Source organism: Fukomys damarensis, unplaced genomic scaffold (assembly GCF_012274545.1).
Source record: "Fukomys damarensis isolate Sample0158 unplaced genomic scaffold, DMR_v1.0_HiC HiC_scaffold_9, whole genome shotgun sequence".
Taxonomy (NCBI): Eukaryota; Metazoa; Chordata; class Mammalia; order Rodentia; family Bathyergidae; genus Fukomys; species Fukomys damarensis.
The window spans coordinates 51,363,184-51,435,272 of record NW_022900921.1 but is presented as its reverse complement, the minus strand read 5'-3'; the positions used below and the strand labels follow the sequence as shown (position 1 = coordinate 51,435,272).

Below are 72,089 nucleotides of genomic sequence, written 5' to 3'. Positions count from 1 at the left end.
ACCTCAAACAGCATTATCATACCACAACCTTGATGATGAGATCTAAGTGGGACTTGGGAATTTTGGCAATCATTGCTGCGATCACTGTGGCTCCAGTTGCTGCTGCCTCCGCAGCTGTTGCCTCTGTTGCACTGTCCCAGACTGCCATACAAGCAGAAAGCATCAACCAACTGATAAACATATCCACCTCAACTTGGCAGAATCAATAAGAAGTAAATAGTCATCTTTATGAGGGACTTCTTTTGATACAAGGGCAAACTGATTTAATGTCTGAGGTGATAAATGATCTATATAAATTGGTTAAAAGTGCTTGTGATCCAAGATTTGATTTCTGTGTTACACCCATCAAGGTTAACAATGCCTCTCAAGAAAGGGAATTGCTCCAAAAAAATTTTATGGACCTTGGACTGTTAAATATTTTAATTTGACCCAACCAATTGTCTAAGAAAATTCATAAATTATCCTCTGTACATATTAACCCTCTTGAGGTGGATACTAATTTTCTTAATAGGATTTGGGAAAATCTGAAGAAGACGTTTGATCCCTCATGGATTATCATCTATGTTTGTTTAGGAGGCATTGTTTTGATTTTATTAATAAGTCTAAAATATTGGTTCCAATACAAACAGAAGCAGGCTTATATACAGTGCAAAACATTACATGCGCTCATGGCCCTTAAGGAAGGCTCCTCCAAAAATTTGGGCATTTACCTTGCTCAGATAAAAAGAGAGCTTCAATGAGGGTCCAGAAAGTCAAAGACGGGTAAGAGGAAAAGGTTTGACTGATCAACCTAAGACAGGGGCTTCTGTTAAATCTTCATCATGTTATAGGCCTACAAAACAGATGACCCCAATGACGGGTAAGACAGCCAAATGCTTTTCCCAACTTAACACAGGCTCGGACATACTTATAGTTTCTCTTAAGCTTCTTCTTGCTATGGAACCAGAGTATCGAAACAAAAAGGGAGGAATTGTGGGAATCATGAGTATTAGTTGTAAGTATTGTAAACTTTAGTAACTCCATATTTGTTAAGATTCTCCAGTTTAGAAGGTGGTGTATTTCCTTTGTGGAATTCCTGAAAGTCGCAGTTTCTGGTCTCTGAACTGCAGGCGTGTGGTTGTCTGGGTTACTACTACCCATGATGGTTATTTTTGTTGAGCCTGTTTGATCTTTCCTGTGTGAACATTCATTTACTAAGGTAACCCCAACCCATAATACTTTGTGATTTTTTGCTTAAAAAGTCTGATGCTTTCCTGCAATAAACATTGCCTTGATCAGACTCTTGTCTTGGTGTCCTTCCTTTATCTCTGCCCCATCTCCACCCCGCTGCTCTTTCAGGTTAGAGGCACTGCTGGACAGCTTCTTTCCCCTCTTAGCCCCTTGAAACCAAAGCAGTTAGTTTCCTGAATGTGAAGTACTCCACAGAGCAAGGTACTACAACTCTGTCAGCTTACCAGTGAAGTCCACCTCTTATACAGAGTGTAATGTATTCATTTCTGTTTGTAGATCTCTGCATGGCAGAGATTGAAACACTGTTGTGAGGTACATGTAGCCAGAAAAGCCCTTAAGGCCTAAGAGAGTGCTTAGCAGCTCGAAGTCCACACATGCCTCCAGAACACTGTAAACTTGGTGATAGGTTCAGGTGGAGGTTAGAAAGCAAACGCACTTTTCATTGTGTTTCTTCAGTTTAAACCGCAGTTTTCCCTGGGAAGCAGATTATTTCCCTATTTAGCCCCTTGAAACCAAAGCAGTTAGTTTCCTGAATGTGAAGTATTCCACAGAGCTAGGGGCTAAAACTCTGTCAGTTTACCATTGAAGTCCACATCTCATATGGAGTGTAACTTTACTCCTTCTTGTTTCTAGGTCTTAATCTGGCAGAGACTGAAGCACTGTTGTGACACATTTGTAGGCAGAAAAGCCCTGAGGCCTAAGAGAGTGCTTAGCAACTCTGATTCCACACAGGCCTCCAGAACTCTGTAAACTTGGTGATAGGTTCAGTTTGAGATTAGAAAGGAAACACACTTTTCAGAGTGCTTCTGCAGTTTAAACTGCACTTTTCCCTGAACACACCTTCTTTCTCCGCTTAGCCTTTTGAAACCAAAGGAGTGATTTTCCTGAATGTGAAGTACTCCCCAGAGCAAGGTGCTACAACTTCGTAAGTTTGCCAGTGAAGTCCACATCTCTTATGGAGTGTAACTGCAGTCCTTCTTGTTTCTAGGTCTTTACCTGGCAGACATTGAAGCACTGTTGTGAGATATTTGTAGCCAGAAAAGTCCTTAGGCCTAAGAGAGTGTTTAGCAGTTCTGACTCCACCCAAGAACCAGGACAGGACCACTGTAAACTTGCGCATAAGTGCAAGATGAGGTAAGAAAGCAAACACACTTTTCAGAGTATTTCTGCAGTTTAAAATGCAGTTTTCTCCAGGAAGTAGCTTCGTTCCCCGCTTAGCCTTTTGAAATCAAAGCAGTTAGTTTCGTGAAGGTGAAGTACTCCACAGAGCAAGGTACTACAACTCTGTCAGTTTACCAGTGAAGTCCACCTCTTATATGGAGTATAATGTACTCCTTTTCATTTGTAGGTCTCTGCCTGGCAGAGATTGAAACATTTTTGTGAGGTGCTTGTAGCCAGAAAAGCCCTTAAGGCCTAAGAGTGTGCTTAGCAGCTCTGAGTCCACACAAGCCTCCAGAACTCTGTAAACTTGGTGATAGCTTCAGTTTGAGCTTAGAAAGCAAACACACTTTTCATAGTGCTTCTGCAGTTAAAACTGCAGTTTTACCTGGGAAGCAGCTTCTTTCACTGTTTAAACCTTTGAAACCAAAGGGGATAGTTTCCTGAAGGTGAAGTATTCAACAGAGCAAGGGGCTACAACTCTATCAGTTTACCAGTGAGGTCCACATCTCATATGGAGTGTAACTGCACTCCTTCTTGTTTCTAGTTCTCTACCTGGCAGATATTGAAGCACTGTTGTGAGATATTTGTAGCCAGAAAAGCCATTAAGCCTAAGAGAGTGCTTAGCAGTTCAGACTCCACCCAAGCACCAGGACCACCATAGATTTTCACATAAGATGAGGTTAGAAAGCAAACGCAGTTTTCAGAGTGTTTCTGCAGTTTAAAACTCAGTTTTCTCCAGTAAGCAGTTTCTTTCTCCACTTAGCCCTTTCAAATGAAAGGTGTTAGTTTCCTGAATGTGAAGTATTCCACAGAGCAAGGTACTACAACTCTGTCAGTTTACCAGTAAAGTCCAACTCTTATATGGAGTGTAACTATGTTCCTTTTTGTTTGTAGGTCTCTGCCGGGCAGAGATTGAAACACTGTTGTGAGGTGCTGGTAGCCAGAAAAGCCCTTAAGGCCTAAGAGAGTGCACAGAAACTCTGAGTCCACACAAGCCACCAGAACTCTGTAAACTTTGTGATAGGTTCAGTTTCAGGTTAGAAAGCAAATGTACTTTTTAGAGTGCTTCTTCGGTTCAAACCGCACTTTTCTCTGGGAGCAACTTCTTTCTCCACTTACCACTTTGAAACCAAATCAGTTAGTTTCCTGAATGTGAAGTACTCCACAGAGCAAGGTGCTACAACACGGTCAGTTTGCCAGTGAAGTTCACATCTCTTATGGAGTGTAACTGCACTCCTTCTTGTTTCTAGGTCTCTACCTGGCAGAGTCTGAAGCACTGTTGTGACACACTTGTAGCCAGAAAAAGCCCTTAGGCCTAACAGAGTGCTTACAAGTTCTGATTCCACCCAAGCACCAGTACCACTGTAAACTTGTGCATAAGTTCAAGATGAGGTTAGAAAGCAAACTCTCTTTTCATAGAGCTTCTGCAGTTTAAACCGCAGTTTTCCCCAGGAAGCAGCTTCTTTCCCCTCTTAGCCTTTTGAAACCAAAACAGTTTCTTGAATGTGAAGTACTCCACAGAGCAAGGTACTACAATTCTGTCAGTTTACCAGTGAAGTCCAACTCTTATATAGAGTGTAATGTACTCCTTTTCTTTTGTAGGTCTCTGCCTGGCAGAGATTGAAACACTTTTGTGAGGTGCTTGTAGCCAGAAAAGCCCTTAAGGCCTAACAGTGTGCTTAGCAACTATGAGTCCATACAAGCCTCCAGAACTCTGTAAACTTGGTGATAGGTTCAGTTAGAGGTTAGAAAGGAAATGCACTTTTCAGAGTGCTTCTGCGGTGTAAACCGCACTTTTCCCTGGGACACAGCTTCTTTGTCCACTTAGCACTTTGAAACCAAAGGGGTTATTTTCCTGAATGTGAAGTATTCCAGAGAGTAAGGTGCTACAACTCTGTCAGTTTGCCAGTGAAGTCCACATCTCTTATGGGGTGTAAATGCAGTCCTTCTTGTTTCTAGGTCTCTACCTGGGAGAGATTGAAGCACTGTTGTAAGACACTATTAGCCAGAAAAGCCCTTAGGCCTAAGAGAGTGCTTAGCAGCTCTGAGTCCACACAAGCCTCCAGAACTCTGTAAACTTGTGATAGCTTCAGTTTGAGGTTAGAAAGCAAACACACTTTTCATAGTGCTTCTGCAGTTTAAACTGCAGTTTTCCCCAGGAAGCAGCTTCTTTTGCCATTTAGCCCTCTGAAACCAAATGGGTTAGTTTCCTGAATGTGAAGTACTCCACAGAGCAAGGGGCTAATACTCTATCCGTTTACCAGTGAAGTCCACATATAACATGGAGTGTAACTGTACTCCTTCTTGTTTCTAGGTCTCTACCTGGCAGACATTGAAGCACCGTTGTGAGATACTATTGCCCAGAAAAGCCCTTAGGCCTAAGAGAGTGCTTAGCAGTTCTGACTCCACCCAAGCACAAGGACCACTGTGAACTTGCCCATAAGTATAAGATGAGGTTAGAAAGCAAACGCAGTTTTCAGAGTGCTTCTGCAGGTTAAAACACAGTTTTCCCCAGGAAGCAGCTTCTTTCCCCACTTAGCCCTTTGAAACCAAAGCAGTTAGTTTCCTGAATGTGAAGTACGCCACAGAGCAAGGTACTACAACTCTGTCAGTTTAACAGTGAAGTCCACCCCTTATATGGATTGTAACTGTGTTCCTTTTTGTTTGTTGGTCTCTACCTGGCAGAGATTGAAACACTGTTGTGAGGTGCTTGTAGCCAGAAAAGCCCTGCAGCCTAAGAGATTACTTAGCAACTCTGAATCCACACAAGCCACCAGATCTCTGTAAACTTGGTGTTAGTTTCAATTTGAGGTTAGAAAGCAAAAGGAATTTTCAGACTGCTTCTGTGGTTTAAACTGCAGTTTTCCCTGGAAAGCAGCTTCTTTCCGCACTTAGCCTTTGAAACCAAAGCGATTAGTTTCCTGAATGTGAAGTACTCCACAGAGCAAGGTGCTGAAACTCTGTCAGTTTACCAGTGAAGTCCACATCTCACATGGAGTGTAACTGCACTCCTTCTTGTTTCTAGGTCTCTACCTGGCAGACATTGAAGCACTGTTGTGAGACACTATTGCCCAGAAAAGCCCTTAGGCCTAAGAGAGTGCTTAGCAATTCTGGCTCCACCCAAGCACCAGGACCACTGTAAACTTGCAAATAAGTTCAAGATGAGGTTAGAAAGCAAACGCTCTTTTCTAGTGCTTCTGCATTTTAAAACGCAGTTTTCCCTGGGAAGTAGCTTCTTTCCCTTCTTAGCCCATTGAAACTAAAGAAGTTGGTTTTCTGAATGTGAAGACTCCACAGAGCAAGGTGCTGAAACTCTGTCAGTTTACAAGTGAAGTCCACATCTCTTATAGAGTGTAACTGCACTTCTTCTTGTTTCTAGGTCTCTAGCTGGCAGAGAATGAAGCACTGTTGTGAACATTATTAGCCCGAAAAGCCCTTAGGACTGAGAGTGCTTAGCAGGTCTGAGTCTACACAAGCACCAGGACCACTGTAAACATGTGCATAAGTTCAAGATGAGGTTAGAAATCAAAGGCACTTTTCAGAGTGCTTCTGTAGTTTAAATCATAGTTTTCCCCAGGAAATAGCTTCTTTCACCACTTAGCCCTTTGAAACCAATGCGGTTACTTTCTTGAATGCGAACTACTCCACAGAGCAAGGTAGTATGACTCTATCAGTTTGCCAGTGAAGTCCACCTCTTATATGGAGTGTAACTGTATTCCTTTTTGTTTGTAGGTCTCTTCCTGGAAGAGATTGAAACACTGCTTTGAGTTTCTGGTAGCCAGAAAAGCCCTTAAGGCCTAAGAGAGTGCTTAGCAACTCTAAGTCCACACAAGCCTCCATGACTCTGTAAACTTGGTGATAGGTTCAGTTTGAGGTTAGAGAGCAAATGCACTTTTCATAGTGCTTCTGCAGTTTAAACCATACTTTTCCCCTTGAAACAGCTTCTTTTTCCACTTAGCCCTTTGAAACCAAAGCGGTTAGTTTCCTCAATGTGAAGTACTCCACAGAGGAAGGTGCTGCAACTCTGTCAGTTTACCAGTGCAGTCCACTTCTCGTGTGGAGTGTAACTGTACTCCTTCTTGTGTTGTAGATCTCTACTTGGCAGACATTGAAGCACTGTTGTGAGACACTCCTAGTGCCTAAAGCCCTGAGGTCTAAGAGTGCTTAGCAGATCTGAGTCCAAACAAGCTGGCAGAACTCTGTAACCTTGGTGATAGGTTCACTTTGAATTTAGAAAACAAACCCACTTTTCAGAGTGCTTCTGCAGTTTAAAACACAGTTTTCCTGGGGAAGCAGCTTGTTTAACCCCTTCACTCTTTGAAAGCAAAGCGGTTAGTTGCATGAATGTGAACTACTCCACAGAGCAAGGTGGTGCAATTCTATCAGTTTACCAGTGCAGTCCACATCTGATATGGAGTGAATCTCTATTCTTTATTGTTTTTAGATCTCTGTGTCAGAGAGACTGAAGCACTGCTGTGAGAGGTTGTACCCTTAAAAGCCCTTAGGCCTAAGAGAGTGCATACCCATTCTGACTCCCTGCAAATACCAAGACCACTGTAAACTTGTGCTTAAGTTCAAGATGAGGTTAGAAAGCAAATGCACTTTTCAGAGTTCTTTTGCAGTTTAAAGTACAGTTTTGACCGGGAAGCAGATTCTTTCCCCGCTTAGCCCTTTGAAACCAAAGCAGTTAGTTTCCTGAATGTGAAGTACTCCACAAAGCAAGGTACTAAAAATATGTTAGCTTACCAGTGATGTGCACATCTCCTATGGAGTGTAACTGTTCTCCTTCTTGTTTCTAGGTCTCTACCTGGTGGAGATTGAAACACTGTTGTGAGACACTTGTAGCCAAAAATGCCCTGAGGCCTAAGAGAGTGCTTAACAGCTCTGGTTCCACACAAGCCTCCAGAACTCTGTAAGCTTTGTGATAGGTTCAGTTTCATGTTAGAAAGCAAATGCACTTTTCAGAGTGCTTCTTTGCTTTAAACTGCAGTTTTTTCCTGGAAGCAGCTTCTTTCAGGGTTTAGCCCATTGAAATCAAAGTGGTTAGTTTTCTGAATGTGAAGTACTCCAATAGACCAAGGTGGTGCAACTCTGTGAGTTTACCAGTGAGGTCCACTTCTCATTCGGAGTGTTACAGTACTCTTTTTTGTTTGTAGGTCTCTGCCTGGCAGAGATTGAAGCAGTGCTGTGAGATACTTATAGCCAGGAAAGCCCTTAGGTTTAAGAGAGTGCTTAGCAGGTCTGACTCCACCCAAGCACCAGGACCACTGTAAACTTGCACATAAGTTCAAGATGAGCTTACAAAGCAAATGCACTTTTCAGAGTGCTTCTGCAGTTTAAAACACAGATTTCCCCATGAAGCAGCATCTTTCCCTGCTTAGCCCTTTGAAGCAAAAGCAGTTAGTTTCCTGAATGTGAAGTACTCCACCAAGCAAGGTACTACACTCTGACATGTTACCAGTAAAGTCCACCTCTTATATGGAGTGTAGCTATATTCCTTTTTGTTCATAGGTCTCTGCCTGGCAGAGATTGAAGCACTGTTGTGAGAGGCTTATAGTCAGAAAAGCCCATAGGCCTAAGAGAGTGCTTAGCAGTTCTGACTCCACCCAAGCACCAGGACCATTGTAAACTTGTGCATACATTCAAGATGAGGTAAGAAAGCAAACACACTTTTCAGAGTATTTCTGTAGTTTAAAACACAGTTTTCCCCTGGAAGCAGCTTCCTTCCCTGCTGAGCCCTTTCAAACCAAAGCAGTTAGTTTCCTGTATGTGAAGTACTCCATAGAGCAAGGTACTACAAGTCTGTCAGTTTACCAGTGAAGTCCACCTCTAATATGGAGTGTAACTGTATTCCTGCTTGTTTGTAGGTCTCTGCCTGGCAGAGATTGAAGCACTGTTGCAAGAGGCTTGTAATCAGAAAAGAGTTTAGGCCTAAGAGAGTGCTTAGCAGCTCTTAGTGCACACAAGCCTCCAGAACTGTGTAAACTTGGTGATAGGTTCAGTTTGAGGTTAGAAAACAAATGCACTTTTCAGAGTGCTTCTGCAGTTTAAACCCCACTTTTCCCTGGGAGTAGCTTCATTCGCAGCTTTGCCCATTAAAAGCAATGTGGTTAATTTCCTGCATGTGAAGTACTCCGCAGAGCAACGGGCTGCAACTCTGTCAGGTTACCAGTGTAGTCCACATCTCATATGGAGTGCAACTGCATTTCTTCTTGTTTGTAGGGCTCTGCCTGGCAGAGATTGAAGCACTGTTTTCAGAGGCTTGTACCCAGAAAAGCCCTTAGGCCTAAGAGAGTGCTTAGCAGTTCTGACTCCACCCAAGCACCAGGTCCTCTGTATACTTGGGCATAAGTTCAACTTGAGATTAGAAAGCAAAGGCACTTTTCAGCATGCTTCTGCGGTTTAAATCACACTTTTCCCCCAGAAGTAGCTTCTTTTGCTGCTCAGCTGGATGAAACCAAAGCGTTTAGTTTCCTAAATGTGAAGTACTCCACAGAGCAAGGGGCTGAAACTCTGTCAATTTACCAGTGAAACCCACTTCTCTTATGGAGTGCAACTGTATTCCTTCTTGTTTGTAGGTCTCTGCCTGGCAGAGATTGAAGCATTGTTGCGAGAGGCTTGTAGCCAAAAAAGCTCTTAGGCTTAAGAGAGTGCTTAGCAGCTCTGAGTCCACACATGCCTCCAGAACTCTGTAATATTGCTGATAGGTTCATTTTGAGGTTAGAAAGCCAACACACTTTTCAGAATGCTTCTGTGGGTTAAACCGCATTTTTCCCTGTGAAGCAGCTTCTTTCGCTTCTTAGCCCATTGAAAACAAATAGGTTAGTTTCCTGCATGTGAAATACTCCACAGAGCAAGAGGCTGTAACTCTGTCAGTTTACCACTGAAGTAAACTTCTTATATGGAGTGCAACTGTATTCCTTCTTGTTTCTAGGTCTCTGCCTGGCAGAGATAGAGTCTCTTTTCTCAGAGGTTTCTTGGAAGCTTTGCCCTGAGGCTTAAGAGAGTGCTTAGCAGCTCTGAGGACCCACAAGCATCTGGAACTCTGTAAACTTGGGGATAAGTTCAGTTTGAGCTTTGAAAGCAAGCGCAATTTTCAGAGGCTTCTGTGGTTGAAATCACAGTATTTGCCTTGGAAGCAGATTCTTTCACCGTTTAGCCCATTGCAAATAAAGCGGTTCATTTCCGTATTGTGAAGTACTCCACAGAGCAAGGGAATGCATCTCTCTCAGTTTACCAGTGAAGTCCACTTCTCATATGGAGTGCAACTGTTTTCCTTCTTGTGTGTAAGTCTCTGCCTGGCAGAGATTGAAACACTGTTGTGATAGGCTTGTAGCCAGAGAAGCCCTTAGGACTAAGAGAGTGCTTAGCATTTCTGAGTCTCCACATGCACCAGGACCTCTTCAAATTGTGCATAAGTTCAAGTTGAGGTTAGAAAATGAAAGGCCTTTTCAGAGTGCTTCTGTCATCTAAACTGTAGTTTTACCCAGGAAGTAGCTTATTTTGCTGGTTAGCCCTTTGAAAGCAAAGCAGTAAGTTTCCTGAATGTGAAGTATTTCACAGAGTAAGGGGCTGCTAGTCTGTCAGTTTACCAGTGAAGTCTACTTCTCATATGTAGTGCAACTGTATTCCTTCTTGTTTGTAGGTCTGTCCATGGCAGAAATACAGGCTCTTTTCTGAGAGGATTCTTGCAAGCTTTTCCCTGAGCTCTAAGAGATTGCTCAGCAGCTCTGAATCCCCACAAGCATCTAGAACTCTGTAAATTTGGTGATAAGTTCAGTTGGAGCTTAGAAAGCAAGTGAAGTTTTCATAGTGCTTCTGTGGTTTAAACCACAGTTTTTCTATGGGAAGCAGCTTCTTTTGCTGGTTAGCCCATTGAAACCAAAGTGGTTTATTTCCTGAACATGAAGTGATCCCCAAAGCAAGGGGATTCAAATCTATCAGTGTACCAGTGAAGTCCACTTCTGCTGTGGAGTGAAACTGTATTTCTTCTTGTTTGTAAGTCTCTCCCTGGCAGAGATTGAAGCACTTGTCTAAGAGGCTTCTAGAAAGTTTGCTCTTAGTCTTAAACCAGTGCTTAGCAGCTCTGACTCCCACAAGTGTCTGGAATTCTGGTAAACTTGGTGAAAAGTTCAGGTAGAGCTTAGAAAGCAAATGCACTTTTCAGAGTTCTTCTGCATTTTCAATTGCATTTTTCCAGGAGCATTTTTTCTTTGGGCTTTTACCCATTTGAAACCAAAGCGTTTTGTTTCCTGAATGTGAAATACTCCACATAGCAAGTGGCTGCAGCACTATCATTTTGCCAGTGAAATCCACTGAAATTGCTTCAATCTCTGCCAGGCCAAGACCTACACAGGAGAACGAATACAGTTCTACTCTGCATTGGAAGTGGATTTCACCGGTAAACTGACAGTGTTGCAGTGCCTTGCTCTGTGGAATACTTGTCATTCAGAAAACCAACCGCTTTGCTTTCAATGGAGTAAACTGGGAAAGAAGCTACTTCTCCAGAAAAACTGCACTTTAAACTGCAGAAGCACTCTGAAATGTGCTTTTGCTTTCTAACATCATGTTCAACTTGTCACCAAGTTTGCAGAGTTCCATGTGCTTTTTGCAGTCAGAACTGCTAATCACTCTCTTAGGCCTAAGGGCAAAGATTGCTAGAAGCCTCTCAGAAAACTGCTTTAATCTCTGCCAGACAGAGACATACAAACAAAATGGAATACAGTTCCACTGCATCTTGCAATTTGATTTCACTGTTAAATTGACAGTGTTGCAGCCCCTTGTTCTGTGGAGTCCTTCATGTTCAGGAAACAAACTGCTTTTTTTTCAAAGTGGCAACAGGTGAAAGGAACTGATTCCTGGGCAAACTGCCATTTAAACCTCAGAAGCACTGTGAAAAGGGCATTTGCTTTCTAAGCTCTACTTGAACTTATCACCAAGTTTACAGATTTCCAGATGCTTGTGGGGAATCAGAGCTGCTAATCACTCTCTTAGGCCTAAGGGCAAAGATTGCTAGAAGCCTCTCAGAAAAGTGCTTCAATCTCTGCCAGGCAGAGATCTACAAAGAAGAAGGAATACAGTTCCATTGCATAGAAGAAATGCACTTCTCTAGTAAATGGACAGAGTTGCAGCACCTTGGTGTGTGCAGTACTTGACATTCAGGAAACAAACTGCTTTGTTTTCAATGGCGTAACAGGCAAAAAAACTGCTTCCTGGGAAAATTGTGGTTGAAATAACAGAAACACTCTGAAAAGTGCATTTCCATTCTAACCACAAGTTGAACTTATCACCAACTTCACAGAGTTCCAAGTGCTTGTGGGGAGTTGGCTCCACTAAGTACTCTGTTAGGCCTAAGGGCCTTGCTTGCTAGATGCCTCTCAGAAAAATACTTTAATCCCTGCCAGTCAGAGACAAATAAAGAAAAAGGAATACAGTTCCACTCTGTAGGATAAGTGGACTGAACTGGTAAATTGACAGAATTGTGGCCCCTTTCTAATGACTTCACGTTTGGGATGCAAACTGCTTTGGTTTCAGTGGGGTAACCAGCAACGGAAACTGGTTCCTGGGAAAACTGCAGTTTAATGTGCAGAAGCACTCTGAAAAGTGCATTTGCGTGTTAACCTCAACTTGAATTTAACACCAATGTTGCCGTGCCTCAGGGCCTTTTGGGGAGTCAGAGATAGTAAGCACTGTGTTAGGACTAAGGGCCTTTCCTGCTAGAACCCTCTCAGAAAAGTGCTTCAATTTCTGCCAGGCAGACAATTACAAACAAGAAGGAATACAGTTTCACTCCACAGCAGAAGTGAACTTCACTGGTAAACTGACAGATTTATAGCCCCTTGCTCTGTGGAGTACTTCACATTCAGGAAACAAACTGCTTTGATTTCAAAGGGGTAAACCATGAAAGAAACTGTTTCTCTGGAAAAATTGTGGTGTAAACCACAGAAGCACTGTGAAAAGTGGGTTTGCTTTCTAACCTCAAGTTGAAATTATCACCAAGTTTACAGAGGTCCAGGTGCTTGTGGGGAGTGCAAGCTGCCAAGCACTCTCTTAGGCCTAAGGGCAAAGCTTGCTAGAAGCCTCTCAGAAAAGTGCTTCAGTCTCTGCCAGGCGGAGTCCTACAAACAAGAAGGATTATAGTTCCACTTCATAGAAGAAGTGGACTTCACTGGTAAACTGACATTGTTGCAGCACCTTGCCCTGTGGAGCACCTCTCGTTAATGAATCAAATGATTTTGCTTTCAGTGGGCTAAACCAGTGAATGAAACTTCTTCCTGGGAAAACTGTGGTTTAAACCCCAGAAATACTCTGTAAAATGTGTTTCCTCTCTAACCTCAACTTGACATTATCACCAAGTTTACAGAGGTCCTGGAACTTGTGGGGATTCAGAGCTGCCAATCACTCTCTTAGGCCTAAGGGCCTTCCTTGTAGAAGCCTCTGAGAAAAGTGTTTTAATTTCTGCCATGCAGAGACCTACAAACAAGAGGGAATACAGTTCCACTAAGTAGGAGAAGTGGACTTCAGGTGTAAGGTGACAGAGGTGTAGCCCTTTGCTCTCTGGGCTAACTTCACCTTCAGGAAACAAACCGCTTTGGTTTCAATGGGGTAACTGGAGAAAGAAAGCGATTCCTGGGAAAACTGCTGGTTAAACTCCAGAAACACTCTCAACATTGCATTTGCTTTCTAACCTCAACTTGAACTTATCACCAAGTTTATGGAGGTGCAGGAGCTTGTGGGGAGTCAGAGCTGCTAAGCACTCTTTAGGCCTAAGGGCAAAGCTTCCTAGAAGCCTTTCAGAAATGTGCTTCAATCTCTCCAAGGAAGATACTTAGAAACAGGAAAGAATACAGTTCTGCTCCCTAGGAGAAGTGGACTACCCTTGTAAACTGATAGAATTGTACCCTTTGCTCTGTGGAGTACTTCATGATGAGGAAAAAAACAGCTTTGGTTTCAATAGGATAACCCACGAAAGAAGTGCTTCCGGGAAAACTACGATTTAAACTGCAGTAGCACTCTGAGAAATGTGTTTAGTTTGGTACCTCAATTTGAACTTGTCACCATGTTTATAGAGGTACAGGTGATTGTTGGTAGTCCGAGATGCTAAGCACTATCTTAGAACTAAGGGCAAAGCTTGCTGGAAGCCTCTCAGAAAAGTGCTTCAATCTCTGCCAGGCAGAGATCTACAAACAAGAAGGAATAGAGTTCCACTCCATCTTGGAAGTGGACTTCATGGGTAAACTGACAGAGTTTCAGCCCCTTGCTCTGTGGAGTACTTCATGATCAGGAAACAAACCACTTTGGTTTTGATGGGGTAACTGGCAAAAGAAACTCCTTCTCAGGAAAACTGCAGTTTAAACCACAGAAGCAGTCTGAAAAGTGATTTTCCTTTGTCACCTCAACTTGAACTTATCACCATGTTTACAGGGGTGCAGGTGATTTTGGGGAATCCAAGCTGCTAAGCACTCTCCCAGGTCTAAGGCCAAGCTTGCTAGAAGCCTCTCAGAAAAGTGCTTCAATCTCTGCCAGGCAGAGACCTACAAACAAGAAGGATTACAGTTCCACTTCATAGAAGAAGTGGACTTCATTGGTAAGCTGACAGAGTTGCAGCCCAAGGCCAAGCTCTAGAAGCCTCTCAGAAAAGTGCTTCAATCTCTGCCAGGCAGAGACCTACAAACAAGAAGGATTACAGTTCCACTTCATAGAAGAAGTGGACTTCATTGGTAAGCTGACAGAGTTGCAGCCCCTTGGTCTGTGGAGTACTTCATGTTCAGGAAAAAAAAGTGCTTTGGTTTCAATTGGGTAAGGAGTGATAGAAACTGTTTCCCAGGAAAACTGAGGTTTAAACTACAGAAGCAATCTGAAAAGTGTGTTAGCTTTCTAACTTAAACTTCAACTTATCACCAAGTTTACAGAGGTCCAGGTGCTTGTGGGGAGTCAGAGCTGCAAAGCACTCTGAAGCCTAAGAGCAATTCTTGCTAGAAATCTCTCATAAAAGTGCTTCAATCTCTGCTAGGAAGATACCTACAAACAAGAAGGAGTACAGTTCTACTCCCTCGGAGAACTGGACTACCCTGATAAACTGATAGAATTGTACCACTTTCTTTGTGGAGTAGCTTCACATTTAGGATACAACCTGCTTTGCTTTCAATGGGGGTATCTGGCAAAAGCACCTGCTTCCCAGGTAAACTGTGGTTTAAACCACAGAAGCACTCTGAAAAGTGCTTTTGCTTTCTAACTTCAACTTCACCTGATCACCAAGTTTACAGAGGTCCTGGTGCTTGTGGGGATTCAGAGCTGCTAAGAAGTCCCTTAGGCCTAAGGGCCTTGCTTGCTAGATGCCTCTCAGAAAGGTGCTTCAATCTCTGTCAGGTAGAGGCCTAGAAACAAGAAGAAATACAGTTCCACTCCCTAGTAGAAGTGTACTTCACTGGTAACCTGACAGAGTTGCAGCCCCTGGTTTTGTGGAGTACTTCAGCATCAGATAACAAGGGGGTTTGGTTTCAATGGGGTAATTGGCAAAAACAACTGCTTCTGGGAAAACTGGGATTTAAACCACAGAAGCACTATTAAAAGTGATTTTGCTTTGTCACCTCAACTTGAACTTATCACCATGTTTACAGAGGTGCAGGTGATTGTGGGGAGACCAAGCTGCTAAACACTCTCTTAGGCCTAAGGGCAAAGCTTGCTAGAAGACTCTCAATAAAGTGCTTCAATCTCTGCCAGGCAGAGAACTAAAAACTAGAAGGAATACTGTTCTAATCCCAAAGAAGAAGTGGACTTCCCTGGAAAAGTGAGAGAATTGCAGTCCCTTGCTCTGTGGATTACCTTCACTTTTCACAACCAAACCGCTTCATTTTCAATGTGGTAACTGTAAAAAGAAACTGTTTCCTGGAAAACTGTGGTTTAAACCGCAGAAGCACTTGAAAAGCATGTTTACTTTCTAACCTCAACTTGAACTTATCACCAAGTTTACAGAGGTCCAGGCACTTGTGTGGACTCAGAGCTGGTAAGCACTCTCTTACGCCTAAGGACAAAGCTTGTTAGAAGCCTCTCAGAAAAGTGCTTCAATCTCTGCCAGGTAGAGAGCTACAAACAAGAAGGAATACAGTTCCACTGCATATTGGAAGTGGATTTCACTTGTAAGCTGACAGTGCTGCAGCCCCTTGCTCCGTGTAGTACTTCACTTTCAGGAAACAAACCACTTTGTTTTCAATGGGGTAACCTGTGAAAGAAAGTGCTTCCCAGGCAATCTGTGGTTTAAACCACAGAATCACTCTGAAAAGGGTTTTTGCTTTCTAAGCTCTATTTGAACTTATTACCAAGTTTACAGAATTTGAGATGATTGTGGGGAGTCAGACCTGCTAAGCACTCACTTAAGCCTAAGGGCAAACCTTCCTAGAAGCCTCTCAGAAAAATGCTTCAATCCCTGCCAGGCAGAGAGTTGCAAACAAGAAGGAATACAGTTTCACTCCACAGTAGAAGTGGACTTCACTGGTAAACTGACAGAGCTGCAGCCCCTTTCTATGTGGAGTACTTCACTTTCAGGAAACAATCCGCTTTGGTTTCAATGGGGTAACCAGCTAAAGAAACTGCTTTCTGGAAAACCTGTGGTTTAAACTCCAGAAGCACTCTGAAAAGTGTTTTGCTTTCTAACTGTTGTACCCAGATCTCAGTTTCCCCAAGGACCACCAGAAAAACGAGTCTGCTGCAATTACAAGAGAAGCTTATTTCAGGTTCGAACCTGGACTCTTGTCCACCAGGGAGCAAGAGCCCAGAATTGTGATTACAACAAGGTGGCTTGAAATCCTGTCTATTCTATTGGATATTGCTGGGGTGTTAGCAAAAGCGGGAAGAAACATTGAGTCTAGGGGATGGGGAGTTTGGTGAAGGTTAGGGAGTTTGGCTCATCTCCTGTGGGTGGTGGTTATCTGCACAGACTGTCCTATTTTTTTCTCCTTCTTTTCAAGGTTGGAATGGCCTTCCTCACCCACTTGGTTCTGCTTTTATTTCAACTAAGTAAGCTAAACAAATTTCTGCTGCCTGAGCCCATGGGGGGGGCAAGTCTGACACCGGATGGCTTTATAGCTCAAAGTGGAGTAACTTTGGCTCTTCATTTCCCCCTTCTCAAGCAACTATTAATGCCCAATCTTGGGGATTATGGGTGTCATCCTCAGAAACTGCTTCCTGCTGAACTGGGGCAATGAGAATCCTAGAAAGAAACATTATTCTTTAAGCTTATGGGCATAGGTCCTTGGTCAGGTTCAGCATTTTTTATGCCAGTGATGGTAGTCTTGAGCCAGTAGTTCTAATTTTATTTTACCCCTAGCAGGTTGTAATAAAACTTTAATGGCCAAATCCTGTAATGACCTTGGGCTAGTGAGAGGAACAAAACATTATGAATACATTTACAAGCTGGTTGTGGATTTGTTAATAGCCTAGGCTTATCAACTTTCAATTTGGGAGCATATAGCCATCGAACTTCAGGTCTCAAGTGATATGAAGGCTCTAGTGACTCTAAAAATATAACAATCCAATATAGCCATTGGAAGAGGCCATAATCCAGTGGAGTAAATTGCCATGGCACAGTGGGGGTGTGACAGAACAAATGGACCAAAAAGTATCCCAATGAATGTATGGGAAACCAGCTAATATGGATCCCACCAAGCATCCAGCACAATAACGTGAAACTAAGGTTGTGTCATCTAGCCTAATTATCTTTGCTCCCAGGGAGAAGGTCTGGGTGGGGGCACAATGTAAGCAAGATCTTTGGGGATAGAGGCTCCTTAGACAATGTGCAGTCTCTGGGTTCACCCATCACTCTCTGATGTTCACGAAGAAGGACTGGAACCCCAACAAGAATGGATCGTAGGTTCTGCATGTCCTAGAAAGGGGGAGAATGTCTTACAGTGGAGATTCAATATTAGTGTCCCCATCCTTAGCAGGGATGTGCTGGTATTGCTGATGAAGCACCATGAGCTGGATTGCATCTATCCTCTGTTGAATGAAAGCAACCAGTGTGTTAATTATACAAGGTCCTACTATTAACAAGATTAAACCCAGAATTAAACAGCTGGCCAAAGCTGATAGTAATGATGTGATCCAGGGAGATGAGGTGAACCAGCTTTCATACCAACTTTGGTTATTTAATTATATTCTTTTACATTTTTTTAATCTTTCTCGAACTTTAGCCATTGAATTTTTAATTATTCCTGAATGGTCAACATAATAGCAACATTTTTCTCCTAGGGCTGTGCACATTTCTCTTTGCTGTTGGAACACTAAATTTATTCCCCTCTTTATTTATAGAGTTACCTCTGCCAAAGAATTTAAAGACTCTTGAAGCCTGTTAATAGATAATTCTATTCTTTTTATATCTTGATTTATAGTTGCCCTCAACTGGTTATACTGATAATGTTGGGAACTAATAGCAGTCACTCCTGTTCAGCTCCCATCAGTCCCATTCCTAACAATACTGTAAGGGTGATGGCAGTAGCAGGCTCCCTTTTATTTTTTTTTTTCTGAATTATTATAGCTACTTTGTCAGATATTCACATTGCCTTAAATAACTATATTATATTATATTTTTAATAAGTTTGCCCTCTGCTGTGAGAAGACCACACCCATATAGACTGTGCCATAGATATACCGAGTGGCAATCAGGAATCTGTGTAAACATTTACCCTCTTTTCTTTTGTCCATCAGAGAGCCTGTATGAGTGCCCATAGCTTTGCTCACTGCACTGACCATCCAGTGGGGAGGAGTCTTGCTTGGACCACTTCATCTTGAGTCATCTCTGCATAGTCAGCATAGCATACCCCATTTTTCATGAAGTTGCTCCTATCCTTGAGCAGGACGAAATCAGCTTCAGTCAGTGGGTCTATCTGCAGATCTAGATGACTGGAGAACAATTCGTCAGTGACCCCGAGGCAGTTGTGATCAGGGGGCCAGGTTCTGAGGACAAAAAGTAGCAGGGTTTAAGGTTTTAACTGGAGCAAAATATAGGCAGGGATTCTCACAGATGAGGGCCTGATATTGTGTGAGTATTATTTGAGAGCCATCAATGCCCGGTTATTCAATAGTTCTAAAAGGCATGGGAAAACTGAACAATCTATTTTTTCCTAATGTTATCTGGTCAGCTTCCTTATTAGCATCACTGCAGTTGTCAGGGCTTATAAACAAAGAGCCATCTCTTCACAACTGGATCTAAACTCTAAGATAAATATGTCACTAGCTAATTTTATGGACCTACTCCTTGAGTGAGCACCCCTAAAGCAGTATGATTTCTTTCAATCATGTACAAAGCAAAAGGCTGGGCCACATTTAGGATTCCTAATACAGGGGGCAACACAGAGAGTTAGTTTTAGCTGTTTAAATGCTGATTCTTTCTCTTTACCCTATAATAATCACTATCTTTCTGGCCCTTTAAAGATTTATACATATAGAAAATCTAGATCCTGTGAAAACCTTTAATCCCAAAAATTCTCTCACCTGCTTTAAGTTCTTTTATCTCCAGGCAGCATAAACTTTATATTTTACCTTCTGGGTTTTTTTTTCTGGTACCTGGGATTGAACTCTGGTCCTTGTGCTTGCAAGGCAGGCCACTGAACCGCTGAGCTAAATCCCTGGCCCTGATATATTTTGCCTTCTGAAGCAACATTAATAGTCTCTCAATACCCTGTTTTTTGTTTTTTTTAGTACATCAGAAAATTATTAATAATCATAATTTCATGTATGAAACTTCATAACATTTAATCTAATTAGGTATCAAAAGCATTTTAATAGAACCTCTTAATAAGTATTTTCCACAGAAATCCTATTTTGAAAATGAGTACTATAAACATGTCACAATAACATATTTAGAATTTAACCCTTTGATGATAACAAATGTAAAATTTTATAACAACATATTTAGCCCTGTTTATTGGTGGTATCTTCTCAGAAAGTCATTAGTGAATAATGACCAGAATAAATTTTTCTCAGTATCTGTCCTTTTACTATTATCAGAAGTCTATTTAGACCTGAGTTTATACTTAATTATCTTGACAAAATTTAACTTATAAAACAACGTTATAGAAATTAACAAATTATTAGTATCCTTGCTGTCATTTCAATCAAATATAATTAGACAAACACTTTTCAGACAATTGTATAGACACAAACTTGTAAGACAATTTGTGAAACTATAATATGCTCAAATGTATTTGGCCAATTGAATTATAAGGCATGTGGCAGCACCATTGAGTTAAATAAATCTCCAGCCCTAGAACCTCTTTTAGTTAACACTAGTCAAAACTTTTGCAGATCAATTAACAGATCTCATAGAATTAGAATCAAAAGGAATGAAAGCTGTTACTATAAAAGTAAACCTTCTGTAACAAACTTGAAACCAACAAGCAAACATACATATTTTCCTGTTAAATCATTTCCACATACCTTTTCTACATACTTAAGCCTTCTGGTCTTGTATATCTTTCTTTATATCTTTCTAACAAGACATGCATACAAAATCCTTTTATATTAAAAGTATATCTCTTTTACCCATAGCTTTCTTAATATTTTTCCTCTGCCATCTCACTTACTATAAACCTTCTATAATAAACTTCAGTTTAAAGTGTCCTTTTTTTTCCTGTTCTCAGATTGTTACATTTTAAATTTGACTGGCTGCCAATAGAACAGTATTAACCTTGAGTTTTTATCAACAAAGTACAGAAAAGAGCAAGTTAACCTTATAATCACAATTCAAGAATTTTCAATGCACAAGAAATGTTTAAAGCACACCAATTAAGCTTAATTCAAATTGAAACAAAGATACATTTATCAAATAGTTAAAATTTATAACTTGATTTCTCTTGTAAAGTCTCTTTTGATGTCTGGTAAAACACAATTGCAATTTCTCTGGCTTTGTTTTGGATTCCAGACCCTTGCAGGCAGCATCAGGCTGATAACACAGTGTTGGCCTTGGGGCTCTTAAAGCCTGGAGTGTTTTATTCATTTATTTTTTTATTTTGCTGTATGCTTTTCAGAGATTTCCTAGCTGCTTTCAGTCCATCAAAGATTTATTTTATTTTAGTTTTTTTTTTAATCTTTGGTTGCACTTTCATCTTATAGTCCCCCATAAAATTGTTATCAAAATTTTGAATTATGCACTTAAGAACAGTTGGTTTAGTATTAGCATTCTCCATGACCAATAGATATTGTCTTATCCAGTGAAGCAAGACAAATAAAGGGTGGGATGCCATTCCAGAAAATGGCCTTGCTCATTTACCGGGAGGGTTCTTTAAGTGCAAGTGCCCCCTCCGTTTGTTTTGGTGCACAGATGGCTTTTGTAGTTCTTTTTATTTATTCTCCTAACCAAGTCTCTTTCACAGATAGTCATACAAGAGGTTAGTACATTCCCTCCCTGAGGCCCCTTCCAAAGACAAACTAGGGAGCAACCCAGGGGATCTCACCATTTAGACAGAGGATTTTATCCATTCATTTTCTTTCTGTTCCGCTACCGGTGAGCTGGCCTCCACATCCTAGAAAGGGAACCCAGGAAATCCTGGGCGCACACCTTTTCCCTCCCAAGGAGGCAGACAGTTGCTTGCTCTGGTGGGAGTCGGGTTGACACAGGGAGCGAATCTTTCCATGAGAGAATTTAACCCCGTAATCATCCTCTTGCTCAGGGGAAAAAACCAATTTTAAAGTTAGTGAGAAAGCAATCCAGCAGGGTGTTCTTGGAACTGGATCCTAAGAATTCTCCTCCTCTTTGGTAACCAATATTGGCTCCAGTGGCTGTGAGGGCAAAAGAGATTTTAACAGGTGAAGGGGGGGGGTGTTATTTATTAACTCTTTTTAAACAACAATGTAAGGGACCTGGTCAGGATGGCTCTGAAAAACAATCACTTTAACTTTTCATACAGTCTCCAAATCTAGAGTTTCCCCTAATGGCCAACCCACACCAAAGCTTGGCCATTCAGAATCACACAAAGTCTGATATTTTCCTCTCTTTATCTCTATTGATAGGTTGTGGGCCCTTGACTTAATTTCCTTGAAATGTTCAATCATCAAAGACAAAGGAGTAGCTTACATTTGTCCCATTCTGTCAGCGTCAGTCACCATCTAACACACACAACACAAAAACAAACCAACACAGAAGCAACAATAAGTGAACAACAAAACAAAACAAAACAAATCTTATTCTATTCGAGATGAAAAAAGAAAAAGAAAAAAAGATAACCTTGGGAGTAGGACTGCACCTGAGATTCAAATGATCCCCCTGGCCTGCAGTCCTGTCATCCTCCCTTCTCAGAGGGGAGGAACATCTTCCTCGCCCCCAGCCAGTTGGGCACTGTTCGCTACGCGTCCATCACAGTCCTGGTTGGTACTTTCCACTTAAAAGAAATATTGAAAGAACACAAAATCAAAGAATTACTCACATAAAAGAGCCGGCAAGTCTTCTCCGGAGCAAGTTCTGGGGAGTCCTTGGAGATCCCGGATGAGCCCCCAAATGTTGTACCCAGATCTCAGTTTCCCCAAGGACCACCAGAAAAACGAGTCTGCTGCAATTACAAGAGAAGTTTATTTCAGGTTCAAACCTGGACCCTTGTCCACCAGGGAGCAAGAGCCCAGAATTGCGATTACAACAAGGTTATATAGGGTTAAGGTGGCTTGAAATTCTATTTTATTGGATGCTGGGCTGTTAGCGAAAGCAGGAAGAAACTTTGAGTCTAGGGGAGGGGGAGTTTGGTGAAGGTTAGGGAGTTTGGCTCATCTCCTGTGGGTGGTGGTTATCTGCACAGACTATCCTGTTTTTTTCTCCTTCTTTTCAAGGTTGGAATGGCCTTCCTCACCCACTTGGTTCTGCTTTTATTTCAACTAAGTAAGCTAAACAAATTTCTGCTGCCTGAGCCCATGGGGGGCCAAGTCTGACACTGGATGGCTTTTTCGCTCAAAATGGAGTAACTTTGGCTCTTCACTAACCTCAACTTGAACTTATCACCAAGTTTACAGAGGTCATGGGGCTTGTGGGGAATCAGAGCAGCTAAACACCCTCCTAGGTGTGAGAGCCTTCCTTGGTAGAAGCTTCTCAGAAAAATGCTTCAATCTCTGTCAGGCAGAGACCTAGGAATAAGAAGCAACACAGTTTCACTCCCTAGAAGTAGTGGACTTCACTGGTAAACTGACAGAGTTGCAGCCCCTTGCTTTGTGGAGTACTTCACGATGAGGAAACAAACCACTTTGGTTTCAATGGCGTAACTGGCAAAAGAAATTGCTTCCTGGGAAAACTGCAGTTTAAACCACAGAAGTGCTCTGAAAAGTGGTTTTGCTTTCTCACTTCAACTTGCACTTATCACCATGTTTACAGATGTGCAGGTGATTGTGGGGAGTCTAAGCTGCTAAGCACTCCCTTAGGCCTAAGGGCAAAATTTGCTAGAAGCCTCTCAGAAAAGTGCTTCAATCTTTAATAGGCAGAGACCTACAAGCAAGAAGGAATAGAGTTCCACTCCATAGAAGAAGTGGACTTCATTGGTAAACTGGCAGTGTTGCAGGCCCTTGCTCTGTGGAGTGCTTCACCTTCAGGAAATGAACTGCTTTTCTTTCAATGGGGTAACCTGTGAAAGAAACTGCTTCCCTGGGAAACTGTTGGTTAATCTGCAGAAACACTGTTAATATTACTTTTTTTTCTAACCTCAACTTGAACTTATCATTAATTTAAAGACATCCAGGCACTTGTGGGGAGTCAGAGCTGCTACACACTCTCTAAGGCCTAGGGGCAAAGCCCGCTATAAGCCTCTCAGGAAAGTGCTTCACTCTCTGCCAGGAAGAAACCTAAAAACAAGAAGGAATGCTGTTCTACTCCATAGAAGAAGTGGACTTTACTGATAAACTGACAGAGTTGTAGCCCCTTGCTCTGTGGAGTACTTCACATTCAGGAAATAAACCACTTTCGTTTCAATGGGGCAACCAGCAAAAGAAACTGCTCCCCTGGAAAAGTGTGGTTTAAACCATAGAAACACTCTGAAAAGTGCATTAGCTTTCTAAGCTCAACTTGAACTTATTACCAAGTTTACAGAGGTCCAGGCACTTATGGGTAGTCAGAGTTGCTAAGCACTCTCTTAGGCCTAAGGGCCTTTCTTGCTAGCAGTCTCTGAGAGAGGTGCTTTTAAATCTGCAAGTCAGATACCTACAGGCAAGAAGGAATACATTTTGACTCCCTTTCACAAGTGGACTTCACAGGTAAACTGACAGAGTGGGAGCTATTTGCTATATGGAGTAACTGCACATTTTGGGCACACCACATTTGTTTTCATGGGATAAGCTATCAACAAAATAGCTGCTGGCAAAACTGCACTTAAATGGCAGAAGACCTCTGCAAAGTGCATTTGCTTTTTAACATCAACTTGTACTTTTTGCAACATTTCTAGCCCTCCAGGTGCTTTGTGGGAGCCCGAGCTGCTGAGCACTCTCTTCAGACTAAGAGTCCTTCTTGGTAGCAGGCTCTGAGATAGGTGTTTCTTACTCTGCCAGGAAGAGACCTACAGCAAAGAAGGATTAGACTGTGACTCCCTTTCAGAAGTGGAGTTCATGGGTAATCTGACAGAGTTGCAGCTAATTGCTCTGTTTTGTAATTGTACGTTTTGAACACAACTGCATTGGTTTCAATGGGGTAAAGCACATATCAAATGGCTCCCAGCAAACCTGCACTTTAAACTGCAGAAGCTTTTTGCAAAGTGTGTTTGTGTTCTAAAATCAACTTGTATGTATCTCAGTGTTTCCAGATCCCAGGCACTTTGTTGAGTCATAGCTGCTTCAGACTAGCCTAAGCTTCGGTGTCTTTCTTGGTAACAGCTTCTGACATAGGTACTTTGCACTCTTCCAGGGAGAGACCTACAGACTAAAAGAATACATTTCAGTCCCATTCAGAAGTGGAGTTCACTGCTAAACTGAAAGAGTGGCAGCTCCTTGCTCTGTGGAGTAACTGTACATTGCGGACACAACCACATTGGTTTCAATGCAGTAAAGCACTCTGCAATAAAGGCTGCTGGCAAAATTGCACTTTAAACAGCAGAAGCACTCTGCAAAGTGTGTTTGTGTTCTAACATCAACTTGTATTTCTCTCAACATTTTCACATCTCCAGGTGATTTGTGGGTGTCCAAGCTGCTGAGCACTCTCTGGACTAGGGCCCTTACTTGGTAGCATGCTCAGAGTTAGGTGCTTCTTATTATTCCAGGCAGAGTCCTACAGAGAAGAAGGAGCACCCCGTGACTCCCTTTCAGAGGTGGAGTTCATTGGCTAACTGACACAGTGGCTGCTCTTTGCTCTGTGGATTAACTGCATATTGTGTACACAACCACATTGGTTTCAATGGGGTAATGCACTCAGCAAAGCATCTGCCCACAAAACTGCACTTTAAACTGTAGAAGCACTCTGCAAAGTGTATTTGCATTCTAACATGAACTTGTACTTATCCAATGTTTCCAGCTCTCCAGGCACTTTGTGGGGGTCTATGCTGCTGAGCACACTCTTCGGGCTAAGGTCCTTTCTTGCTAGCAGCCTCTAAGATAGGTGCTTCTCACTCTGCCAGGCAAACACCTACAGATAAGAATGAATACACTGTGACACCCTTTCAGAAGTGGAGCTCCTGGTAAACTGACAGAGTGGCAGGCATTTTCTCTATGGAGTAACTGCACATTTGGACACACAACCACATTGCTTTCCATGGGGTAAGTGCTCAGTAAAATGGCTGCCATTAAAACTGCTCTTTAAATACAGAAGCACTCTGCATTCTAACATCAACTTGTACTTATCCCAAAATTTCCAGCTCTCCAGGTGCTTTATGGGAGTCCAAGCTGCTGAGCATTCTCTTCAGACTAAGAGCCTTTCTTGCTAGCAGCCTCTGAGATAGGTGTTTCTCACTCTGCTGGGCAGACACCTATAGAAAAAAAGGAATACACTGTGGCTCCCTTTCAGAAGTGGAATTCATGGGTAATCTGACAGAGTGGCAGCTAATTGTTCTGTTTAGTAACTGCCCATTTTTAACACAACCGCATTGGTTTCAATGGGGTAAAGCACATATCAAACGGCTGCCAGCAAACCTGCACTTTAAAGTGCAGAAGCACTCTGCAAAGTGTGTTTGTGTTCTAAAATCAACTTGTACTTATCTCAATGTTTCCAGATCCAGGCACTTTGTGGGAGTCGGAGCTGCTTTGGACTACCCTAACCTGGGTGTTTTTCTTGCTAGTAGCTTCTGACATTGGTACTTCACACTGTGCCAGGCAGAGACCTACAAACAAGAGGGAATACACTTTGAATCCATTTCAGAAGTGGAGTGCACTGGTAAACTGACAGAGTGGCAGTTTAAAAATTAATATTTTTATGGCAGTAAAACAGGATTGTGTCATACTAGACTGTAGGATTTTGTCATCCTATATTAGATTATGCTACTGAAATGTACAACACGTAGATTGTGTCTCAGTCTTAACTGTTGTGCACTTTGGGTGTAAACTGACACTGATTGAGTGCAGCAAAACTATAATTGGATGTTGATGATAGAGGTAGTGTAACTTGGAGGCAGATACAAGGAACACTTCTACAGTATGAATTCTTCTGTGAATTTACTTTTATTCTGAAAATGAAATGACTTTAAAAATTCTTGCTTAGAGCATATGGAAGGGCTTCTATGATCATGTGTGAATCCAAAATGATGCCATAACACACACACTGCCCAGGGACACTCTTGGTGTCCTCCATTTAATCAGGACACACATTTAGATGTCAGTGCCTCAGAAGCTGAGGAGGAAAGGGAGTTAGGTGGCAGAGGAACCTCCCTCCAGCCTCCACCAAACACTCCCAGTGAAGCTAAAGCCAGGCTTCATCTGAGCAATGCTCTGAGAAGGTGGAGAAAGCAAGGTTGGCAGCTGGGGTAGCCCAGGATCACACTTCTGCTCCCTGGGTGGTTTATGTCATGGCTTGTATCACTGTGCGAGGTAAACTATTACCCTGCTGACAATAATAAATTCCAATATCTTCAGCCTCCACATTGTTGATGGCAAGAGTGTAATCTGTCCCAGATCCTGTGCCACTGAACCTTGCTGGGATCCCAGATTCCAAATTAGATGCTCTATAGATCAGAGGTTTAGGAGCTTTCCCTGGTTTCTACTGAAACCAGGCTAAGTATTTACTTATGTCCTGACTCACCTGACAAGTGAAGTGAACAGTGTTTCCTATGGATGCCAAATGTGAGGATGGAGACTGGGTCATCTGGATGTCACATCTGGCACCTGAGATTAGAAACATAACAAATATCAGCACAATCATGATAAAAAGGGGGCTGGAAGATCAGACCACTCTGACCACACTAAATAGAGCCTATTCCCAGTTCAATCTTTCCTTACCTTGGAGCCAGAGCAGCAGGAGCCCCAGGAGCTAAGTGGGGGCCCTCATGTCCATGCTGTGTCCTCACTGGCACTGACTCCTGCACAGGGTGTGAGCAGCCTATGAAGAAGGCCTGGGGGGGTGGTAAGCTGTGCTCTGGGCACATGCAAATCATCTGAGCTGGGCAGGGATGGGCACAGCTGCAAGGCTGACTCCTCTCAATGCCAGACCAGCATTCTCTGTGGTCCCTGTCCAGACCAGGGCAGCACAAATTTGCCTGTAGAGAACATGTTTCTCCCCTGGGGCACAGGACACAATCAGGCTGCTTTTCCCTTGAGTAGAATGAACTATTGTTCTCATTTTCATTCAGAGCAAACTTTGCATCTCTAAATAGAGATGTCTTCTTTGGGTTCTGTCCCCTCCATCTCTGAATTCACAAGGCCACTTCATCCTTGTTTTCTTCATGGCTCCCATATTCAGAATTGCACTCCTGGTTCTCCCACTGACACAGTCTCTTTACTGACCCAGAGGTTGGACTCTAAGAATCCTGCTGGAAGGGCATCATAATTAGTGTTATGGTCTAGATGTCCCCTAATTCTCATGTGAACATAGGTGACTTTTTCAGGCGTGACTAAATCTAGAGTGTGTGATGCTGGGATGGAGGGTGTGTGATTACTAAATCATTATATTGATTCCTTTGGCACTAACCTAATCCTGGTAGCCTGAATACAATATTTGGGACAGCAATAGCCTGGTTTTTACCCTTGTTTGTTACTTTTTCTGTCTTCTGCTTGCCATGAGCTTCTCTTTTGTGATGCTGCTCTCCCAAACCATCCTGCTTTGGAACCAGACAATTATGGACTAATTCCTCTATACACCATGAGCTAAATAAACCTTTACTTCCTTAATTTTGAGGTACAAGTTTTTTCTCTCCATAAGGACAGAAATGTAACTCAGACCATCAGGATCTATTACCAAACACAAAGCAAAACGGGAAATATTAAGAAACTGGTGTGGGGGGGGACACAAGGCCCCTTCTGCATAGAGTCCCTGCAGCTGTGTGAGCTTAGACAGCTGAGCAGAGAGCTCCCTGCCTCAGTAGCTCCTTAAAGGGAAAGTATCATTTCTGCCATCCCTGTGTTTCTTGGATGAGATCTCTGTGCTTTGTTTACCTTGGGGGTTTGTTCAAACTGAAGATTTGTGTTTCAGAACTTTTATGGTTTGGACCCCAGTGCATTTCTGAATATTTCTCCCCTGCTCAGGAACCTGGACCTATTCTCCCCATAATCAGGCAGGATTCTGTTGAAAATTGAAGTAATTCTTTTCAAATAATCATCCATGTGTTAAGGACAAAAGACTAACAAACAGATCACTTGGAATTTTGAAAAAATAATAGGAACATGTCACTGAAGATCCAGGTATGTGACCACATGAAATTACAAAGATGTAGATTTAGGAAGGGGCAGGGTCCCGGATTATTTTGGAACAACAAGAGACATAGAAGAGCAAAAGCAATTCTAGGCAATAGAGATAGGGTAGAGGATATCACAGTCCCCAAATCAAAACTATACTACAAAACTATTGTGATAATAACAGCATGGTAAAGGCAAAGAAACAGACCTGAGGATCATTGGAACAGTTTATAAGATGCACAAACAACCCTTGGCACACTCAGCCACGTCATCTTTGAAAAAGGAGCCAAACACACTTACTGGAGGAAAGATAGTCTTTTTAAAAATGGTGCTTGACAAATTGGGTTTCAACTTGCCAAAGATTAAAACTAGACTCACATCTCACCATGAACTAAAGAAAAATTGAAATGGATCAAAAATCTAAATACCAAATCAGTAACACTAAACCAGCTCAAAGTGAGGTTATATAGAAATGCAGGGTAGAAAAAAGATTTCATGAACAAAACCTTAGTTGCAAGTGAACTAGCACAATCAACAACTGGAATCTCATTTTATTAAAAAGCTACTTCATGGCTAAAGTATCCCAACAGAGTGAAGAGACAACCCACATTGTAAAACATTTTACCAGCTGTTTCTCAGACAAAGGTCTACTATCCAGAATATATAAAGAACTTTAAAAAATCAGACTGCCCACACTTAAATATTCAATCTAAAAATGGGCATCTGAAATGAACAGATACTTCTCAGACAAAGAAGTAGAAACAGCAAATACACATATGAAAAACTGTCCAGCATCACTGCTCATTCCAGAGATGCAAATGAAAACAATACTGAGATTCCACTTCTCTCCAGAAAGAATGCCTGCTATCAAGAAATCAACCAATGGCCAGGTGTGGAGGTGCACTTCTGTAATCCCAGCACTAGGGAGGCTGAGACAGGAGGATCACTATGAGTTTAAGACCAGCCTGGACTACATATTGAGCTCCAGGTCAGTCTCAACTACATAACGAGACCTGTGTCAAAAAAAGAAAAAAGAAAAAAGAAAGAAATCAACCAATAACAGTAGGTTGTGGGGGGAAAAATAATTCTTCTCTGTGGAAGGGTGTGTAGACCTGTGCACCTACCATGGAAATCAATATGGAGATACTTCAAAATCTAGGATTAGAGATCCCATTTGACCCAGCCACTAAAACTATTAAAAGAACCATAGCACAACAATATGTGTTCACCAATGTTTATAGCAGCACCATTTGTAATAGCTGCACATTGGAAACAACACAATTGCCCATTAACTGGACACTGCATAAAGATGTGTCTTTTTAATATAAAATGAAGTGCTACATAGCCATAAATAATGAGCAACTAGAGACATTTTTAGCTAAATGAATGCACATTGAGTCTGCTCTCATAAATGAAATAAATGGGACATACTTATGTAAATACCAAATCTTTTTTTCTGGTGTGAGAAATTAAAAGTATAAATAAGGGTCAAATGTATAATAGATACTATGAAATAGGAAAAAAAAAAGGTCTAATGGGGAGAGAAAATTGGGAGTGATATGGGAAAAGGGAGAAGGGAAGGAATAAACAAAAAAATGTTTAACTGTAGTAGAGCCCAGAACACACTATAGGATGTAGTGCTAGGAAATGTTGGGAAGCTGAGGGCTCCTGGCTCAGATCTGTGAACACAGCTCTGTCCTTTTCACCCCACAACCCCTTTCAGAGCAGTCTGTGAGAATCGCAGCAGCTGTCCTGCTTGCACACTCAGCAGTTGGTGAGAGACCAGAGCTGTGACAGCTGAGACATAGGAAGAGCCCCAGGAGTGCTGGGCTGCTGAAAGTCCTCCTCCTCTTCTCCCATCTCTGCACAGGGTGTGAGGAAGGGATCACAGCTAGCCTTGGAAACCAGTTGCATCCCTGCTTCCACCAGCACCTCCTCCCCTCTACAGCCTCCTGTATCACCAGATTCTAGTGTGACAGTTTAATATCCCTCTGGCAACTACTGCACTGAGCTTTTATTCTGATGAATGAACTGGGAGGAGAGAGCAATACCACGGCAACTCTGGGACACAGTAGTTCTACACTGATAAGGAGCTTAGTTACTGCTACACTGGTGATACTGCTGCAGCAGGTGCTATTAACTCAAATGCAGCACATTCCTGAAAACTTCTAAGAGAACTGATGAAGTTCACAATGAAAGAGGAGGTGATAATGCATGAAGCTCAAGAACAAAGGAACCCTCTCAGAATCACAAATACTTTGGGTCAGACAGTTCAGGTCAAGTTGAAGATGGAAACAAACTCAATATTGTGCAGATTTGACTGTTACATTTTAGTATTTTGAAAAATTTTCACATATGGGCTGGGGATTTAGCTCAGTGGTTCTGGTGGCTGCCTCACAAGAGCAAGGACCCAAGTTTTATCCCCAGTACCAAAAGAAAAAAAAATCCCATTTAAGGCTATAGAGTTTGGTAATTTATGTAAGGATTTACATTTCTGTCATTTGGTTCCTTCATGATTTAATATTATATTTAATCTACAATTATTCCTTTATAGTGATAAAATTTTGCCTTTTCCCCCAATTTTCAATTTTTATATACTTTGTTCCATCTATTTAGTGCTTTATCACTGAGATGATGTATATTTCTCTTAGAATATGGTGCATAAAATGAGCTGACATAAACTCATTATTGGGAGATTTCTTTTAGAACAATGAACACAATGATAAATACATTGTTAGTGTGAAGGAAATTTCTGTGACAGCTCAGGAAACTCTGCTGATTGATGTTGTCAGCAGTAGTTCACACTGTGTGATGGCACCTGTGGAAACAAAACATAGACATGTCCCAGAATCAGTGCTGTCAGTTCCCGGTCTTTGCAGCAAGAATCACATTGGCTCATCCAGTGAATGGTGCATGGTGCACTCACTTAACAAGGCCTCAACCTCAGACTCTTGAATTTTTTGACACAAATTATGGTAAAATTCATTAAAGAAATGCCATCAACTGTGATCCAACTATGTATTCCCATTGTCAAGCTGAGATTCCATTCACTCATTGAATGAATTAATAAGAGCACAGAAAACATAGTCAAAGAAATGAACTTAGTCTTGGCATTTAAAAATTTCAGCGAAGAACACTGGTCCTCACACTTAGGAACAGTGAGAGTTAAAGGTAGGATTCAAAGCAGGCATGCTGGCACAGGCTTGTAACCCCAGCACTCTGGGAGTCTGGAGCAGGATGATTGCCCAGCTTGGGCAGCATAACAGCTTAGTGAGACCCATGTCTCAAAATGAAGACAAATAGGGTTAAGAATGTAGCTCAGTAAAAATGTTTAATTCTCTGTAATGCAAATAACATAAAATAAATGATACAACATAACCTAAAGAGATGATTTTAAACTGCAGTTTGAGTTCTGAAGTAGAAAGAGAAGGTAAGTAGTAAAGACTGTCTGTTAGGGTGATGAATGACCCACCATATTTTCTATGCATGTTAAGGTGTGAAATGCTACATCCATTTAGTTTATGCATTTGGCTTAAGGTCCCAAAACCAACTGCCTCACTGGCTTATGCCCTGGTTCACTCAGCTTTTGGCAGAGGAACTTCTACTGGAGAAATGGGGGTTCTTGACATCATCATCCAGAGTTCTGGATTCTTGCCCTGTGCCAAGACTAAAAATGGAGGATTCATGTTCTTTTTTGTTACTCTGGCTGGGACAACCTCCTGTCTAGAAAAGCTTCAAATACTCTCTGTTTCTGTTGCTGATGGATTCATTTTCATGAATCAAAATCTCACTATACATCACTTCCTGAATTCTCAGGCACTTTTTCCAATGGTGAAAGGGACCTCAGTACTAATTTGTCTTGAAAACTATCCAGTTTGAGGGATCTGCTCAAGCAGTGCTTGCCATTTTCACTTCTTTCAAGCCATGTTGAAGAAACCTGAATCACTAGTCTCTTCTGTCCCCAAATCTCCAGGCAATAGTTTGGCCATTTCACAAAATTATCCCTTTAAGCAATTGTGCCTTATTGGCTAACTGAGCCACCAAAGAAAACTCAATAAAGGACAAATTATGGTAATCATTAGATGGATAAAAGCAAAGTTAATCCTTAACAGCTGTTCATTTATTTTGAAAAATTCCTGCCAATGAAGTTTCAACTAATATATTGAAGAGTGGCTCTGTTGTTTCAACTCTTCTGTGTTGAGCAAACCTCATGGAGTTGGTGACGTGAAAGACCGATCCTCATCTGCAAAGATCAGAAGGGCATGGTAGCACCCAGTCTCTGTGCTCACCTAGGGTGAACTAGTATTTGCTCTGGTGTGCAACACAGTGTGAGGAATACTGTATCCTTGCTGACATTAATAAGTTGCAGTATCTTCAAGCTGCAGACTGCTGATGGGGAGGGTGAAGTCTAACCCAGATCCACTGCCACTGAACCTCAAAGGGATCCCACAGATGGACGGTGAACCCCAATTTATGAGGAGCTTTGGAGCCTGAGTTGGTTTCTCCTAGCACCAGTGTAAGTTAGAGCCAAAGTTCTGACTGGCCCGGCAGGTGATAGTGGCCATCTCCCTTTGCATCTCAGACAGGACAACTGGAGATGAGTTCCGCATGGTCTTTCTTCTGGAGTCTGAAACCACACATTAGCAGAATATGATGATGTGCATGCAGAAATCATAGTAATGTAGTTTAAAAAGAAAAGAGAGTATTCTTTTTAAAAGATCAGATTCTAAAGGCAAGATATACATTTGTTGCAGGGCTCCCAAGAAAGAAAGAAAATTAGAGATTTAAATAGCACTGCCACTTTTAGCTTTTTCCCAATAGTCTTGCCTGGAAGCCACAAGAGTAGAAGCCCAAGTAGCTATAACAAGGACATCATCTTGCTTTTGGCGTTTCTATTTTGCTCAGGCCACATTTCACAGAAGAAGGCTCTCATAAGATCCCAAAAGCAAAGGCACTTCCAATGTAAGAGAAAGGATAAATGCAAATCTTGGGGATTTCTTATTGATTTTACCATTAAAAATTACATGTCAGACTCTGGCGGTTCCTGTCCTGTTCTGTTTTATGTCTCCCTCTGCTGGTCATCGGAAGTTGAGCACTACTGAGTTTCTGAAGCACTGGCCTCTGGCAGGACTACAGGCTGAGATGAGCAGCAGAGAGGAGACACAATCTCTCACTGTCCTGTGGTGCACTTCTTGGTCATCTGGAATGAATAGAATCTTGGGTCCTCTGCTTATTCTCTTGCTCCCTGTCACAAAGTAGGATGAAAAATACATCATGCCAACTTTCCAGAAATCAATTCCTCATAAAACATGACATTGATGGTAGCAGATTAATTAGATATGATAAGCAGGAAATCGTGACCACACTGAGTGTCTAATGAAAATACATGTGCTGTAGTTTGTAGAAGCTCAAATTTGGGAACAGCCCGGTTGCCCATCAAATGAAGGCTGGATAAAGATGATGGGGTTCTTTTATAGAATGTACTACTACTCAGCCATAAAGAATGAGAAACTAGAGTCATTTATAGCTAGGTGGATGCACAATGAGGCCATACTCTTAAGTGAAATAAATAGGACACACATGTGTACATACTGAATAGTTTCTCTGGTGTTAAAAACTAAAAGTTTAAATAAGGTTTGAATAGTATAATTGATAACATGAAATAGGAAGGAAAGGTCTAATAGAGTAGGGGAACTGGGAATGGTAAGGGAAAGGAAAGAATTGAAAAGAAAAAATATGAGAAAAGGAAAAAATGGAAACAAAGTCTTTGTAAATAGGGAAGTGTGGAGGCAGTGAAGGCAGGGCAGGGGAATGGAAAAAATAAGAACCAAGATACACAATGTTAAGGTACACTAGCCCAAGGATCATTTAACTCTATTGCATTCCTAAAATGTACCAATAAACTTAATGTAAAAAATGAAAATATTTGTGCTAAAGAGGGTGAAATGCAAACTCTACAAAAATCCATGGGGCTGTCAAACTGGTGAAGATGTTGAGTGCCTTGATGTCTAAAACACACCAGCTCATCCTCCTCCAAGGAAGGACAAGTAATTACACATTTGCTGTGCTTCAGTATTTTGGGGTAATTTGCTTTGCTTCATAATATGTAGAATGGCAACTAATACTTATAGCAGGATGCAGAAGTACTGTGTCATATACTGATGCTAAATGCACATAAGTACAGTGTCTGTGCTCCTCACAGGAATTCTGCACTTTTATCTCCAACATTATTCTAAAATAGTTTACATAAATTATGAGCAAATGTGCAAAACCCTATTGACAAGAAACAAAGGCAACTCCAGCAACTTACAGGTTATACCAGTGATATATGAAGTGACTTAATATTGCACATTCAAGTCTCTCCAAATTAAGTCAATCAAGTGATTATCAGAATTAGTTACAGTTTAGATCTCAATGTCCCCCAAAGTCTCAGTGTACAAAGTGGGATTTTCAGTAAATGATTGGAATGTGGGTGCTGTAATTTAATCTGTGGACTCATTCATTGGTGGGGTCCTAACTTGGTGGATTTATTAAGAGAGAATAGACTCTGAGAAGAGAGGACCTGAGTAAAGGTGGTGGATGATGGGATTGAGACTCTGTGAACAAGCTGTGAGACTCTGGTGTGCCTCTCCTGCTCCCCTCATCTCTTTATGTCCTACCTGGTTGTCATCAGATACCCTTGCCAATCTTGCCGTAAACCGTGATGTTTCTATATCACTACAGGCTTCAGAGCATTGAAGCAAGCTGACCATGGACAGAAACCTCTGAAACTGTGAGCTAAAATAAATCTTTCTTCTCTTAAGCTGTTTTTCTCAAGTATTTTGTCTCAGCAATGAAAAGCTCACTCACACAGAATCCAGGGGATATTTGTTGAAATAGGAAAGATGTTTCTAACGTATGCAAGGTGTAATTGACAAATAGGGTGAATGTTTGTTTACATTAGTTAAAAACATCATCACAGTGAAAGACATATTGTCATTAACTTTCCTCAAAATATTCCCCATTGCTTTGTGACCTTATAAGGTGTGATAAAAAAATCAGTGAATGCTGCTGTGAAAGGCCATCTAAGAGAAAGGCAGCCTCTTGCATTTATTGTAGTTTATCCTCATCTACCTTATTTGCTGTTTTTGGTAGAGTGTGAGTTCTGGCTCTTCCCCAAATTCAAAATGATCATGAGGTGAGGAAGGTGAGATTTGGAAGGCCACTCTGAGATCTGCTCTCCAGCCAGCCAGCTTGGGCCCATTCAGTGGGACTGGGTAGTCTCACCCTCCCTGCCTGCTCTGCCACCAGATCCAGCAAGAAATGTAATGGGAGGGTTCCCCTGAAACACCCCCCCACTCTAAGACCTCGTGATTGAGCCACTCCTTGGACCCACTCTGCAGAAGCATAGGTGGTCATAAAGGGAATTTTTCTGAGCTCCCAACTTTGAACATCTTTAAAGAAAGAGCAGGGGTAACCTGTAATAGAACTGGGTGGAGTTCAACCCTGCAGGTCGAGGAACTCAATCTGGGCCTTGAGGCCTGAGATCAGTCTGAATCGTGGGGATCTGCCATTGGCTAGATGAGATCAGCGGACTTGGTTCTACACATGGCTGTGCACGTGGTATATTATGGCAGCAGAGATATAGTCTCAAAGAGGCCGTTCAAATTCATTTTTTTCTTTCTCTTCCTCATTCCACTCTGCAAATTCTTTCTTTTTTCTTTGCTCTTTCTCCAACTCAGTCTTTTGCTCGACCATATTATCCCCCATCTCCCTTTCTGTTCCTATTCCTGCCCTAACTCAGACTTCTTCATTTATCATTTTTTCTATTTTATTTATGTACTTTTCTTCTGTCATTTTACCTCACTCATGGGCCAATAGTTTCAAGGGAAAGTGAGCCCCTATTACTGTTAAGGGAATATATTCTTGTCCTTATTCTTGCACTCTGTCTATCTCTTTTGAATTTAATAGTTTTGTAAAGATCGTATGGTCATTCTGTGTCCTCTGGCTTCACTTGAAACCTTCTCCAATTCTTTCACTTATCTACTCCTCTCATCCTAACACTGTCTAAGCCCCCATCCTAAATGGTAAAGATGCTATATTAAAAAGTTTATTCACTGCAAACATATTTTGGACTGCTTCTTCATTTTAATTTAATTCACATGGTTTAAAGGAGATAGACTAATGACTACCACAAGTGGTCAATTTGCAAGTTGTGCTTGATCATATTGTGTTGCTGATTGCATCAATTGGAATAAAGGATTGTGAATGATTTAATGAGCAGTATTAACTGATATTATGAAAATGAGAATGCCTATGCGTCATTAGAGACTCGAAAGCTAAAGTGCAACTACATCAGGAATATTTAAGTAATAACCCAGAAATTAAACCAAGGACAACCCAACAACAAAAATACAAATGAGAAAACAATTAAGCAAGATACAAAGATGTACTTCCAGTTCACCAATGGCAAACAGTAGGGCAAATGAGGATGAAAAGTCTGATAGTGAACCATCAGGACACCCTGAACCCATAGCACAGGAAGTAACAAAAGAGATCAATCAGGCTCTAGAAAAATTCAAAACAGAAATAATTTCCCAGATAACCATAGAGATGGTGAGCAAAATGGAAGTTATGATTAGAGACTTTAGAACAGAAGCTGAGAAAAAAATAGATGGGCTTAGGACCATGATAGAAGCCATGAAGGCCCAGCATAAGAAAGAAATGGAAACAATGAATGCCCAACAGAGGAAAGAAATGGAATCCCTAAAACAGATTCAAATGGATATCCAGGAGATTAAAAACTCTATTGAAAGAGTATGCAACAGAATAAAAGATTGCGAAGATAGAATTTCAGATATAGAAGATAGGATTGCAGTCAGTGACCATGAAAAGAGAGGTCTCTTAAAAAGAGTAAGGGATCATGAGAAATTGATCCAACAACTCCTAGATGATGTAAAGAAGAATAACATAAGACTGACAGGAATCCATGAAGTGGCAGGAGAAAATACAAAATAACTTTAAAAAGCTGTTCACAGAATTAGTGACATAAAACTTCCCAAACAGAAAAGAAGAATTAGACATACAGATAAGTGAGGCATATAGGACTCCAACTAGCCATGATAAAAAAAAAAATACACCTAGACATATAATAATCAAGATCCCAGAAACCAAACAGAAGAACAAAATACTACAAGCAGTAAGAGAAAAGAAACAAATCACTTGCAAAGGAAAGCCCATCAGAATCACAGAAGACTTTTCAACACAAACCCTCAGGTAAAGGAGAGCCTGGAGTGAGATATTTCAAGTCCTAAAAGAAAACAACCTCTATCCTAGATTGATATATCCTGAAAAACTCTCTTTCAAAATGGATGGGGAAATAACATACTTTCATAACAAAGAACACGTGAGAAACTTCATGAACACCACACCAGCACTACAAGGAATTCTAAACAATATCCTAGAAAAAGACAATGAAGGTCACAACACCATGAGACTGAACAGACCAAATCAAATAGGCAAGTCAAGAAACCAAAAGGAAAGGGGGGAAAAAGTAAAAAGAGTCAACAAAAGGACAATAACATGACAAAAATGAGTCAGGACATATCAGTCATAACCATCAATGTCAATGGCCTCAATTCACCAGTCAAGAGAAATCGACTGGTAGAATGGATTAAGAAGCAAAATCCAACAATATGTTGTGTACAAGAAACACACCTAGTGCAAAAAGAAGTCCAGGGACTGAAAGTGAAAAGATGGAAAACAATTATCCATGCAACAGGATCCCAGAAAAAAGCAGGGATAGCAATCTTATTCACAGACAAAGCAAATTTCAAGCCATAACTCATTAAGAGAGACAAAGAAGGCCACTACATCCTTGTAAAGGGAACAATTCAAGAGGACTTGATGATGTTATAAACATATATGTACCAAATATTAATACCCCCAACTATATAAATGAAATATTAAGAAACATGAAAATCAAATAAGCACTAATACAATTGTAGTGGGGGGTCTAATACCCCACTTTCACAAATAGATCATCTAGGCAAAAAATCAACAATGAAATAATAGAACAGAACCAAGCTTTGGAACACATGGACTTATTAGACGTCTATAGAGTGTTCCACCCCACAAAATCAGAATATACATTCTTTTCAGCCACACATGGGTCATTCTCCATGATAGACAGCATACTAGCTCACAGAACAGGCTTGAATAAATGCAAAAGAATCAAAGTTATTCCTGTGTATTATCAGATCATAGTGCAATCAATCTGGAGATCAATAGCACAAGACACCATAGGAACTTCACAAACACATGGAAATTGAACAACACTCTCCTGAACAATCAATGGATCACAGAGGAAATTAAAGAAGAAATCAGACAGTTTTTACAAATAAATGAAAATTCCAATACAACATACAGAAATCTATGGGACACAATTAAAGCAGTTCTATGTGGAAAATTCATAGCACTGAATGCCCACACTAGGAAAACAGAGCGAGCTCAAATAAACAACCTAATGATGAATCTTAGACTCCTAGAAAAACAAGAGCAAGAAAAACCCAAAGCTCGAACAAGAGAGGAAATTATAAAGATTAGAGCAGAAAACAATGCAATGGAAACTAAGAAAACGATACAAAACATAAATGAATTGAATAGTTTGTTTTTTGAAAGAATAAATAAAATTGATAAACCCTTAGCTAGCCTTTTCAAAAAAAGGAAAGAAAAGGCTCACATCCATGCAATTAGGAATGAAAAAGGAGAAGTTACAATAGATCCAACAGAAATCCAGAGGATAGTCAATACCTACTTTGAGAACTTGTACTCTAAGAAAATGGAAAACACAGAAGAAATGGACAGATTTCTAGATACTTATGAATTACCAAAGTTGAATGAAGAAGATAAAAAAATTCTAAACACCCCAATTACAATCAGTGAAATTGAAAATGTAATTAAAAATTTACCAATAAAGAAAAGCCCAGGTCCTGATGGATTCACTGCTGATTTTTACAAGACATTTAGAGAAGAATTACTGACTTTACTCTTCAAACTTTTCAATGAAATTGAAAGGGAAGGTATACTTCCAAATTCATTCCTGAAAGCAAGTATTACTTTGATTCCCAAACCAGGGAAAGACAGAACTAAAAAAGCGAACTACAGGCCAATCTCCTTAATGAATATAGATGCAAAATTCCTTAACAAGATACTAACAAACAGAATATGGAGGATCATCAAGATCACAAATCCTGACCAAGTCAGATTTATTCCAGGGATGCAAGGATGATTCAACATACATAAATCAATAAATGTAATACACTATATTAACAGAGTCAAGGATGAAAACCACAAGATCCTCTAGATAGATGCAGAAAAAGTATTTGACAAAATTCAACACCCATTCATGATAAAAAAAACTCTGCAAAAATTGGAATAGATGGTCTATATCTCAACTTAATAAAGGCTATCTATGAAAAACCAACAGCCAACATTATATTAAATGGCCCAAAACTGAAAACCTTCACATTACAATCAGGAACAAGATGCAGGGCATTGTGGCGCACCCCTATAATCCCAGCACTTGGAGGCTGAGGCAGGAGGATCACTGTGAGTTTGAGACGAGCCTGGGCTACACAGTGAGTTCTGGGTCAGTCTCAACTACATAGTAAGACCCTTTCTCAAAAAACAAAAAAACAAAAAAAGTCAGGAACAAGACAAGGATCCCACTATCACCACTCCTCTTTGGATTAGTTCTGGAAGCATTAGCCATACCAATTAGAGAAAGAAATTAAAGCAAAAAGATAGGAAAGGAAGAAGTTAAACTGTCATTATTTGCTGACGATATGATACTCTGCATTGAAGACCCAAAAAACTCTACCAAAAGACTTCTAGACTTAATTGACACTTTTAGCAGAGTAGCTGTATACAAGGTCAACACCTAAAAATCAATAGCCTTCTTGTAAACAAATAACAGACTTACTGAGAGAGAAATTAGGGAAACAATTCCTTTCACAATAGTATCCAAAAAATGAAGTATATAGGAATCAGTCTAACAAAAGAAGCAAAAGACCTCTACACTGAAAACTACAGCACTCTGAAAAAAGAGATTGAGGAGGATATAAGAAAATGGAAAGATGTCCCCTGCTCCTGGGTAGGAAGAATCAACATAGTGAAAATGGCCCTACTACCAAAACTGCTATACAGATTCAATGCAATGCTAATTGAAATTCCAACACTATATTTCACAGAACTAGAAAAAAGAATCCAAAAATTAGTTTGGAACCATAAGCAACCTAGAATGGCAAAACCCATCCTAAGCAACAGACATATGGCAGCGGGTATAACAATTCCCAATTTGAAACTGTACTACAAAGGCACTGTGATAAAAACAGCATGGTACTGTCAAACAAACAGATCTGAGGATCAGTAGAACAGATTGGAAGACACAAAAACAACTCCAGATGTACTCAGCTACCTCATCTTTGACAAAGGCTCACTATCTCCACTAGAGGAAGGATGGCCTCTTTAAATGGTGTTGGAAAAACTGGATTTCAACCTGCCAAAGATTAAAACTAGACCCTTATCTTTCACCATGCACTAAATTAAAATCCAAGTGGATTAAAGATATAAATATTGAAACAGAAACACTAAACTTGCTGGAAGATAAGTTAGGCAGAACTCTTAAAGACATTGGCATAGGAAAAGACTTTATGAACAAATCCTCAGTAGCATGGGAACTAGCAGAAAGAACCAACAACTTGGATCTCATTTTATTAAAAAGCTTCTGCCTGCAAAAGAAAACATCAACAGAACTAAGAGACAACCTACAATGTGGGAAAAAAATTTACCAGCTGCTCCTGGTACACAAAGGACTATTATCTAGAATATATAAAGAACTCAAAACAATCAACCCCCCCTCAAAATAAAGACCCGATTCAAAAATGGGTATCTGAAATGAACAGACAATTCTCAAAGAAGTAAAAACACCAAGTAAATATATGAAGAAATGTTCCACATCACTGGTCATTTGAGAGATGCAGATGAAAACAACACTGAGATTCCACCTCACCCCACAAAGAATGGCTGCTATCAAGAAATCAACCAGTAACAAATGTTGGTGAGGCTGTGGGGAGAAAGGAACCCTTCTGCATTGTTGGTGGGAGTACAGACTGGTGCAACTGCTATGGAAATCAATATGGAGAATACCTCAAAGAACTGGGACTAAAGGTTCTATTTGACCCAGCCATCCTTCTGCTGGGTAGTTTTCCAAAAGAATTAAAAGAATCATACCAGAATGATATATGCACACCCATGTTTATAGTGGCACAGTTTGTAATAGCTAAAACTTGGAAACAGTCCATTTGCCCATCAGTTGGAGATTGGATATGGAAGATGTGGTTTTTCTATTAAATGGAATACTACTCAGCCATAAAGAATGAGAAATTAGACTCATTCATAGGAAAATGGATGCATATTGAGGATATACTCCTAAGTGAAATAAATAAATCACACATATGTAAATACCAAATAATTTATCTGGTGTGCATAAACTGTAATAGTACGTAAGATTCTAATAAGATAACTGACATTGTGAAATGGGAAGAAAGGGGCTAAAGGTGTAGGGAAAGTGGGAAGGGGAGGGGAAAGGTAATAAAGGAAAAAATATGAGAAAATGAAAAAATGGAAATAAAGTGTTTGTAAATAGGAAGGGGGGAGGGGTGAAGGGAGCGCAAGGACAAGGAGAAAAAATGAGAGCCAAGACCTGTCATGTAATGATACAAGATTCCAGTAATGAATGGAACTGTACTGTATACCTAAAATGTACCAATAAACTCTATAAAAGAAAAAAACAAAAATGATCATGAAAGGGAAATGTTTTGAATTGATTCAGGTCATCAAGAAAGCCACAATAACACAAAGATGCTAATGAAAGACGACTTCCAGAACTGCTTCAGAATATGATGAGAACAATAGGATGAGTATGGGTAAGGCAAGGGGGTTATTGTGAAGGAAAGTAATGGCAATGTGTCTCTTGTTGCAATTTTTAATCTAAGCATTTATCATATGTTATGGCTGTATTTAGCTGTACCCACAAAGCCTCATGCTTTTTCAGAGGAGGCTGAATTTGAAATGTGTGATGCTGGAATCAAGGACCTGTGATCATTAAACCACTACTTGAAACTACTAAACCGCTCCATTAAACTACTACACTTGATCTACAAATGAGTGATTGATTGGTTTGGCACTGCCCCCATCCAGGTAGTCTGAATGGAATAAAAAGGTATAAAGGAGCTGCTAAGGTCTCTTGATGCTTTTGCTGTCTTCTGTCACTAGGAACTGTTGTCTCTATGACACCCTGACTGGGAACCAGCCAACTATTCAGTGAAACTTCTATGAACTATAAGCCAAATAAACCATTCCCCCTTTAACAATAGGTGTCAAGGATTGTGTCTCAGCAATGAGAGCAAAGTAACTAATACACCATATTTTTTTATCACAGCTCATATGTATCATTCATATGATTTCCTTTTCAGAAAGTTCTAAACAAATAAATGTTTAAAAATGGAGAATATGTATACAAGAAACAAACTACTGAGAAAATGTCAAATTATAAAGAGTATAATATTTACAATTGAGATGAACTAAGTAGAGGAAGGTAGGCATATGGAACTCTGAAGACCATCAAGCCAGATAAACATTATTTCCCTGTTTGCAGTGTGCTAGAGTCACAGGAGCTGAATACCTTTCTGAAATTACTAAATGAATGAGTATATTAATAAACAAATAAATAAGAAAGAGCTATTGTTGCTGATCATTATTATGAGTGTTGCAATCATTTAATAGAGTTTATGGCCATTTACAAAGGAAAGGAATGAAGAGAAAGACATGAAAAAGGAAGAAATAAAAGCAACAATAAAATAAAATCTCACACAGATTTCAAAAGCAAATTTGTGTGGTAGGGAAAAAGAAAGAAGAGAAAGAAAAAATATGACAAAAGGGAAAAAAATGGAAACAAAATCTTGTAAATAAGAAGGGGTGGATGGGGTGAAGGGAGGGCAGGAGAATTGGAAAAAAATAAGAACCAAGATACATCATGTAAAGCTACAAGTTCCCAATGGTGAATATAACTGTATTGTATACCTAGAATGTATAAAATTAATGAAAAAAAATTTTAACAAAGCAAATTTGTGTGAAGTGTTTTGTATGCCAGTAGAATGACTGGAGATGGCAGGATGTGCATGAAAATGGAACACACATATGTAGATAGTAAAATGTAAGTATAGATCTAGCAGCTGTGCTGGTTTACAAGGAAAATAAAACCATACTTGATCTTAGTAAAAGGCTGAGAAGTGATGAGAAAAACAAAACTTTCAATGCACTTTTTTAGAAAAACTAATAATTAAGATAATAGCAATGAGAACTGGTAGCGCAATGAACCAAATTAATTCTATAGAAGAAAACTGGAGGAATGGTTACTGTTCACAAAGTACAAGCATAATGGGTCAATCTCCAATATATATAGAGAGAGTAATTTGTGTTCTTAGCTGCTGACCTATTTTATTGTATTGGACATAAAATGTATATCCTTCCAGGTATCCACTCATGGGATTCTGATCTGATGTGATTCTCAGGGAAAAAGTTCCTAAGTATGTGGAACTGAGTCTGGGGGAAAGTTCAGCATTCAGTGAAAATCTGATCAGCACATTACTTTTCAGAATTACAGGATTGTCACATTGTGGCAGATACATTGAAACTGAGCAGGCACCATGGCAGGTAAGGAAGCAGCTGCTATGAGCTAAACAATGACAATAGTCTTAGGGAGATTTTTGCCCCTTGTTGAATCACCATGGGACACCAGTTACTATATTGGTAGCAGTGATAAACTGCAATATCTTCTAGGCTGCTGATGGTGAGAGTAAAATCTGTCCCTGACCCACTGCCAGTGAACCAGGCTGGGATGCCAGTGGCCCTGGTAAATGCACCATAGATGAGGAACCTGGGCGCCTGCCCAGATTTCTGCTGATACCAAGCTAAAGAGTTGCGAATGCTCTGATTGGCCTTGCAGGTGAGGGTGGCTGTTTCTCCTGGAGACAAAGCCAAGGAATCTGGAGCTTCAGTCAACAGTGGTATCTGAGATTGAAGTATAGAAAAGAAATGTCACTCATGTAATTCAGATCACACACAGTGTCTTCTCAAGAAAGCCAAATGCATTGATTAACATGGAACTTTAAGTACTATGCTTGCTGATCAGAGGTGCCAGGACACAGGACACAACAGCATTGAAAGAGTATTCACAGATGTGTTGAACCATCCCATAGTCCCTCACCTGGGAGCCAGAGCAACAGGAGGCAGAGGAGCTGAGCTGGGGCTACCATGGTTCTCTCTGGGTCCTACCTGAAGCAGATCACCCAGTAGAATGAGGCACTGATATGGGCACTGGACTGCAGGGTGGGCTGGAAGGAGCATGCAAAGCAGCTGGAGCTGAATAAACTGAGCTCCAGCAGCAGAGACACTGGTGGGGTCTTCTCCACACTTGAGTGACTTCTGCCCCAGTGACTATGTCAGGAAAGGTCCTTGTTCAGCCTGAATATAGAATTTCCCTTTTGTTTTTATACAATCTAATCTTTGTGACACCTTGTTTCACCAAACACCTAGAGTCAGCTAGATGGTACTCAGTACAAACCTATTAGGAGTAATACAGAACCCTATGCAAACATTACTTATCTCCACCTCTAATGTGTCTAATCCTCTCTCTAGGAGCATGACTGTGCCTGGTTGTAATAAGTCCTTGTACAAAATTTGTCTCACACTCTTTTCCTTTACCATCTTGCAATCTATCCCTCAGTCCCTAAAGCAGCCTTACCTTTGTAAAAATTTGCAAAGAACAACAGTCAGTTAGGCTTAGGAATGTGCATCAGTGGACAGCCACAGCTGCACTGATGAGCAGCACTTGGTCTGTCCCCTTTAGCTGTACTGATACCATGTTTCTGAAGACAGACATCAGGACTTTCCCTCCAGAACAATGAAAGTTACACAAAGGCATAAAAAACAGACGATGGGAAAAGGAAAATATTTTCAGTGAATACTGTTGGGAAAAACGGATATATAATAGCAAAATAATTGATAAACATTTGCCCCACATTATCTACAATAATTAACTCAAAGTTTATTAAAGACTTACCTCTAAGATCTGAAACTACACCATCTAAAAGAAAAGAAAGTGGGAACATTCCTTGACATTGCTCTTGGTAGACCTTTTACATTTAACAGAATATTCCAGGCAACAACAACAACATTTGGACAAAACAGTTTCTGCAAACATGAAAAGGAAATGCAAAGGAAATCTAGAGAATGGAAGAGAATATTTGCACATCAAATATCCAATAGATGGTTAATATCCAAGATAAATGATCCACATAACTGAAGAACAAAAACAAATCAATACAAACAACACAACTTTAAAATAGGCCAGAATAAAAATTCTTCCAAAGGAGGAACACAAAAAACTAACAGATATTTTAAATCGTGCTCAGTACTGCTATTCATCATGGAAACACAAATGAAAACCAAAATGAACATCACCTTGTGCTTATTAAGGTGATTATTTTCCAAAGGACAAGAGAAACCAACTCATGTCAAGGATGTAGTGAGTGAGGAAACCATGGGTCACACTTGATGGAAATGTAAATTGGTACAACCATTATGGAAAGCAGGTACAGAGGTTTCCCAAAAATTGAGCAGTAGAGCCACCAAACAACCCATAGTCACACTTCTAAGAGCATCTCCAAAGGACACAGAATCAGCAGCTTGAATAGACATCTACATGGTCATGTTCAGTAAGCATTATTCACAATCGCCAAGATGTGGAAGCAACGTATACAATAGGATATTACTCAGCCATGAAACAAAGTGGAAATCCTGCCATTCATGATAACATGGATGAACCTGGTGGTTACAGTGCTAAGTGAAATGAGCCAGGCACAGATAGTGAATGAGTGCATGATCTCCCTCATGGGTAGATGCTAAAAAGTCATACAGCAGCCTGGGGAACTCCCACCCCAAACAGAAATGTGGAAGAGCAAAAAGGTTCATTTCTCTCTTCTCTTTTGTTCTTCCTTTAAACTCAGTGCATTTTATGATTCTGTTGCCTGTGGATTTCAGATTCTATGCTTTTCAGCCTTTGAATGTGGATTTGCACCAGTGAACTTCTAGGAGCTTTCAGGATTTTGCTATGGAAGTGCATGGTGTACTGGTCCACTTCATTTTGAGGTCTCCTGGCACAGAATGAATATGAACTTTCCTGGCTCTTCAGCTTGCAGGCAGTCATTGTGGACCATTTCAACTTCTGTGACCATGTGAACCAATCTAATAAATCCCTTTTTGTTATAGAGATAAATGATAGATAGATAAATGATAAATGCATAATTCTATCTTTCTTTAGAACCCTAATGAATACACTGACAAAAATTTATTGCAAGATGTATAAAAACTACCCAATAAAATAGAAAATTATATATGATTTGTATGTGTTATTTTATTGGGTCACAACTCATTCCCTCCAAATACTATACAAATGGCTAAGAAAAAGCATATGAGAAGTTACTCACCATCATTACTCATGAAAGAAGTATAAATTTTATCCACAATACCATTTCAAGGTTGACCAACATAGTTACAATTTTTAAGAGTCAAATAATAGCAAGTATTAGAAAGGCTTTAGAGCAACAGACATTTTTGTGCATGACTGGTAGAGTGTAAATTTGTTTTCAATTTTAGCAGACTTTCTGCCAGCATTTACTAAAACAAAAAAAAAGTACCAACTAATTCTATAACTCAGCCCTCCAAGTCCTAAGACTATAGTCAAGAGAATGCATGAGTCTATTAAAAAACATGCAAAAAAATCTAAAACTTAGTTAATAACAACCTCAAACCTAAAACAATTAATAAGTTCAGGAATGTATTAGTTGGCATGTTCCTGTACTAGAGAACTATTCTACAATAAAAAGAACAATTATTACTGAGCCAAGCACATAAATTTCATAATGCATGTTGATCAAAAGAAGCAAGAAGCCAAAAGCATAGTAGGATTCCATGGACTTGGAGTTTGAGAAGATGTGGTTCATATTGGTAGAAAATGGAACCATGGAATCCTCATGTGAAGGTGGATGAGACAGGACATCACTGAGATGGGCCATAATGGGGAGGGTGTGAGGCTGGAGTGCCAGGGACTCCCAAAGTAAGTCTCCAGTCTCCACCTGCCCATTGCATGATGCAAGGTTGAAGAAAAACTTAAGACAGAGTTAAAAGAAAGTGTGAACTGCGATGGCCAGTGCTCCTTTGACAAAAGGAACTGGCCTGTCTCTTCCACCAAATTTTATTGTTCATCAATCAGGGTAAAGGTGCAGTATGTGCAGTACTTGAAATGAGCATGGAAGTAATGCAGGCGAGGCTTTAAAGAGAAAGCAAAGCATTCTCAAATCAGGAACAGAATAGACAAAATATATGGTTGTAATTAGAGCATTGTCCTTCAAGCTATGAAGTCACTAATTGTCTGAATGGAATTTGGGTGCTATTATTCCAACCTCAGCTCCATGTTATCCTCAGTTAGCCCCACAGCTTCCCAGGCCATTACTCTTGTCTCAGCTGCGGGGAGGTGTTGTGAATTTGCATGTTACTGCATTGCTCATGAGACACTTCTGAGAGCTACATAGCTTCAGTCAGACTCACTGCCCAAAGTGAGCCAGTCGAGGGACTTAATTCTGCAGCTTGCACTGCTTATAGCATACTTGGGACATAATCAATATTGTGGGCTCTGGCACTGGAGATGAGCTGTATCCTGTGCTTAGTAGTGGTAAAAGGGAAAGTGTATATAAAGTAACTAGCTGTACATTTTGTATTCAATTTATTCAAAATAAGTATACTTTATTGCATTTAGTTGCATCTAACTTTATGAATGAATTAATGAATGAATAGAAGCTATGCATTCAGAGAATCAGAATGTGTTTCCTCTTCTGACCTACAAGCACTGGTACCTTTGGCAAGCAATGCTGCAAGAACCTTGGATTTCATATCTGCAGAGAATTCATGTGGGATGAAGTGGACTAGATGAGTACAGGCTTAGTGTAGTGTTCAACACATAGCAAGCCTTCGAGACTTCAGTAATCGGCAACTGGCACAGGGTATTTTTGCTCTTTGTTATTAGCACTAGAGTTGTAGTAGTAGAAGTATCTCCCATATTTCCTTGCAGATGGGTTCCTATTCTGCAGCAGATCTCTGTCTTTCAAAAATATTTTTTTTAAAAAGTATCTTTTCAGAATTTGTCTTAGAAAGGATACAAAGACCATGTGGCAGAGAAATCCTTTGCAGGCCTGACATAGCAATCTCATTTTTTAAATTTACTGAAGGTTCAGGAAGGTTGTATCATCAAGAAAACATATTTTAAAAGACTAAAATAGTTTGTAGCCCTTACCGCTGAGCCCTGCAGCACGCACCCTTCCCCCCATTACGGATTCTGTGGTTGTGAATGTGCCACAGGAGAGATGGCAGCTGCTGAAATCACAGACCCTCCTACAGAGCCAGCCTTGAGGGATGGTTTGTGCACGGGGCTGTAACACCGTGAGAGGGCCTGAGTGGTCCTGCTGGCAGAAATAAGTGCCAGCATCACTAGCTTCTACCCTGCTGATTTTGAAAATGAATTCTGTTCCAGACTGTATGCCAGTGTAGTGGTCAGAGACACCGGAATATTGGTTATCAGCATCATAGATGAGAATCCTACAAGGCTGGCCTGGCTTCTGCTGATACCAAGTTACATAATCACTGATGCTCTCACTGGCCCTGCAGATGATGGAGAAGCTCTCTGCTGGAGTCGCAGACAGGAAGCCTGGGGACTGAGTCAGCACAGCGCTCCCACTGGTGACTGAGAAGGAAGGAAAGCACACAGTCACTGATATCAAGTGAGCCCCACTCTATTTTCCTCTAGCAGATCTTGTCTCTCCTGATCCCTTAGCCCAAGAGCACCTGGCTCTCTGAGACAGGACCACTGGCCCGAGATTAACAGAGACCCTGGGAGGATCTCACCACCAGGAAAAGGGAACTCCTGTCCTCTAAGGTGCCTTCCCCATAGCCTACCTCCCTCACCTTGGCACCAAAGCAGCAGAAAACAGCAAAGCAGAGTCAGAACTCTCATGTTCAGTCTAAGCTTTGTTAACAGGGGCTCTTTTTGGCCAGATCCACTGAGAAGCTTCTCATGAGGACTCTGAGGAGCAGAAATGGCCTCTAAGGGAAACATGCAAATCAGTGGGGCATTGGGCAGGTCTGCCTGGGGCTGGGGACCCTGTAGGGTTCAGTTCCTTCTGTCTCTGCATTCAGTCCCAAAGAAGTTTCTTCTTGGAGTTTGTAAGATAAAACCATTTACATTTTCTGATATTATTTGTGCTCAGGGTCTAGGTATGTGCAGTTAGAATAAGAAATTCTTCTTCTAAGAATCAGAAAATAAAGAACTTGAGTGATTTCCTACCTGGAATACAAAGTCTTAATCTTTATTAGTAGTATATAATTGTCCTTCTAGAATTCCATAAAATATCATCTTCTGGAGATGAAATCATGGTTCTGTGTTGATATGTTGCTTAGATTAGACATTCTGAAGCATGATGGGTCACAGAAAAGAAAATGTCTTTGAGGAAACTTGTGTCACAGCACTTGGGATGCTGTGCAGTAGAGAAGGACCACAGTTAACTAGAGCAGATTTCCATAGCAAGAGTAACTCTTTATTTTGATGATCAATGCATTTGTTTATTAAGATTTCATATTTATAGTAACTTTATCCTCATTAACATTCTCTCATTACCACAATCTGATCAGATGTGAGGATAATTATGTCTCCCTTCTTTGCCGGGTAGAGTTCCAGCATGAACATTAATAGCATTTTCTTTTTATTCACACAGATGTCCCAATTTTCATGGAAACTTTATAATCACCCTGTATTCTGGGTTTTTTTTTAATTCCTGAGGTTTTTAAATAAAAATTTGTAAAAATGTAGGAAACTACAAATATTCTATATCATCTATCAATACAGTGGATCTTGTCTCCTTCTGTAGCCCATTTTATATTATGTTCAGTTACATTACAATGATCCTCTCATCACTGAGGTTTCTGTGTGTCATCTTTATCACAGTTAAGCATGCACAGCTACTCTTCTTAGAAAGCAGTCTGTAAAGTGCTCCTTATGCAGGGGACATGTCAATGGTATGTCAACCTCTACTCCACTCCATTTACTAGACCTTTTAATAACTTACTTGAGCCCTGTTAGTAAAATCTATTGTTTTTTGTTTGTTTGTTTGTTTTTGTTTTTCATTTTCTTTGTTGTTTGTGGGGGCAGGGTTGAATTTTTTCCCCATTTTTTTCCCTCCTTAGGTAAAATCTATAGTACTTTATATGTATCCTCTCCATAGTGGCAATCTCAAGGGATGCTCATTAGTTACCATACAATTACTCAGTAGGTAGCTGCTACTTTTCAAGCTGTCCTGTCACAGTTATTAAGGGAATTTACATGGTATCACACAATTGGTACCTTAAGACAGACCTGTGAGCTGAAAAAGACCAGTACTCTGAAGTGCTGACTGATGGTTTAATCTTGATTTTCAGCTTGACTGAATTGAGAAATCCCTAGAAAATTAGTACAACGCAATTCTGAGTGTGTCTGTAAGAGTGTTCACAGAGATGATTTGTCACACGGGCCAACAAAATGAGAGAAGACCCACTCTGAGAGTGGGTGACACCTTCTAATAGCCTAGGACCTACTGCTTTGATCAAAAGACAAAACTATTCAAAGTAACTACAGCTACAATTGTTTGTTAAAGGATAACAAATATAAAAGATGGTAAATTATTGACATCAAAAGGATAAAATATAGGAAGGAAAAGAGTAAAAACTCTTCAGTTTTTGCATATGATCAAAGTTTACTAGTTATCAGTTTAACATAGCTTGTTTTATAATAAATGTTTTAAATAAGTCCCATCAGAAACTTTAGTCCACAGCCTGTGGTAGATGTACAAAAGATAAAGAGAATGGAATCAAGACAACATCACAGAAAATTGTCAAATCACAGAGGAATACAGCAGGAAGGAGAAAAGAAAGGAATAAACAATGAAAAATGAGAAAATTAACAAAATGTCAATAGCCAAGTCTTTATTAATAATTATCTTTAATGTCAATTGATTAAAATGTTTAATCAAAGCACATGGAATAGAGTGGCCTGAATGGGTTTGTAAGACTTGAATAAGCTAAAGTGACTCTTGCTAATAGGTCAGAGACTGTGCTTCTTCATATGCTAATTGCTAACTTGGCTAACAGCCCACCCAGGGACAAATGGTATGACAAAAGGTAACCATAGAACATTTCCTGCATAAGATAAGCAGTGTGTTTGGTCCTCTGGTAGTTCTGTAAATGCCTTGACCTATGTTTGAACTTTTTTGTTTAGAAAAATCCTATAAAAAGGACCTCAGCCCCTGAGCAGCTGCCTCTCTGAGCTATGTGGCTCCGGGAGTACCATCTGGCCAGATTAATGAAGGTCTGTTTACCATCTAGCCTGATGTGTTCCTTCCTGGGTTTCTCATTCCTGCGTGGAGCTCCCGGAGCCTCGCTGGGTTTTAGGACCCAGCATCGTGGAGGACTTTTCCGCTGTTCACGCTCCATAGAGTGGAAGTGAGACTTAGGTCTTACAGGTTAAAAAACATGAACCAACCATGCCCTGCCTACAAGGGACTCACCTCAGATGCAAGGGCATGCATAGACTGCAGATGAAAGAAGGAAAAAGATGCTCCATACAAACTGAAACCAAAAGAAAGCAGGACAAAAACGGAATAAAACAGAAAAAGGTCATTGAATAATGATAAAGGGACCAATTCAACAAGAGGACATAGAATTGCCAATATTGGCACACGTACTTATATAAAGCAAATACTGTATGAAGAGTTCCAAAGGGAATTATAGAAATAAAAACACAATACTAGAGCTGATATAAGTGAAAACCTATAAGGAGATATTGGATTTAAACTACATTTTTAGATCAAATGGACCAAACAGACATATGCAAAATTTTCCTTCCAATAGCAGCAGAAAAGACTCCTTCCCAAGTACACATGGACTGTTCTCTAAGACAACTCATATATTAGGCCACAAAAACAAATATTAAAAACTCAAGGAGACTGAAATCATACATATTATCTTCTCAAACCATAATGGTATGAAACTATAACTCTCTAACAGAAGAAATTTTAGGAAATTCACGATACAGGAAAATTTCAGAAAGTACTCCTGAAGTAACAAAATGTCATAGAAAAAAATCAAAAGAAAATGTTCTTACTTTGAGACAAATTATAATGGAAACACAAAATACCAAAACTTATGAGATGGAGTAAAAGACCTTCTGAGGATTTTATAGATACAAATGTCTACATTAAAAACCACAAAGATTTCAAATAAATGATATTACATCTACAGAGACTAGAAAAGAAAGAAAAAAATAAAGCAGTATGCAGTGGGCAATGGGCCTGTTCATGCTATAGAACTGGATGTTTTATCTCTGGTATTGTTCAGAATTGCTAGTGCTGGTGCATTCTTGCACTACAAAAAATCAGCTTCATTAATTTTTAAGCGTATACCAGGAATTTACCCTCAGATGCCTGAGTCTGAGGTGGAATGTTCCTAACAATCCTCCAACCAGCACATCAGTAAGAGGAGAACCATGGCAGCCCAGCTGAAAGCAACCCCCACTGTCAGGGGGGCAGGTGACACGGGTTTCCCAGCTGCCTGCAGCTGCATGAGGCAGCCCAGGCAAAGCAGCAAAAAAGATACTCAGACAATTCACAAAAATCTCAAGAAATAATAAATCATTGTTTTAATCCTCTAAAGTTTGAGGTGCTGCATTATGCTGCAATGGATAACAAAAAGTCAATAAATGGATCTCTTTGAAGCATCTGTCTAGACCACAATATGGCTCTAATCCCAGTCCATATTTTCCTCTGTGTAGATCTGATTTATATAGGAGGCAGTAACTTTCTCACCTGCCCCTGCTTCACCCGATCACAAAACACAGGCTTTGAGAACGTGGACAGCTAAGATATGGCCTGTTCACACCATTCATGTTGCACCTCCAGCAGGGAAAGGGCTAGAGCCCAGAAAGGATATTCTGATGGGGAGCTGTCACTGTGCAAGGCTGGCTGTAGTTTTGTTGGCAGTAAAACACCACAACATCTTCATCTTCCACCCCATGGGTTATGAGACAGAAGTCATAGCCAGAGCTACTTCCCCAGAGCCAAGGGGCTCCCAAAGAAGCTCTTTGGTACCAAAACCCCACAGATGAGCAGTCTGGGAGACTTTTGGGTTTTTATTTGTAGCAGGACATGGAGGCTCCTACTGCCATGCTGCTTCTACAAGTGATGGAGACAGTCACCTTGAGATGCTGCCAGGGTCTCTGAAGGCTGAGTCAGGATTACCTGTCCGCTGCAGCCTGCAAGGAAACTGCTTGTAGGTAGCACAGTGTATTGTGTATTGGTTGTAGTGCTCAAAAGATTAGAAGAAAGGGAGCACCCATTGTGCTGATGAGGGCAGAGGACAGGTTCAAAACTGCTTGCACCTCTGTCTCATCATTTGCCTTGGACTCTGTCCCTCAAATTCCTAATAGAACTGATACAAAACTCTTTACATATTAAGAGACTAGAAAAAGGAGAGAAAATGAAGGAGTATGCAGTGGTCCAATCAGCCTCGAAACTGCTGTTTCCAAAGTATACTTAAAGCAGCTTATCTATGTGTTTAGGGCTAAAGTTTCAGCTTGAAATTTGCAGAGAAAATGTGCTTATCCTGAATACCCATCACCAGAAGGCAGAGAAACTGGACCAGGAATCCCACCCTGAAGGGTCTAAAGAATGTTCCACTCCTGAACATAAAGACAACGGGAGTGGAGCTGGGCAGCTGGTTACCTGTCAGGACTGCCTGGAATCAGGGTGCATGCTCAGGGAGTTAAATAAGCACAGGTTGTTTTGAAGACTGTCAGAGTGTCTGATGGCCTGAACCAGAGCTCCTCTGTAAGGGTCCTGGGGGCTGGCAGGCTCACCACACTGCTGCTCCAGGAAATGGTATAGGAGATGGAGATGCCCAGATACTACAGAGGTGGGGCTGACAGAGAGGCAGCGATGCTGTCCAATCAAGGGCTCCTCTTGAGAAGAGAGAACTGGGGTCTCCCTGTAGCCAGCCAGGTGTCAGCAGTGGGGTCACTGCACTCTGTTCATAGAGATGAGGAGTGGCTCTACTTCCACTCCTGCTAGAAGCTAAGTTAGCTGTTGGTTAGGCAACAGATATCACAGGAGTGTTCTGCTAACCTGTGAGTCTAAGGAGCCTGCTGGGCCCCACAGGCCCTGTTCATCACCAGATTCAGCAAGGAACAACTCCATGAAACCTGAAACTTTCCCTGGAGAAGACAATGCAAGAAGCAGGTGGGAAAGTGGGTTTTTCTAGCAATCCCCAGCAATATCTGAGACCAACTGAGAGACAGATGGAGACAAACACTCAGTTTTCTTGGTTCTAAATCATAGAGACAATTGGGTATTTTTTACACCTAAATGAGAGTTTTCTGTCTTCTACTGCATCAAATCAGAACTAAAAAGTTGATTCACATACAATATTTTGCAAAACATTTCAAAATGCCTCAATTAAAAAATACAACCCAAATTAAATTTATTTCTATACCTTAATAAATTCAATCCCTATATTCAGCACACAGTGAGAGGAAAGGGGAGGCAGAAATGGGTGCTACTGAGCCAGGGCCACCTATATACTCCAAGAATATGGAAGGGTCTGTGGGGGCCAGTCATGGCCCACTGGCATTTGACATTTGGAAAATAACTTCTTCCTCTACAATTAAGGCATTGATACATTTGTTAACATTTGTTTCTTTTCAAGGACACTGTTTGTTAAGCTTGTTTTGTTCTTTGACTCTGTAATAACAGGAACTCATTAGCCTAACAGGAACTCAGTTAGCCAAAGATCTGATATTATCTGTAAGAGTCAGGAAATCCATTCTTTGCATAAGATAAAAACAATTGCTTGGTGCTTCCTGTTGTTGTGTGCCTTTAAAAGGAGCTGTTTCAGTGAAATAAATCAGACTTTTCTTGGTCTCCACTCAGGCTTGAGTGTTCTTTTCTTTCTCAATCCTTACTCCCCAACTCAGGCATGTTCATGTTGTGATGGCTGGGCTGCCACAAGTGGGGCCCAAACAGGGACCAGAGTATCGAGGGATCTAGTGAAGGACACCGTAGAGAAGAAGGAGGCCTCAACAAAAAGGTAAGGAGCTGTGAATTTTCTTGTAAATATTTAAAATGGGAGCCTGCAATAGTTGCATTCTTTTTGTACATATGCTTAAAGATTTATTGTGTGTCGGTGGTGCTAGAGTAGGCTACCAGCAATTGTGTAATTTTTTAGAATTTGTTGAAATGGTTTGTCTTTGGTTCCCTGAAGAAGGCACTGTAAACTTAGATACTTGGAGTTAGGTAGGAAAACAATTACAAGATTATTATGCTGCACGTGGTCCCAGTAAGGTACCTGTGGATGCTTTCAGCTTATGGACTCTTATTAGAGATAGTCTGGATCCAAGACATGAAAGTGAAAAGGGTGGATACAACTAACCCTAGAGGACACCTGGTGCATTGAGCATTTAAACTTTAGAAAATGATTAAGTACTTGTTCTTTTTGTTTTGCTTCTGTGTATCTGGATCATTTTGGAGGTTGGGAGGTCCAGGCAGACATGCTAGTGGACTCCCCACAGCAGGGGCCAGGAGACGACCCTTGCCCCTCTGGTAGGAACTCTATCTCTCTGTTTATGGGGAGGGAGGTTGATTTTCCCCCTCCTCAGGACCCCTCTGGTTGAGACAGAGTTCTTCTGGTTTTGGAAGAGGAAATTAAGGGGATTCCCTGACGAAATCCTTGGTTCTTCTTTCAGTTTGGTTTTCATAAGCCTTTGTCTTACATTCTGTTTGGCCTCTTTTGCTCCGTCCTAGGAGTTGCTCAAATTTCTGTTCTGTGACAGTCAGCTGCTAGTGAAAACTATTTAATTTTGGTAACACTTCTTGTGCATTACAAATTCTTGAACTGTGATTATAGGGTTAACTTGTTCTTTTCTAAAAACTCAAGATTAATACTGTTCTATTGGCAGCCAGTCAAATTTTAAGATGTAACAATCTGAGAACAGAGAAAGGACACTTTAAACTGAAGTTTGTTATAGAAGGTTAATAGTAAATGAGTTTGTTAAAGAAGGTTAATAGTAAATGAGGTAGAAAAATATTAGGAAAGCTATAAGTATGAATTATACTCTTGACATGAAAGTTTTTGTATGTTCATCTTGTTAAAAACAGGTAAAGAAATATATACAAGATCAGAAGGCCTAAGTATGTAGAGAAGGTATATGGAAATGATATAATAAGAAAATATTTATGTTTGCTTGTGGTTTTAAGTCTGTTATAAAAGGTTTACATTTACAGTCAAGAAGAGCTTTCATTCCTTTAACTCTAATTCTACAAGAGATCGCTGTTAATTTTGACCTGCAAAAGTTTTGACTAGTTGTAACTAAAAGATTTTATCCAAAACCATCTGAGCACACTCTATTTAAATTGTCTTATATGTTTGTCTAAATGTTCAAAAGTGTTTGTCCAATTATGCTGTTGATCAAAATGACGTGAAATACAAATAGATTGATTTCTACAACCTGGTTCTATAGGTTAAATAAAAAACTTAAGATAATTAAATATAAATCTTTAAGTTTGGTACACTCCTGTTGGTAAATAAAGAAGCAGCTGCTCAGAAAATTTATTCTGATCTTTGTTCACTAATGGGAGCTACCCAAATAATTTTCATAGCTTTATAAAAAGATATGCCTTGTTAAATATGTTGTTAAAAATGTTTACATTGGTTATCATCAAAAGGCTGAATTCTAAATATGTTATTGTAACATGTTTATGATGGTTATCTTCAAAATATAATATTTTCTATAAAAAAAGGAAGATCCTATTGCTACAAAGCTACATTACAGGACATAAGATTTCATATAATTATAATAATTATTATTGTTACTTTCTGGTATACAAAATGTACTCGTGTTGTTTGACCATGCAGGTTTTCCAGCATATTGTTTATGATAATAACTTTTTGGTCCAGATATTCTTCCTTCTCTTCTGCTCCACCTAGTTATAGTTAGAGGTACATTTATAGACCTACCACTATCCCCGAACAGCTTGAAGCTGGGTTTCCACTGAGGAGACTGGATTGGGACCCCAACACTGAAGCAACAGAGAAAACTCTCAGTGCACAACCAGAAATTTCATTCCAAAAAGCATAATGTGACCATCTTCTCTTTGGAAAAAGGACAAAATGGAACTGGTGAGTCCCTGCAATCCCTTCCCCTGTGTGAGGAAGAGACAAAGGAGAGTAATAAAATAGTTTTGTAGAAAAAGTGTTATGTGACTATCCCTCAGGAATGACAGTTTAATGGCATGTCCCAAAAGTTCATGGTTTGGTCCCGCAGGAATTCTACTACTCTGGGTCTATTCTTTGGTGGACAGATGCAGGATTCCCTCAGACTAATATATGGAAGCTTGCTGCTGCCTTTGGAGGAGTACAATTACAAAGGCACAAAAAGAGAATAATGCTCCTTATATGTCATTAATGGGAGATGTTGCAGTTGTGTATGAAAATGTTAATGAATAAAATGCTAGCTGTTATAATTGTAATTTGACCAATTTTATATCATATGGGGATACAGAGAATTTGCTGACCTCCATTTCCTCTCTGATGATTTTATGACAGCCCCCATTTGTTACGATACCTGTTCAACTTAATGAAACCTGGTATGTAGATCAAGGATTATGAATGTTAATGGTAATTGAGAAAGCATTAAGTAGACAAAAAAGAGTGATGGGATTAATTATTGTGGGGATTGTAGCCCTTATTACTGTAACAGCTACAGCTGCAACTGTTGCAGTTGCTTTGGCACAAAAAAAATTCAGGATGCTCAGTATGTTAATGTTTTAGCTAAAAATGTGACTCATACTTTAACTATTCAAGTAAATTTTGATCAAAGATTAGAACAAAAGATAAATGCATTATATGATGTAGTTAGTCTTATGGGAGAAGAAGTACGGGTGCTGAAAGTTCATTCTCAATTGATGTGTCACCCTGATTATCAATGGATTTGTGTAACCAATAAGTTTTATAATGATTCCATCTATGATTGAGAGAACATACAAAGGCATTTGAAAGGTATTTGGTATAATCAAAATACCTCCTTAGATTTAATACAGTTACATCAAGATATTTTGGATCTACAGAATGCCCCTTCCTTAAAGTCTGATGCAGTACAAGCTGCTCAGTATTTTATCAATCAGTTAAAAGAGGTCTTACCCTCCATGGCATCAGTTACCCAATTGTTAGGTCCTGTTACTGCAATTGAGATAAGAGTATGTCTAGGATGTGTTATATTACCCATACTAGTGCACATGGTGAGTTCATCTTTGATGAACATGGCAGGAAAGATTCATGGCTTACAATTGTACGTTAAGCCTCCCATATCTACAGTCTAACCCCTGAAGAGGCTGGTAGTCAAAGACAGGTAAGAGAAGTGTAGAGAAATATCCAACCTAAGACAGAGCATGAGCATCAGAATTCTCATGGCTTGATGATGGGTAAGGGATTTCTCAGGACATTTCTCACCTAAGAAAGGCACAATCTTTCTGCTGAGCTGGGAAAGTCCCTGCTCTAAATATAATAAAAAGGGGTAAATGTGAGGGCCAGACATGGCCTACTGGCATTTGACATTTGGAAAATAACTTCATCCTCTACAATTGAGGCATTGATACATTTGTTAACATTTGTTTCCTTTCAAGGACCCTGTTTGTTAAGCTTGTTTTGTTCTTTGACTCTGCAATAACAGGAACTCATTAGCCTAACAGGAACTCCTTAGCCAAAGATCTGATGTTATCTGTAAGAGTCAGGAAATCCGGTCTTTGCATAAGATAAAAACAATTGCTTGGTTCTTCCTGTTGTTGTGTGCCTTTAAAAGCTTCCTGTTGATGTGAACCTTTAAAAGGAGCTGTTTCTGTGAAATAAATCAGACTTCTCTTGGTCTCCACTCAGGTTTGATTGTTCTTTCCTTTCTCAACCGTCACTCCCCAATTCAGGCATGTTCATGTTGTGATGGCTGGGCCGCCATACAGGGTCCCTGAAAATAATCTGATTCAGAGACTAACAGCTCCAGAGTCCCTGTGGAGGCAGCTTCTCCCCAGATGAGCAAAGACCTTCTGTGTCCTTCCTTATCCCTGACAACAGGAGACAGAGCAGGTCTTTAAGCAAAACCTGAGCAAGGTCTCACTGTGTGAGTCTCTCTAGGGAATTGAATGCATTTAAGGAGGCAAAGTGATTTATGATGGTGAAGGGAAATAAAGAGAAAAAAAGGAGAGGGAAGCAGAAAGATTGTGGTGTGTTTGTGTGTGTGTTCAGGAAGAGTTGATACTTTCATGTTTAGTAGACCAAGTATGGCCACCATACTATCAGGTTCTACTCTGTGAGGATTGAGAACTACCTTTATTTGGGGTTGCAGATGTAAATTAAGGATACATCGAAGGGGAGGTTCTAAGGGAGGTTCTAAATGTGATCTCAAGCATCCTTATGATGGGGGAGACATCATAGATGGAAGAAGGAAGGGCCATGTGGACACAGTAAAAAGACTGGTATAGTGTAGCCAAGACCAAGGAGAGAGCCACTACCAGAAACTGTAAAAGACAAGGAGCAGAATCTCCCCTAAAACTTCTGCACACTGTTCTCCCTGATTCCAAACGTCTCTACCCCAAAACTACAACAGAATAGACTTCTGTTATTTTTGGTCATTTTGACAACAACTTTGAAAGCTAGCACAAATAGGACTCAGGAGAGACAGGTGCTATTATGGTCTTTTACAATCTCCTTGTTTGTGATCACTTCGGCAGCACATATACTAAAATTCTCCTTGTTCGCCTTTCTAATGCTGCACATAAATGGGTTGGTGCAGTGTTTCATGGTAGAAAACTTTGCAGAGATAGTGAGCAACCTGACATACAGTAACCAATGTTATGGCATCAGCTTTTTTTGCAAAAAGAAATAACTCTACTGGAAGTTTATTGACAAGAGGCCTCAAATCTGTGTCCCCAGTCAGCTAGGCCAATGAAGAAGGATTTTAAGGGATTTGGGAAGTTGGCAGATCTGCTAATGTCTTGGTTCTGGACTGTACGCAGCTGTATCTTTCAAAGTTTTCACTCTTTCTGTCCTCTGTTGTAAGTTCTTGGTCAGCACCTCGCTATTGACTGTAGTCTGAGAAGCTCTGTCCTCAGCCTTAGCTTCTGCATATTTGAGGCTTTTAGCTCCCTCCAACTTGGGTCATCCTTGGATCAGAATTCAAGGCAACTCCCAAGACAGATTCTATAAACTGTTATATGTAACAGGAATAAAATTAAATTTAAAATGCCTAGCAGTACAGAAGGAGCTTAGCTCCTTTCCAATCTGGGTGGTTTTGTAGTAGGAGGTTAGAACATGGCTGGAGCAGTTGGGCATGACCTACCAGCTGAGGAGACTCATCAACCACAGGTATAGAACAACAGTGCCCAAGCCTGACAGGATCAAGCTGAGCCCTGCATCTTATCTCTGATATGAGAAACTGCTGAACCTGGCACCTGATATCAATCTTCCAGCACAAGATCAAGTGAGACCACCCAGATCTACTCTTAGAGGAGGCATAAAAAAGACAGCAGCAACTGACTTTGAGGCCACTGTCTTTCTGTTCTTGCAGCTGTCCATTCTGCTTGAAGGATGTATCTTTTGTTTTCCTTCAAAGCACCCTTGTCTCCTTGAGCACTTCTTTGGAGCTTCTTTTCCTTTTTCTCTTCATTTTTCTTATTTCTCCCATAAAGTAACAGTAATCTTTCACATTCACCTGACCAATTCACTGAATTGGGCAATAAGACCCTGGAAAACACTGTAGGTCCCTGCTCCATCCCCTAATAGTTTGGAGTGGTGAGAGGGTGGTGGACAGGATGGCTCAGTAGAGTCAAAGAAGTAAGAAGCACAGGGATCAGTTAGTGTATGTGATATGGGGCCAGCCATGTTTGTGGCTGCAATTGCCAAACTGAAAAGACTATCCTCTCATGGAGTCTTGGAAACAGAACTTTTTAATCACTTCACTCTTGGAAATGGCTTTCAGGTCCAAAGAGATGTTCCTGAATTAAAAGAGATACATATCTACAACTCCTAGCCTATGCTTAGTAAGAAGAAATTCTGGCCTATTCACCAAGGGCTCAGTTGCATATAATGAGGAACCATTAATTGTACAATAATTATTGATGACTTTTAGTATAAAATGACATCTGTCTAGTCATACTTTACACAGCCACTCATTCTAAGATATTCAAGGCTGCATAAAGCAGAGCACAGAGAACTCCTCTCTTTCATGAGGAGAGAAGCTTTCACAGCATAGGTTGTCTGGCCATGATCATGTCAGTCAGTGGTGGGGCTGGTATTTGAGCCTGGGTCTGTCTGATATCAACTGTTCCTTCCATGTAGACATGTTTACTCTAGAGACAATCACAGAAAAAAAGAAACCAGAAGGATGGTTTGAAAGTCTCAGGTCTGCTGCCTCTCCACCATACCATCATGTCCCTAACATTAAACTGAGACCTTTTGAATCCAAACTCAGCATTTTCTAATCCAAATGGCTGTAATTTGGGTTTCTTTTATTGCCCTGGCTTTTTTCTTCCTCTCTTCTTTCTGCTCCTGTATCTCTTACTTACTCTGTCCTCTCAAACTGTGCTTTCCAAACTAATTGTCCTCCTATTGTGAGGCCTATGCTCCTCTCCCATGCTGTGAGTTCTGAGGCCCAGGGTCTCAGACATCCACCACATGCAGAGTCAATGAAAGCACTTCACCAGCAGAGTCTTTCCCTAAGAGGAATTCTGTTCTCATTCCAGTAACTGTCACTTGTCAAAGTTCACCAGATGATCACAGCGCAGAAAGGGTTAGAACAGCCATCCACTCAGGGTGGGAAAAGACATTTCCTCCCCTTGTATGGGTTTCATGTGACTGCTCTAACAAATCACACACCTCACTGCCTTAAAACCACATAAGCAAATGACCTTACAATTCTGGGAGTTAGCAATCTGTCACTGGGCTAACATCATCGAGGCTTCCTTAAGAAAGCTGCAGGGGAGAACTAGTTTCCTTGCCTTTTCTAGCTTTCAGACACCACCATCTGCCTTCCTTGGCCCATTGCTCTTTCCATGCCTCACCCCAACCACCTGTCCCATCGTCATGTCACATTCCTAAATCCTATCACTCTGCTTCCCTATGCTAAGGACCCCTATGATTAGATGGGGCCACCCAGGGAATCCAAGCTCATCTTCCAACTCAATGTCCTCAACTTCCCCACATCTGCCAAGCTTCTTTTGCCATCTAAGGTAACATGGGTTCCAGAGACTAGGGTATAGATATCTTTTGGGAAAGTGGCGTTATGGAATTTTCAATCCCTCTTATCACCCCTACCTATCCTCTCCTAAAGAAGAATCCAAACTCACATGACTGGGAGAAAGAAAGGACACAGAAAAATAAACTGATTTATGAAGTGAGAGCTGAGTAGAATCTGAGGCTTGAGGGCCTCTGGCCTGCAGGTTTCAGGGGCCAGAGGACTCTTCTTCGACCACTGCCCTGAATGTGGATACCACAAGGCATAGCTGTCTGCATAGAAGTTCCTTGACTTTGTGACCCAGAAAAAGGAAGCACTGCTTAAACTTTAATCCAAGAGAGACTGGTAAAGGAAATTAATCTAAGAGAGACTGTCATGTGGTGAAGGCAGAAGGTTGGTTGTAGCAGGTTGAAGACTGAAAGGACAGCAAGGAAGGGGTGGCTGCAAGCACAGGCAACTCTTTGAAAGCAAAATGGGAAGGGAGAGAAAGAGAAAAGTGTGGTGGCCAGGAGGAACAGCAAGCCAAAGGAAGGGTGATATTTGCTAGGTGAAATTAATGGGTGAGCTTTGAAGATGCAACAGATAAAGAAATTAAACGTTTCTTGAATTTTCCGAATTTCCCTGCCCCTCCAAATAAAGAAATTGCAAAAATTCAGATGAGAATTACCTTCCAAGAATGAAGATTTGTCTACTCTCTATGTTGGGTTCCCCAGCAACAAAGATTCCCATGCAGGCAGCATGTTTATGAGCTGCAGAGAAACCTGGGAGGGAGGAGGGAAGTGAAACAGGCAGAAAAGATGGATAGTAAAAGGCACTTTCACAGATGAATGAAAAATAAGAATGACTAGAGTTCAGGCTCCTCTAGAAACATGGAAAAAATGTCTCTGCTTACCCCAGCTGAAGCCAGAGAGCTGGGTTACGTATGCACCTCCTCCTGCCATCATTCACTGAGGCTGACATAAGAGGTTCCCAGGACAGGCTCTGTGATCTTCCAAGTTTGCAGGCAAAGCTGCTATCCACAGCTCCAGAAAGCCTGGTACAGTGCAGACATGGCCATTAGAATTCAACAGAATTACAGTGAAGGGGAAAGACCTAGAGGAAAGACAGACTGCTAATGTCTACTCAAAAAAGAAGCATTCCTACATATGGTGCATATTTTTGAAAGAGGATTGAGGTCAGCCGGCTGCAAACTGGAACCTAGAAATTCAGTCCCTGAGATGCACAGAAGAAGTTTTGTGCACAGCTGACACCACTGTGGACCTGCCACCCATAGTCATGCATGCAGTAATATTCCCCAGAGTCCCCAGGCTCCACAGGGCTGATACTGAGGACATAGGTGGTTCCACTTCCACTGCTGCTGTACCTGGCTGGGACACCCGAGGCCAAAGTGGTGACATGTGATATAAGGGGTTCAAGTCTTTGGCCAAGTTTTATCTGGATCCAAAATATCTCTCTGTGTACATCAGCACTGGTTTGACAGGAGATGAAGGTGGTCTCCACTGGAGACACAGACAAGGAGGCTGGTGTCTGGGTCAGGATGATGACCCCACCCACCGCTAAAGGTGAAAAAAGGAAAGTGGCATTTATATGCATGGCATTGTTATGCACCAAGCAGTAGCTGCCTAGAATGCAGGGTTTGCTGGATTGGCCTGTACCCTGGGCCTCCCTCCTCACCTGCTCTCCAGAAAGCCAGGCTCCAAAGGAGCCACACTTGAGCCACCAGGAACATGCTGACAGGGAGTGTTCAAAACCTGGGTAGTGTACAAGGCATCAGATCTTTATAGGGATGGCCTGGGTGTTGTGTGAGGAGGGGACATGCAAAACAGAGGCATTAAGGGAAAGGCTGACTAGTCCTAGTAGTCCTCATCCAGTGTGGTCCATTCAACCTCCACCAAGGTACCTGATAGCTATTGCTTTGAAGGCCATGTGGAGCCATCCTCAAAGGTGAGTACTAATTTGTACAGCAGACAGGGGTGGCTGCTGATGACATAGGACTTCCTGAGAAGCCAGTGCAGTTCCCCATGACTCTGACACTCAGTATCCTAAGACAGCAGCTCTGTGTGATGCAAGCATGAATTTTTCCTGAATTCAAAGTAAAAGGGAAACATAACCCATGACAGAACAATTCAGAGATCAATGCATGCGTAAAAAAGATCACTATATCCTATTAATATATGATATTAAAACATATTAATAAAAGATAACTTAAAAGGACAAATTTCCAGTCCTTTTTGCTCTTTCTGGAGCTCACCCCAGCTGACACAAGATCAGTCTGAGAGAGCTCAGAGGATTTAATGAGCAACCTATATCCTGATGGTTCTGCCAGGAAGGCTGGAGAATCCAGGAGATGAGGATGTATCTGCTGCCACCCACATCTACCATTTCCTGTCAGAGAAGACTGTCTCTCCCCACTCCTACCCTACCCATCATCCTTTTCCTGCAGCATCTTCAAAGCCTACCCACTCATTTCACCTATCAAATATCAGCCTTCCTTCCTTTGGTTTGCAATTCCTTCTGGTCACCACACTCTTTCTCTCCCTTCACATTTTGCTTTCAAAGAGTTGCCTGTTGGGCTGGGGATTTAGCTCAGTGTTTCTGGTGCCTGCCTCACAAACACAAGGGCCTGAGTTTGGTCCCCAGTACCAAAAAAAAGAAAAAAAAAATAACTCAAAAGAATTGCCTACACCCACAGCCACTACAACCAGCCTTCTGCCTTTGCCACCTAATAGAAATGATAAATCATCAGAGCCAAATCAACCTGACCAAGCAGTCACCAGCTCCAGCATCTTAACCTCCTCTTAAGGCCCAGATATTGTTGTTCACTTTCTTCGTAAAACACTCCCCTCTTACTTGTGTGAGTCTGTTCTCTCTCAGTTCTCCTTCTACTTATTCAATCGCTCTTTCTTTCTTTTACTGTGTAGACTGTTTTCTGTCTGTTCTGTAAAGTCCCTGGAATCTCCCTCAGTCAGGCCTCTTCTCAGCCTTCTTTGTGCCAAGTAGCTGACTTACATGAAAGATTCACTGGCTGGCAATCATGGTTATGAGCTGGACAAGGGTCTCTGAGGGGCTCTGAGTAGGGACCTGAGTCTGTCATCCTTGGATATTAATCTCAACCCAGCCATTCCCAAAGGGACCTGTGGCCTGGGAAAGTCTCCCATTGTGATTCATTAATATCCAATGGATATACAGATGAATCTTGACTTCCATCTCAATAAATCCATGGTGCTTTGAAAGTACTGTAAGTGGAAAATACACAGAATCCTGTACATTTAACCTACTGAATGTAGTAACCACCTAACCTGTCCTAAATGTGCTCAGAACACCTACATCAGCCTACAGTTGGGAAGTCATCTAAAACAAACCAGTTTTATAATGAAGTGTTGCATAGCTCATGTACACACAATGACAGGGTTTATAGACATGACAGGATGCAAAGCACAAAACACAATATATGAAAAATAAAGGCAATGCTGTGGTGATTGTTCCCCACTTGCTCATGTGGTTTATTGATAGCCTCTGTTCCCCAAGGTAATAGAAAAACTTGTACCAAATAAAGCTTTCCCTGGAAAAGACCAAAAGTCAAAGTCCAAAGTTCAGTTTCTGCTGACGAATACTACTTTCACACCAGCACACAGTCAAAAATCATAATCTGACCCACTGAAGCCAGGGACTCTGTAATCATTAAGAACATAAGGTGAACTTCTGCTTAAGTTCAATGGCATCTAAGACAGGCACACAGAGTTGAGTCCAGAGGTGCAAGGAGCAAATGCAACCCTCCCCTCCTGAGGGTCCTGCCCTGAAAGCCTCCCTGCAGCCCTGGTAGACACAAGATGGCAGGAAGGACAGTGGGATCACTGTCCACAGGAAAGAGTTCAGGACTCTTGCAACAGTCGCAGCCAGATTGCAAGGGTGACAGACTCAGGAAAACATCAAGAGGAGAAATTGAGTGCAGGGCATGTTGGGGAGCAAGTGTAAGAAAGAAAATTGCAGTTTGCTCCTGTAGTGCTGGGAGGTTAGAGATCAAAGACTCCTATACACACACACACACACACACACACACACACACACACACACACACACGCACACTGGGTCCAAGGACAGTGAGAGGGGAAAGCAGAGACACAGGATAGTTGCATCTTCCAGCATGGAGCTGAGCCAGCAGGAAACATTAATCAGGGCAGCAGGAAATCAGAGCCCTATACTAAGCTCAGTTTGTAAGTCTTGGGCAAGTCACTTCCCTACTCTGACCTTAGTTGTGTTTTTCTTTTTCCTTTGAGAATGAGGAAATTGAACTACTTGATCTGAGTCTCCTCCCAATTCCTCTCCTGAAACCAAATTAAGCAATGTCCTCTGCTGTGACTGGAAATGCTAAATGTACCTATTTTAGTCATAAGAGGGAGATAGGTGATCGTTACATGGCTGAGATTTTAATTTTTTTATTGTTATTAAATTTATTGGTACATTTTAGGTATAAAATACAGTTACATTCATCATTCAGATCTTGTACCTATACATGATTTATCAGGTTCTTATTTTTCCCCATTCCCCAGCCCTACCCTTAGCTCCTCCACCCTTCCTGTTTATAATGATTTTGTTTCCATGTTTTTCTTTTCCCTTTTTACCTTTCCCCTACCCTTTCCACTTCCTCTACTCTTTTAGACTTTTATTCCTACTACACAATATTAATTTTACATTTTAATCCTTATTTACACTTACTTTTTCACACCAGAGAAACTATTCAGTATTTACATGTGTGACTTATTAATTTCACTTAAGAGTATGGCCTCAGTGTGCATCCACTAAGCTATAAATCTCTCTAGTTTCTTGTTCTTTGTGGCTGAGTAGTATTCCATTTTATTTTTTAAAAAATCTTCTTTATCCAGTCTCCAGTTGATGGGAAATTGGGCTGTTTCCAAGTTTTAGCTATTACAAACTGTGCCGCTATAAACATGGGTGAGCATATATTGCTGTGCTATGATACTTTTAACTTTTGGGAAGATACACAGCAGAGGAATAGCTGGGTCAAATGCGGCTTCTAATCCTAGTTGTTTGAGGTATCTCCATACTGATTTCCACAGTGGTTGCACCAGTCTGCACTCCTACCAACAGTGGAGAAGGGTTTTCATCACCCCACAACCCTTCCAGCATTTGTTATTGATTTATTTCTTGATAGCAGCCATTCCTACTGGGGTGAGATAGAATCTCAGTGTTGTTTTCATCTGTGTATTTCAAATGCTCAGTAATGTTGAACATTTTTTCATATGATTATTTGCTGTTTTTACTTCTTTGAGAATTGTCTGTTCATTTCAGATGCCTATTTTTGAATTGGGTCTTTATATTGGGGGGGTTCTGATTTTTTTTCTTATTTCTTTATATACTCTAGATAGTAGACCTTTGTCTGAGGAATAGCTGGTAAAAATTTTTTTCCCACATAATGTGTTATCTCTTAGCTCTGCTTGTGATTTCTCTTGCAGTGCAGAAGCTTTTTAAAAAGATGAGATCACAATTGTTGATTCTCTGTGCTAGTTCCTGTGTTACTGAGGATTTGTTCATAAAGTCTTTTCCTACGCTGACATCTTCAAGAGTTCTGCCTAACTTATCTTCTAGCAAGTTGAGAGTTTCTATTTGAATATTTATATCTTTAATCCACTTGGATTTTAGTTTAGTGCATGGTGAAATATACAGGTCTAGTTTTAAACTCTGACAAGTTGAAAGCCAGTTTTTTCAACACCATTTATTAAAGAAGCTACCTTTCCTCCAGAGAGGGTGTTTGGCTCCTTTGTCAATGATGAGGTAGTTGAATATGTCGGGAGATGTTTCTGCATCTTCTAATTTATTCCATTGATCCTCAGGTCTGTTTCTTTGCCTGTACCATGCTGTTTTTATCACAGTGGCTTTGTAGTATAGTTTCAAGTTGGAGATTGTGATGTCCCCTGCCATGTCTCTGTTGCTTAGAATTGCTTTTGCTATTCTAGGTCTCTTCTGATTCCAAATGAATTTTTGGATTGCTTTCTCGAGTTCTATTAAACATACTGTTGGGATTTCAATAGGAATTGCACTGAATCTGTATTGCTAGTTTTGGAAGTATGGCTGTTTTTGCTATATTGAGTCTTCCTACCAGGAACAAGGGATGTTTTTCCACTTTCTTATATCCTCTGCCATCTCTTTTTTTTAGAGTGCTATAGTTTTCAATGTAGAGGTCTTTTGTCTCCTATGTTAGAATGATTCCTAGATATTTCATTCTTTGGATGATATTGTGAAAGGGATTGTTTCCCTAATTTGACTCTCAGCGAGACTGTTTCTTTTTTCTTTTTTTTCTCTCATTGAGTTTATGGCTAAATTAGGTATACAGTATAGCTACATTCATCATTGGGATCTTGTACCTTTACATGACAGGTCTTGGTTCTCATTTTTCCCCTTATCCCTGCCCACCCTTCACCCCCTCCTCCCTTCCTTATTTACAAATACTTTATTTCCATTTTTTTATTTTCTTATGGTTTTTTTCCTTTTCCCTTATTACCTTTCCCCTACCCCTACCCTTCCCATCACACACTTATAAATACCGAATAGTTTCTCTGCTGTGAAAACCTATAATGGTACATAAAATCAGTGAGACAAGGCTATTTTAATTTAGTTCCTTATTTTTTATTTGGTCGCTAGAGGGCACTCCAGTTCTGCATTTGCGGCTGACAAAGGCAGGCCAAGGGAATGCATGCATTTCTAGATCTTCATCACCTGTGATTATCAGAGACCATGAAGGGCAAACTGCTCTTTCCAATTTAACAATAACTTCTTTAAAGTTGTAAGAGTAAAAAATGTATATCGTCTACTTCCTATAGAACATATACCGAATAAGAAAGAGTGCTTAAAATGCTTAAAAATCTCTAATTGTTGTATTGGCTAATTCTGAACATTTTTGTTAGTGGTACTTATTGATTGAGAGTAATTTGAAAATTATTATAAATGTACATATTCTGTTCATCTAGGCTTATTCACTGAAAGATTGTATAGTTTTGAGAATCCAAAATGGAATAGTAGGAGGAAAGGATCTGGTTCTTTTAAATGATGTCACTAAAAATAAATAATTTAATTATATTAAAGGTGGTTGGTTACAAAGTACTCTGTGAAAAACCAAGATAAATTTTTTATGTTTTAAGCTTGACTATGTTCAAAAAAAGGCAAGAAATGAAACAAAATTATAATTTATTTTTGCTCATAGGTTTGATAGTTACTTTTCTCCTTTAAATTTTCCCCTCAAGAACTGATATTACTTTTGTGTTTCTAAATTTTTATTGAGCTGCATGAATTATACATAATCATGGAGTTCAGTGTGATATTTCCATAAGTGCACGCAGTGTTTACAGGTCAAGTCTAATCACATTTCATTCTCATTTTACACACACACACACACACACACACACACACACACACATATCCTTCCCAATCCTACTTTTGTATTTAAGAAATCAATAAGAAAAGAGAATCATGCTATGAATTTTCTAGTCAATGTTACTGACCAATCATCTCTGAATTTCCGGCATTATCAATGAAAGCACACATGGCTCCATTTGTTTTTCAGAACTCCAGTGAGGAAGACCTCCTCCCTCACACCACCTCTTGTGTGTTTGGCTACTTCTGGTTTTGATAATATGACTGGTGTGAAGCCAAAGTCTCTTCTCCCAAGTCCACCCATCTGCCCAGTCCTGCCTCTGACACAGAGTCCCTGATAGACCTCTACAAGTTTCATCGTTTCTGTCCTGATGAGTTCTCTTCTCAGTAAGTGTGGTGCCTATCATCCCAGCACTCAGGAGGCTGAAGCAGGATTGTCACAAGTTCAAAGTCAGCCTAGGCTATGTAGTGAAATCCTGTCTCATTAAAAAAGTGTTCTCTTCTCCAGGCTGAACAACCGTCAAGGAGTCATTCATTCAGCTGACATTTGGGGGCCACATCTTCCACTCTATCCTGAGCTTTAGCAATGAGCAGAGCTCAGAGTCTGTTGAGAGAACACATAGGCCAGGCTATTCATGTATTCAGTGTTATTTGCTCTGACAAAAGCCAACAGGGCCAGAGAAGTCACCCAATGGGAATAGGGAGGGAGCTGTGAAGAATCAGCTACTGGACTGAGGGCTGAGGAGAACCAGAGGAAACAGGTGGGTTCCAGGGGAGAAGGCAGAGAGAAAATGCACTTCACATCCTCCCATTGAGAGGTCTTGTCAGGGCCACCTCACCCTGTGTGCTTTGAGGACAATGGCTGTTTCATTAAAAATATTACCTTCTTTCTTCTGTCTACCTAAAGACCTAGTCCAGGGAGTGGGACACAGTACATCACGGTAGAGTTGTATTGGGTAAGGAAGTAAATGACAACCACACAATCCAATGAGTGCTGGATAGAGAAGAAACATCATCCAGCCTCATTTAAATATGAGTCTTCATTTTTCTTTCAGCCTTAGCAAAGGAGCCAAGACTCAGTGATTCTTCTATCTTCATGGTGCCATGTAAGCTACCACCATCCTCATTGTGGTGGGTTGACTAATGGTCAACTTGTAATGCCCAGCTGAACTGAATCAGCATGGTCTGGGCATGGAGGATCCACCTGAAGATTGTTACCAATAGCCATAAAAAGAGACCTGGAGGGGAAGATCTTGGCCTGTTGATTTTCTGGGAGAAGCTTGCTGCTGATGGTTTTCCTGATGCAAACTACGCTGTTCTTGTCAGAAGAGGAGCTTGGGGCCTTGATGTCACTGGGGATGGCTACTATTTTCATCAGGGGAGCTCTGATCTTCACCTTGACCATCACTTCCTGGCTCCAATGTGGATCCCTCAGCTTGGTGACACAAATCCTTCATCTCACCAGTGTAGATTTTCCTGCTTCCATCCCTGGACTTTGGGTCTTTCAGGTGCAGATCTTCAATATGGACAAGCATGAGGCATTGCTGTGGGCACTGGGCAACTGGCTGGACTCAAGAAGGATACTGTCTTGGCCTCTAAACTTTTACCTGGACTTGTATGGGGAATTGCTAGGATCTAAGCCTTTTGCTGAATCCTTTCAGCTTCTAGTGTGCAGTTAATCTCTTGCACTCCTTTGACTTTTTTGGGTAATTATCATAAAATAATCTTAGAAATTATGTGTTCTGTATTTAATGTATTCCTTTGCCTGACTGCAACACTCATATACTTAGACTTCCTCTTCACCACCCATCATATTGCATTATCACTGGTGTCATTGGCCCATGATGCAATTCTCCAGCTACCTTTCTTTGCTTCTGTTTTAATTAACTCGTTGACTTGCATGGGGGAGTGGAACATGTGATGTAAAATCCACAGGTCTTCCCAGACCCCCCACCTCTCTTTCTCTGATGTTAGATGCTGAGTTTGATAAGTATTATGAATATCTGCTGTGATATAAATGTGTCCCCTC

General features: G+C 40.7%; 1 protein-coding gene and 1 long non-coding RNA gene across 2 annotated transcripts; one reads left to right on the top strand and one right to left on the bottom strand.

Annotated features, from left to right (window-relative positions):
• Positions 1 to 16,189: 16,189 nt before the first annotated feature.
• Positions 16,190 to 44,970, bottom strand: LOC104873041. Its single transcript, XM_010639504.1, has 7 exons — positions 44,953 to 44,970; positions 44,007 to 44,274; positions 26,573 to 26,655; positions 24,565 to 24,613; positions 21,810 to 21,975; positions 18,207 to 18,342; positions 16,190 to 17,272 (listed from the first exon to the last, which is right to left on the bottom strand). Exons 1-7 carry the CDS (start codon positions 44,968 to 44,970, stop codon positions 17,099 to 17,101), a joined length of 894 nt encoding a protein of 297 aa, XP_010637806.1. The 3' UTR covers positions 16,190 to 17,098.
• A 10,360-nt stretch (positions 44,971 to 55,330) lies between these two features.
• On the top strand, positions 55,331 to 71,260 carry LOC104873024. The gene is made up of 4 exons (XR_002025896.2): positions 55,331 to 55,482; positions 57,425 to 57,570; positions 70,251 to 70,447; positions 71,116 to 71,260. It is a non-coding gene; the product is annotated as an uncharacterized LOC104873024 (long non-coding RNA).
• Positions 71,261 to 72,089: the final 829 nt, after the last annotated feature.

Coding starts and splice junctions, on each gene's coding strand:
- LOC104873041 (XM_010639504.1), bottom strand. Junction 24,614..26,572: donor CTGTTCACTTCACTTGTCAG/GTGAGTCAGGAC, acceptor TCTTCTCTGTAG/GACTCTGCCTGGAATAATAA. Junction 18,343..21,809: donor AGACTTGCCGGCTCTTTTAT/GTGAGTAATTCT, acceptor TTTTGTCCTCAG/AACCTGGCCCCCTGATCACA.